Raw genomic sequence first — 60,948 nt, 5'->3', positions numbered from 1 at the left:
CCCACTCACTATATACAGTACATATAGAATAGAAATGTCACAATATAAGGCTGATTACTAATTAATACAGATAATTACTACATGGCAGCACAGAAACCAGTGCAATTAGCATCAGAATTTAATAATCAGCAAACCTGTAGCATCAGCTTATATTACAGGGGAAGCTCATTTTCTACTGGATAATTAGTGACGAGCCCTAAGCTTAGCTTCTCAACAGCTGCTCAGAGCCCACTGAGCATGTGAGTGTCACAGACACTTTCCAAGATGGTGACCCCCTGTGACAAGTTTGAAAAATATAGAATTTTTAGCCATATTCCTTTTTTTACGGTTTAGTTCTCTTTTAAGAACAGTAAAATAAGGATCAATCGCTATAGCATGTACGTATAATAAATCTTTGCATAAACATAAACCTGTCTTAATTCATCTAACTGAAAAACCCTAGTATTTAAGTTTAAAAAAAGGGCTTGCTTCAATCCTCAGCTCTAATTCTGGCCTACTAATTACCAGCTTCCAATTCTAATTACCATCTTATACTGTATCTGCACATTTCGAATAGACTAATTTACATTGCATTGATCAGATATTCTTCTTTGCACACAGTGAAACTCGTCTGCAGGTGACATTTGATTCAGCCTCCACATGACAAGATGCCACTTGGGTGAGTGGCCAGTTTTTCGCTGCCTGTGGTCCTGGTGCAGAGTAACAACACATTACACAATGTCATTATATTTATCATTTGCCATTTTACCAAGAGTTTTTTTTTTTTTTTTTATTTCGAAACGGGCCTCCAGTGAAGCTTATGGCTCAGTTCTCACAATACAAAAACAAGACCATTATCAACATAAAGTAACGGATATTTGCATAAAAAACAATAAACTGAGTCACATTGGCAGTGAATGCTCAGCTTAATGAACAAGTTCTTTTGGGTCAGCACGCCATATTTCTGCCATCCTATGAATTCTGCAGCTCCTCGTTTCTTGTCCTGGATCCGCTCCAAAGAGCTGAGAAGGTGGTAGTTATTGTGGAGGATAAGCCCTGTGTAGTTAAGTAGCTGCTTGGCTCAGTTTCGTTGGCTCAAATGTCATTATTTCCATGTGGCTCAAACCTGCACAAAAAGTTTAGAGGTTTATTTTCATTTTATTGTCAGGTGTAAATCAGAGAACCTAAGGACAACATTCTTAGGGTTAGTTCACACGAGAAGATTCGGGGAGATTTTGTCGCTCAGAAGACGAGGCGATTAGTCGCCAGGCGACAAAATCTCCCTGAATCTCCTCGTGTGGCCTTACACTTAAAGGGATACTGATGCCGAAAGCAGCTTGAAATATTATCTAAAGTCGAAAGGGACATTTATCTCCTGGTACTCATGCCTGTCCATTGTTATTTACTTTCTGGAAAATAACTTAAAACTATCATTTATGGCAGAGATGTTAGGATCAGAGCTACTGTCCTACTAACCAAAGGCGGATCAAATACCCTTTATCTGGAAAGCTTTTAAACTGGACCACTGCTTGGAATGCTTGTGGCTGGTGTAGCGATGTGCAAAAGCTAAGGAGGCTTAAAGGATAAGTAAACCTTTAAAATAAGTGAATGTAAAATTGAAGAGGGGGTTATTCTAAGCACTTTTGCAATTTACATTCATTATTTATTTTTAATTCCGAGATATTAAAGGATGCATGTACTGTTAATATGAATGAATTTTGTTACAACAGCGCCACCTGCTGGTCATTTTTGAACCTGTCTGACCAGCAAGTAGTCAAGGAAGAAGTTGTCAGGAGAAAGAAAGAGACTGCTCTGATGTTCTTCTGCTTAGGAATAAAATTAGAAACCTTTCTCAAATCTTTCTTAAGCAGAAGAACATCAGAGCAGCCTCTTCCTTTCTCCTGACAACTTCCTTGACTACTTGCTGGTCAGACTGGTGGGGAAATGACCAGCAGGTGGCGCTGTTGTAACAAAATTCATTCATATTACACAGTACATGTATCCCTTAATATCTTGGGATTAAAAATAAATAAATACTGAATGTATATTGCAAAAGTGCTTAGAATAGTCCCCTCATCAATTTTACTTTCACTTATTTTAAAGGTTTACTTATCCATTAAAAGACCAGTAACTCCAAAAAATGAAAGTGTCCTAAAGTACTGAAAATATAATGTACTGTTGCACTGCACTGGTAAAACTTGTGCGTTTGCTTCAGAAACACAACTATAGTTTAAATATAGAAGCTCCTATGTAGTCATGGGGGCAGCTATTCAAAGCTGAAAAAGGAGAAAAGGCACAGGATACACAGTAGATAAAATATAAGCTCTGTAGTATATAATGGAATTCTTCAGAACTTTATCTAGCATGTGTCCTGTGCTTACATGTCTGCCCCCATGACTACACAGCAGCTTGTTTATATAAATAAGCACGGCGTATCTTGACAGCGCTATATAAATAAATGATGATGATGATGATAAACTATAGTAGTACTTATCTGTTATCTGCTGTGTATCCTGTGGTTAAATGGCTGCCCCCATGGCTACACAGCAGCTTGTTTATATAAACTATAGTAGTACTTATCTGTTATCTACTATGTATCCTGTGCATGAATGGCTGCCCCCGTGGCTACACAGCAGCTAGTTTAAATAAACTATAGTAGTACTTATCTGTTATCTACTGTGTATCCTGTGCTTGAATGGCTGCCCCCCATGGCTACATAGCAGCTTGTTTATATAAACTATAGTAGTACTTATCTGTTATCTACTGTGTATCCTGTGCTTGAATGGCTGCCCCCATGGCTACACAGCAGCTTGTTTATATAAACTATAGTAGTACTTATCTGTTATCTACTGTGTATCCTGTGCTTGAATGTCTGCCCCCATGGCTACACAGCAGCTTGTTTACATAAACTATTGTAGAGTTTTTGAAGCAAACACACCAGTTTTTCCAATCCGGGGCAACACTACATTATATTGACTTTCCTTTAAGACGCTTTAATTTTTTGGTGTTACTTGTTTCTTTAACTTTACTATTCTCAGACCAATGTGAACTGCCGACTCCATAATGAGGTGGCAGATTACATAGTATGTTGGTCAATCCTGTTACTAAGGGGTTGTATGGCCCTGCATTATCATCATCATCAATTTATATAGTCCCAGCTTGTTACACAGTGCTTTACATTTATTTAGAAGGAACAAGGGTCTTTTATTTAACAAACAAGGTAAAAGAGTAAAAAGTAGGATCAGAGGCTGAAGGATCTGTTCAGACCAAGACAGCTTATAGTACACAGGCAGCTAAATGAAGCAGAGATTCAATCATTTGGTGAGACTGGGTTTTTACATGTTGTCTGGCTACAGAATGCTTGGAATCTTCCATTATGATTGTGGTAATTACATGTGAGTACATTTAATTACCCCAATCATAATGGAAGATTCCAAGCATTCTGTAGTCAGACAACATTCTCAGAATTGCCCCTCCATGTTAGCTAGCAGTCTCCTGACCTGAGTAGTGCCCTTATAATCAGGTAATTGTTGCTCAGAAATGCTGTTAAATCTGATGCAAAAACAGAAATGGTATTATTATTATTATTATTATTATTACAGGTATTCGGATTCGTTATCTGTAAACCCCTTATCGAGAAAGCTCCGAATTACGGAAAGGCTGTCTCCCTTGGACTCCATTTTTTCCAAATTTTTCAAAATGATTTCCTTTTTCTCTCTAATAATAAAACAGTACCTTGTACCGTATTGGACACAGATGCAGCCTATTGGGTTTATTTTTTATGTTTACAAGATTTTTTAGTAGACTTGACGATCCAAATTATGGAAATATCCATTATCCGGAAAACCCACAGGTACCAAGCATTCTGGATAACAGGTCCTATACCTGTAATAATAATAAGGGTAATTATGTGATGACAGTATCCCTTTACAGGGAACCTTAAGATTGTCCCTTTAAAATAATTTGCTGATAATATAGAGCAGTGCTGTCCAACTTCTGTGGTACAGAGGGACGACATTTTTCAGGCCTACATAGTGGAGGGCCAATAATGGTGTTGACCACACCCTGTTTTTAAACCACACCCATGTTACCAAAAGACCATGTTTACCACATTAATGGTGGTAACACACCTAAAAACCAAATGGTAGGTGCTCACTGCAGGGATATCAATTGTCACTCATATGTGAAAAAAGTTGTCATATTAAGACATACCCTTAAATCCATATGCCTCCTCGTCCCCTTGGATAACACAGCATCCCCAGCACATGATTAAACACCTTAGGGGCTTATGTTTCACAGGCAGAGCAGGGCACACACAGGCAGAGTATGTCACACACAGGCAGATTATGTCATACACAGGCAGAGTATGTCACACACTGGCAGAGTATGTCATACGCAGGCAGAGCAGGGCACAGACAGGCAGAGCAGGGCACACACAGGCAGATCATGTCACACACAGGCAGAGTATGTCACACACAGGCAGAGCAGGGCACACACAGGCAGGGCATGGCACACACAGGCAGAGTATGTCACACACAGGCAGAGCAGGGCACACACAGGTAGCATATGGAAGACAGAACAGAGCAAGAGACAGGGAAACCTATCAGGACCACTCTAATATGTACTATATATAGTGACACAGTGTTTGTGCCCCATAAAAATTTTGTATGAGGTGTGAACAGGTGAACAACGTGGGCAGGTTCAGTCTGGGTCTCAGGTGTGAACAGTACAGGGTTTTAGGATGTGAACAATAGAGGTGTCACAAGTGTGGACAATGCAGGGGGATCACAGATGTGAACAATAGGGGGATTAGTCTGAATTTGAGGTTTAAACAATGCAGGGGCCAGTTAATCTCTGTAGTGATACCATTTAAATTTTATACATGTAAGCAGACAGGCGTGTCATGGCCATACCCTCAACATCTACTTCAGTTTTGTTGTACAACTGCCAGTACCCCATGGCCCCCTTGGCTGATGCAGTCCAACACAATGCCTGTAATAAGAACTATGTAGATCTAAGGAGGCAAAGGGAATGAAGCAACGCTGCAGTTTATCTAATAATATTTATGCGAATATGTGGTTTGATACACGGCAGAAAATAGAATTATTCCAAGGGCAAACCTCCCCATCTGTCTTTGTTAGGTTAGCCGTCTGTGGGACCAATTACTTCCCGTGCAGCCGGTGATAATGTGCATCAGGGACAGACAACCCCTGGCCTCCAGCTGTCATGGTTCTGAAATCCAGCCGTGATAGCTGAGCTTGCGGGGGGGACTCTATTAAAAAAATAGGATGCTGACTTTACATGAAATCCCCTTGTGCAGTCATTTCCTCCATATTTCTACCCTTTCTGCTGTACAGTGCATCCTCACTCCTCCGCACACCTCTAACTCACCCTCACTCTGATGGAAACGATTAGTGGAAAAATGTCAGAAAACCCCTGTGTTGTACCTGAAATACAGCAAAAGCCTCTTTAAAGGACAAGTTAAACGTCTAATACCAGTGGGTTATGTAGGGCAGCTCTCCATGATTTCAGGTCTGGACTAGGAGTCAAAATAGGCCCTGACATTCCAAGTACACAGACGCCCAAACAGCCCCCCACCAGCCCACTAAATGGCACCATACAGCAGCCCCACTGGCATGTGCCAGAACCGACAGATTGCCAGTCTGGAGTGGACCTGCTTGATTTCCATTACCATGTCCCTATAGCTTGTAATTTCCCATTGCTGCTCCTGTGCCTTACTCATGTCAAGGACTGCATGTCTTTTGTGTGCCCAACCTGCAAACATGGTGGGTGGACAGGTACAGAAGTTCGGAGGGCAATTACACGCTACAGGAATGGTGGAAATATAAATCAGGTTTGCAACTGGAACCTAGGGGACTGCCCTACATAACAAATGGGGAATAGAAATGTGACTTCTCTTGTTCTTTAAAGCAGAATATGCTTGCACATAGATTTATCATCAAACTAACAATTAGCAATTAACCCTCAGTTAAGGGTCTGCGGGCAGAGACATTTTGCCAATCTAAAATGAGATTATGTGCTCTCATGAACAGAAAATTAACTGACAGCAAAAACTCTATTCCCATGACAAAGCTGCCCATACACAGGCTGATAAAAGCTGTCCCTCCAGATTGTGTCACCTGCTTATCCGATCATCCGAATTTGCCCCACTGAGTTGGTGGCCCACTCATTTCGCAACCTCGGCAAATGAGTGAAGACGCCAAACCAGTGGATCTATGCTGCCTATGATTAAGGGATTGTATCCCGAAACGCGTAGGGCCTTTGATCCCTGTTTTAGCTTGCAATAAAACTTTTTCCCTCTTCAAGTGGAGTGCCGTCCATTTCTTTGGCACAGTTTGAGTTAAGCGGTGGGGACGCTGCGGACAGAGCACCCCTGAAGAGGAATTGGAGCTGTTATAGGAGGGGAGGCTGAGCGGTCTCCTAGGAGAGACAGAGGAACCACTCATTTCGCAACCTCGGCAAATGAGTGAAGACGCCAAACCAGTGGATCTTACCATGAAAGCCCAAGTGGATGCAAATAGCTAATTGTATCTCACTTGTCCATCCCTAAAACACTTCTTACTTTTCCACTCGTGGACATCCAGTTCTAGGCTTTCAAAGGAGTCATCATATTTCTCTGCAGGTGGATCAGGATCAGAATCATTATATTCCTCCAGATATGGATGGGATAAGGCTTCCGCTGCATTTACTCTTTTTTCAGGGTCTAGATCCAGCATCTTCTCTAAAAGATCAGTCTCTGGCAGTAAAAGAAGAGAGCATATAATATCAGCTGCATGTTACTGCATAATGCAGCATAGCTGCAACCTTCATCCAAACCCCGTCTGGAATGAAATGTGATTGTACTCTAGCTGGGCACACCAACTGGTGGGTCTGCAGTGTTTCCTCTTTTAGTATAAACATTAGGAATTGCTACTTGCTCCCAGATAATTATGACCCTGTAGCTTTGGACATTAGTATTTGCAAAGGAAGACATACCTATTGTACTCATAGTTGGAAAGAGCTCCTTAAAATTCTTTTTTTGTTTCTTCGGGAGCATTTTCACATAGTCTTGAGCCTGGAGATGGAAAGAACAGTTCCAAACAATATAGTATAGCAGTAGAGGAATATACTATTAAACTATACCACAATAGGTATCCCCAGGGGTGATTCTGGGGCTGCTGCTCCCCTCTCACGCGATTAAAACTTTAGCTTTGCAGAAGGTCAAAGGCGAGCCACATCTGTAGTGCAATGAGTGCTATAGTGCTCTCTGCAATAACGAAGCTGAATTTCCGATTTAAAAAACAGAAAATCGGCCCTTAAAGGAGAATTCAATCCTAAAGTAAAAAAACCCCCTACCCTACATAGACCCCCTTCCCTCCTCCCCCAGCCTAGCTGCTATCCCAGGCAAATGCCCCTAACTCTTTACTTACCCGTCGGTGCAGATTCTATCCAGCGGAGTTCACGGCAGCCATCTTCCGGCTCTTCGGAATGAGAGCAGCACTTCGGCAATTTCTGTGACTGCCCAGTTGTCGCAAAACACAAAATTGCACCAACTACGCATGCACTAATACGGCACTAACTTCCTGAAGTTTACCAAAGAGAAGAAGATGGTGCCCGTGAACTCTGCTGGACAGAATCTGCACAGAGGGGTGAGTTAAGAGTTAGGGGCATTTGCCCAGGGTAGCAGCTAGGCTGGGGGGGAGGGGGGTCTATGTAGGGTAGGGTTTTTTTTGTTTTTTTTTTTACATACGATTGATTTCTCCTTTAAAGTTACAAGAGATGGCTTTTTGCCACCCCTGGTAACTGGCTGCTCACCTTGCCTCATGGCAGGAGTGACCCTGGGTATCCCCTTGGACTTTGTTGTATAATGACCTATAAAACAATCAGGACTTTTTAAGCAGAAGAACCCAAGTTGTGATTGGATGGTTATGTCGATGACATTCTTTTCCTTACTTACATGTGAGCTTTCCATCTTGTTGATCAGTGATGGCTGTGGGCTTCCTGTTACCTCGATGATCTTGTTTAGCTCATCAAAATCTGATTGAAGGTCAAGGAATGGTTCACTGTCATCAGTAGTACGGTACTGTTACCATCTGCAAATGTAGCCCCAGACCAATTGCAATCCCTGGGTTCTAAGAGAACTTAGTTCAGGTTTAGACCAGCCCCTTTTTATGATTTTCTTAGATTCACTTTCATCTGGTATGGTACCTATGGATTGGAGAAAAGCTGATGTCATTCCAATATTTAAAAAGGGATTACGATCTCAGCCTGGCAATTATAGGCCTGTAAGTTTGACATCTGAATTGGGCAAATTATTTGAAAGCTTGTTAAGGGATCACATTTAAAATTTTGTCCTAGTGAATGGCATTATGAGCAGCAATCAGCATGGCTTTAAGATAGGTCATGTCAGATGAATTTGATTTTTTTTTTACGATGAGGTAAGTAAGATGCTGGACAGTGGAGGGGGGGCAGTACATGTGATCTATTTGGATTTTGCCAAAGCATTTGATACCGTGCCCCACAAATGACTGCTTTCTAAACTAAGGTCTGTTGGGCTTAATAAAGTCATCTGCACATGTATAGGAAACTGGCTACAGGATCGGGTACAGAGGGTGGTTCTCTACTTGGAGTAAGGTTCTTAGTGGGGTCTGGGCAGCTAAGTGGCAAATGAGATTCAGTGTTGATAAATGTAAAGTCATGCACCTCTGATGTAAAAATATTCAAGCCACTTATACCCTTAATGGGACTGCACTAATCAAATCCATTATGGAAAAGGAACTTGGAGTCTGATGATATGATATGAGATGATAAACTTGGCTGTAGCAAGCAATGCCAGTCAGCAGCATCAAGGGCAAATAAGGTCTTGAGCTGTATTAAAAGGGGCAAAGAGTCACGGGAGGAGGGGGTCATTCTTCCACTGTATAGAGCACTGGTAAGGCCCCATCTAGAATATGCCGTACAGTTTTGGTCTCCATCACTCAAACTGGACATTATTGTATTAGAGAGGGTAGAGAGAAGGGCAACTACGCTGGTAAAATTTATGGAAAATTTTAGCTATGCGGAAAGACTGGCCAAGTTGCAGGCCCGGATTTGTGGTGAGGCCACAAAGGCCCAGGCCTAGGGTGGCAGAATATTAGGGGCACGGCTCCCCAGTGCTCTGGCAGCGATACGATGCATGCGCGCTCGCACCAGAGGGGGGAAGTGAGCAGGCGCTAGGACCACGCGGCCACAGGCGCCTGCCCACTAAATCCTGCACTGTCAAGTTGGGGCTGTTTACGCTTGAGAAGAGGCGCTTAAGGGGTGATATGATAACTATGTATGAATATATAAGGGGATCATATAATAATCTCTCTAATGCTTTATTTACCAGTAGGTCTTTCCAACTGACACAAGGTCACCCATTCTGATTAGAAAAAAAGAGGTTCTGCCTAAATATTGGGAAGGGGTTTGTTACAGTGAGAGCTGTGAAGATGTAGAATTCTCTCCCTGAATCAACTAGCATTTAGGCTAAGTTAAAGTTAAAAGGTTGAAAGTTTGTCTTTTTTCAATCTAACTTACTATGTTACTATGTTACCTTCCATTTGTGAAGGGGAGGGATGAAGGAATCCCTTTAAGCATATGCCTTGTATTCAGGTGCTAGTTAACACAAACCATGTGTTTAAGTTACTCCAAGTAATATATATACATATATATATATATATATATATATATATATATATATATATATATATATATATATATATATATATATATATATATATATATATATATATACCAGGATTTAGATAAACAGTTATGTTTTGCAAAACAAGCTGTAGTCTGTGTAATCGACCTCACAGACACCAATCCCTTGACTTCCCGAAGCATTTTCCAAGAATCTGCATTTCCTCTCAGTTCCCCTGAGCCATGTTTTAATAGACCTTCAACAATTCTATGACATCGTTTGTGAAATAAGCTTTTTCAATACTGGACAGAGGAAACCTGTTGTGTGTGGTTTTTTTTTTAAATGGGAAATTTTTCATTTTCCCCCATGCCCGGATCCAGCTGTCTGTATAGCACATGTTCTGTGGCCCTTATCGAAATCATTTATTATTGCTTAAGAGGCCTGGAAAGAGTTGAAGCTCACAGTACATGTAGCATGTGCTCTGCCAGCATATTATGCCTTTGTTGCCTGCCTTTGGCTTTAATAGTGACTGACTGTCACCTGGATTGACAGTTGCATATTACATTGCGATACGCATTTTTGTTAGTGGGCCACATGGTTAAAAGCAAGGAGTGTGATATGGTTTTCTAATAGCCTGTAAAGAGAGAGACATTAATTCTATGCTAGCATTGCATTCCTATGTCAGGGCCGCCATCAGGGGGGGACAGGGGGGACAAGTGTTCCGGGCCTGAAGGGGGGCCCGGCAGTGCTGCATTTTTTAAAAAGTCGGGCCCCCATTACGAGCGCCTGAGCCGTGCGGCCATTTCCCAGGTTGTAGAATGCGGAAGTGCCGAAAAGCCAAATAGCCGAAGTCCCAAAGCGGCGAAAAGACCCGAAGTCATGAAAACAGACGAAATCGAAGTCCTGAAGCAGCGAAAAGACCCACAGTCACGTAAGGAGCCGAAATTAAAGTCCTGAAGCGGCGATAAAGACCCAAAGTCACAAAAGGAGACGAAGCCGAAGTCCTGAAGCCTTGAGTTCAATTCTACTGAACACCAGTTTGTGTTTTTATTTTTTAATCCCCTGACCACCAATGTAATATTTTAATATTCCATAGGCCCTGCCACCAATGTTTTTTTTTTAATAAAAAAAAAATTTTGGGGCCCCAATTTTTTTTTTTACTTGTAAGGGGGCCCCTGCCACCAATGTTTTTGTTTTTTTTTAAATGTAAAACATTTTTTTTAATAAAAATTTTTTTGGGGCCCCAATTTTTTTTAACTTATAAAGGGGCCCTGACCATCAATAGCTTTTTATAACTTGTGTGTGTGGGGGGGGGGGTTACTTTTTTAGGAGTTGATGTCTGTGTGGTCTTTTAACTGTGATGTGGAGTGGGCGGGATATGGTGTGGGGCGTAAGGGTTGGCGAGGCCAAGGGGGCCCCAAAAATGTTGTTGTATGGGGCCCCGTGATTTCTAATGGTGGCCCTGTCCTACATACTAAGCATGATTCTGCTTCAAAAATGCGTGGGTATTGTGACCCTTTAATGTAAAAGTAGCAAATATACTCTTTAAAGGATACAGTCTCCACCAGGGAACAGGACTTTGCCAGTGATCATTTCTGCCAGGATACACCCAACTGACCAAATATCCACTGTGGGAGAAAGGAGCATTACTCCACATACACAGCATTTCCACCAAGAAACCATGATCTGGTCATTAAAGGACATTTAAAGGTATGCGTCATTTAAAGGGAATGTTTAAACATGTGGGAGTTTTGCTAAAATGTTAATGGCTCATGAACTCGCCACATACCACGTTTAGTTAAAGGAGAACTAAACCATAAAAATAAATATGTCTAGAAATGCCATATGTTATATACTTTACTTTCTGCCCACTGGCTCCTTAGAAGCATCTCAAATGCATTGGAAAGAACCAGTCATTTTTGGTTCTTTCCTTTCTACTAAGGATTCTTATAGACCGGTCCATATGAAGCATTAATTCAAGTTTCTGTTTTACCAATTCTAAAGGGGAGGGGATGTCAATATCCAATTCTGTACATAGTTTTCCTTCCCACTACATATATGATACTCAGAAATGTTTTATCTGTTCTAAGAATCCTCATGGTATCCCCAAACATAGCCCAGGTTAGAGGAGAACTAAACCCTAAAAATTAATGTATATAATAATGTCATATTTTATGTACTGAACTTATTGCACCAGCCTAAAGTTTCCGCTTGTCAATAACAGCAATGATCCAGGACTTCAAACTTGTCACAGGGGGTCACCATCTTGGAAAGTGTCTGTGACACTCACATGCTCAGTGGGCTCTGATTGGCTGTTGAGAAGCTAAGCTTAGGGCTCGTCACTAATTATCCAGCAGAAAATGAGCTTCCCCTGTAATATAAGCTGATGCTACAGGTTTGCTAATTATTAAATTCTGATGCTAATTGCACTGGTTTCTGTGCTGCCATGTAGTAATTATCTGTATTAATTACTAATCAGCCTTATATTGTGACATTTCTATTCTATGTGTACTGTATATTGTGAGTGGGTCCCTAAGCTCAGTAAGTGACAGCAGCACAGAGCATGTGCAGTGAATCAGCAGAAAAGAAGATGGGGAGCTACTGGGGCATCTTTGGAGACACAGATCTTTACTGCTAAAGGGGTGTGGTTGCCTTGGGCTGGTACAGAAGGACAAAACATTATGTACAACATTTCTACCTACTTTAGTTAAGCTTTAGTTCTACTTTAAAGTGAGTGCCTGAACTTAAGGGCTATGACACAGTAAGCATTTGACCCACTGCTGCTATCTGGCAGAAAGCAACAGACAAACTGGCCAATGTTCCATAGGCATAAGTTAGTATTTACACTTCAGTAAACTTGGGACATGATTGGTAATTGGGTCTGTTTAACAAAAGCTTTAGCACACTGTACCCATTATGTAACGTTGGTTGTTTTCTACCAGGGCAATAATATGATTTTTGTTTTGCATTATCAATGAAGAATCCTATTAACTGTGTTGATTACCCAAAAGACTAATAATCCGAGCAGCCAATGGCCTTCCACAATATGAGTGGGCAACTGGCAACTAAACAAAAATCAGGGATGTTTAACCTGCAGCCCTCCAGCTGTTGTTGGACAATTACTTCCAGCATCCTCCCAACAGCAAGTCATACATAGAATACTGAGGGTTCCAGTTTGAGAACAACAGACTGGCACAGGTTTGACATTCCAGAGGTACAGTATATGCTTAATATATTATGTGTATTTTCTGTTTGGATACCAAGTTGTACATGTGTATGTCACCTCTGCAGGGGTAGAATCCTTCTGCTACATAGTAGAGTGCATCTATGTAATGGCAGTGACCTTATATATGTGCCAAAATGTCACGGGTTGGAGAGTTTTCCCAATTTATACTGGTGTGATCTCACCAGAGTTAGGGCTGGTAACCCGGCAGTTCTTGTGGACAGAATTGTGTGGAACATTTACAGATGGGCTGCCCTAAATCCGAATAATGCAGTGATCCCCAACCAGTAGCTCGTGAGTAACATGTTGCTCTCCAACCCCTTGGATGTTGCTCTCAGTGTCCTCAAAGCAGATGCTTCTTTTTGAATTCCAGGCAAGTTTTAATTGCATAAAAACTAAGTATAGTGCCAAGTAAAGCCTCATGTAGGCTGCCAGTCCACATAGGGGCTACCAAATAGCCAATCACAGTCCTTATTTGGCACCCGATGGGACTTTTTCATGCTTGTGTTGCTCCCCAACTCTTTTTACATTTGAATGTGGCCCGAAAGGTTGGGGACCCCTGGAATAATGTATTAATAATAATGTATTTAGCTAGTAGAACGGCAGCTCTGCTGCTCACCTGTTTGGTTGTAATGCATCCAGTTCAGAATCACCTCCGGAGCTCGGTACCAGCGAGTCACCACATATCCTGTCATTTCGAATTCAGTTGGCCGGGCAAGTCCAAAATCTAAAATCTAACATTTCAGTTTCTTTGTTACAAATCATACTCGGAACAAAATGACATGAGAAACTGCAAAACTCTAGCTGTGGTGGAAGTACAACTCCCTGCATCACTAACAGATGGGAGTTGTAGCTCAGTAGCAGAGCAGCTTAATAACCACTAAAGACTGACGCACCCTTGTTTGACATGTCAATGCATAATATAATCATCTCTATTTATTGAAGGGGAAATATAACTTGAAAACTACAAGGAACTTTCTAGGTACAATCAATTAAAAATTCTGCATGGTTCCTAAAATAATGATGTTTTTATTCACTATCCCTCTCTCAGCATTTGTTTCTCTTCATTCTGTCTTCATGCAGCAGTTGGGTGTCAGATATTCATTGACAGTTAGATCCAATATATCTTATGGGGGGGGGTTCCTTTCCTATTAGATGTATTAGAGCTCACTCAAATAACTGATTCCAGTACAAACAAAATCTTACAAAATAACTGCCTTTTGCGCAAATCCTGCATGTAGAGAGACATGATGTCTGGTGATTTTAATAGAGTGAGCTCTAATACATCTTCTAGGCAAAAGGATTTAGCGATTAGTTGGGCATACCACTAGCGATTTCAATTACCAGCAAGATAGAGGCATTTTCAGGAGATTTGTCCAAAAAAAATCGCAGGTGACAAATCTTCCCGTGTGCCACTGCCCTAAAGGAGAAGGAAAGGTCCAATTGATGGGTGATGCCAAATGTTAGTGCACCCCCTAATGATTGTAATCACCTGATACACTAGGCCAATGCTGCTGTTAGCAGAAACTGCACCGACCCAGGGTACTTGTGAGTGAGTGAGCGATCCTCTTCTTTCTTCAAATAATGCATGTGCAGTAGAGTGAATAAGCTAGCTTTTTTGTTAAAGGGCACCTGTTGGGTAAAAATGTTATCCCCAACCAAAGGTGCGGGCTAATAGAACCCGCATTCCGGTTGGGGATAACAGTAGTTTTTTTTTATTAAAATGCCCCCCGCCAACGCTACGCTACCCACACTGGGAGGGAGCTCCCGGTGTGAGCAGCCATGTCCGGTCACTCGCATGCGCATACTGAGAATATGCCATGAATTGCTCATTATGCGCATGCGCGTGACGTCACATGCACGTTATGTGCATGCGAGTTATCCGACATGGCTGAGGGTAGCGTAGCGCTGGCAGGGAGCATTTTTTTAAAAAAACTACTGTTATCCCCAACCTTTGGTTGGGGATAACATTTTTACCCAACAGGTGCCCTTTAAAGGGATACTGTCATGGGAAAAAACATTTTTTTCAAAATGAATCAGTTAATAGTGCTGCTCCAGCAGAATTCTGCACTGAAATCCATTTCTCAAAAGAGCAAACAGATTTTTTTATATTCAATTTTGAAATCTGACATGGGGCTAGACATTTTGTCAATTTCCCAGCTGCCCCTGGTCATGTGACGTGTGCCTGCACTTTAGGAGAGAAATGCTTTCTGGCAGGCTGCTGTTTTTCCTTCTCAATGTAACTGAATGTGTCTCAGTGGGAAATAGGTTTTTACTATTGAGTGTTGTTCTTAGATCTACCAGGAAGCTGTTATCTTGTGTTAGGGATCTGTTATCTGGTTACCTTCCCATTGTTCTGTTTTTAGGCTGCTGGGGGGGGGGGAAGGGAGGGGGTGATATCACTCCAACTTGTAGTACAGCAGTAAAGAGTGATTGAAGTTTATCAGAGCACAAGTCACATGACTTGGGGCAGCTGGGAAATTGACAAAATGTCTAGCCCCATGTCAGATTTCAAAATTGAATATAAAAAACCTGTTTGCTCTTTTGAGAAATGGATTTCAGTGCAGAATTCTGCTGGAGCAGCACTATTAACTGATTCATTTTGAAAAAAAAAATGTTTTTTCCCATGACAGTATCCCTTTAAAGTCCAGTTTTTAACTCTACTGCGCATTCGCACCCGCACAAAGAAAGAAGGGAGGAAGAGGATCGCTCGATCACAAGTACCCCAGGCTGGGGCAGTTTTCTGCTAACGGGAGCACCAGCCCGGAGTATCAGGTAAGCAATTACAATCTTTGGGGGGAGGTGCACTAACATTTTGATTGTTTTGTGTCTGTTGGCTGCTAAAAAAAAAAAGTAAAATGCTTGACATTGTGCAGCGTGCCTTTGCCCTAGTGCACGAGAAGGAAAAAGGGAGACTGTTAAATATTATTATATATACAGTACGCCTTTAATTTGATTGTATTACTTCCTGTCCTTGTATTGTCTGGCAAATGAAATCACAGCCTCCCCAGCTTGCTGAATACATGCATATGCAAAATCAAGCTTTAAAAGATCTTTATAAGAATTGTAGCAGAAATTTCCCCTATCTAGATGATTATTGGTTTACCTTTAGTAAGCAAACCATATGGGTGGGAAGCCTCATATTATATGCTGTATAGTATGGGGCTGTAGCTCACTGTATGCTCCGAAGATTCATTAGTTGGCGTTTACACAGGAGGGGGGCTGATATCACTTTGCTTTTTATTTTTAGGGGAATGGGGATAGTTTTCTACCATTGGCTGAAAGCAGGGGTTACTGCAACAGTTAAAGCCTATTTTATACCTTTAGCTCATAGTCTTCATTTACTCCCAGATTACTTGGTTTAAGATCCTGTAATTCAAAGACAAAATACACATTTTATAAATATATATGATATCCTTATATCAAGAGTATTGGCACTTATATATTATGGCATTGTTGTACTATATCAACTGCCCTAGAATACTAAAAAAAATCATTAACTACAAAGGCTGCATGTACTTACCCTGTGCACAATTCCAGCAGAGTGGATATACTGTAAGAAAGAAAAATTCTTAATGAATTAAATTATTATATGGACGTGTAACACCGTCGCCCTTTATTGAATGAATATTAAAATATAAGACGAAAGAATGAAAGAGTTAGGGGGGCCCAGATGTGGCAGCGCTGGCAGTCTGACCCTGATTGTAACAGTGATCTCTGGTGGCTGATTGATTGTTAAAGGGATACTGTCATGGGAAAAAATGTTTTTTCCAAACGAATCAGTTAATAGTGCTGCTCCAGTAGAATTCTGTACTGAAATCCATTTCTCAAAAAAGCAAACAGAATTTTTTATATTCAATTTTGAAATCTGACATGGGGCTAGACATATTGTCAATTTCCCAGCTGCCCTTAAGTCATGTGACTTGTACTCTGATAAACTTCAATCACTCTTTACTGCTGTACTGCAAGTTGAAGTGATATCACCCCCTCCCTTTCCCCCCCCCCCAAAGAACAATGGGAAGGTAACCAGATAGCAGCTCCCTAACAAAAGATAACAGCTGCCTGGTAGATATAAGAACAACACTCAATAGTAAAAACCCATGTCTCACTGAGACACATTCAGTTACATTGAGAAGGAAAAACAGCAGCCTGCCAGAAAGCATTTCTCTCCTAAAGTGAAGGCACAAGTCACATGACATGGGGCAGCTGGGAAATTGACAAAATGTCTAGCCCCATATCAGATTTCAAAATTGAATATAAAAAAATCTGTTTGCTCTTTTGAGAAATGAATTTCAGTGCAGAATTCTGCCGGAGCAGCACTATTAACTGATTCATTTTGAAAAAATGTTTTTTTCCCATGACAGTATCCCTTTAACAAAAATGGAATGCTTGGGGGTAAACAGGCAATAGGGCTGAATGTGCAGCTGCAGCTGGGCCACAGTTTGCCACAATCCGTGCACTTAAAGGTATATTGTCTAAAACTGATCCCAGCACATTTTGGTCGAAGACCCTTGAAAGTTGGCAGTAGCTACGGGATGCCCAATTCGCTTTGTGTCAAAATGGAGAAAGAAAATGTGCCTAAGGAATTACAGAAATATAATTTTGCCACCTGACGCCAGAAATGATGCCAACCAGACAACATTATTCCAGTTTTATTTAGCAGGGAAGGCTTTATTACTTTACAACAGATCTAATTACATGAATTTCAAGCACATCGCCCCTGTTGGAAATGTGTCGCTACATAAGAAGAGAATATTTGCAATGGCTCAGTAATACGCTGATTGCATGCAACCTGTTCAAAGGATCTGCTCCGTGTTCCCCAGGTACATTCTTTTCCCCTGTCTGTCACAAAGCCTCCTATAAATCCCAACATTTTCAACATTTACAGGTTTATTCATCCAGTGGGTGGCAGTGATAAACAAGCCTCAGACAGACACATGTACATGTATATTCAGGCAGGAATGCGAGGCAGGCTGGGAAAAGCACAGTTTTCTCTACAGATCCCATTATACTTAATCATATTGTTATTGTAACGAATCATAATTTGTGACTTTATTGCTCTCTAACATTGGGCCCCTAAAATCCTCCCAGGATTGCTCCCAGTGCAACAGGGATTATACTCATGCCTCTTAGCCTTTTACTCATGGGAGCTCTTGCACATATGGCTATGGTGTATAAGGTTGTGCATTGCACTGGAAGGGGAGGTAAAGTCAAAAATAGACTAGAAATGCTGTATTTTGTATACTAAATATAAACATGAACTTACTGCACCACAAGCCTAATCAAACAAATGATTTATGCTTTCAAAGTTGGCCACAGGGGGTCAACATCTTGTAACTTTGTTATACATCTTTGCAAGACCAAGACTGTGCACATGCTCAGTGTGGTCTGGGCTGCTTAGGGATCGTCATAAATTATCAAAACAGCACAAGTCAAATAATATCTGCCAGGAGCCGATACAGCAAGACTGATTAATAATCAGAATATACAGACTGTACTGGGTCCTGTGTTGTCATGTAATCTAATGTGGATTTATTGGTTTTGTATTGTTTAATACAAACGTTCTCCAATTCTGCAGAACCAGCAAAACAATCCTCCAAATAGAATCCCAGTTTATCTGTTTAAATCTGGCTCCATGATCTTTGTCCCTGCAGTTGGATTTGGAAACGGTAAAGGGGATGTAAAGGCAAAAATAAAATCCAATACAAATCTCTACACAGTCGCTGACTGCTCTACAGGGAAACAAACAAAGTTGCTCGAGTCCTGCATGGCTGGGAAGTAAGGTGGGGGCTCCCCCTGCTGTTCATAAGTATGATTGTTTCCCTGGTCAGTAGTTAGGGACCGTCTGACAATTCCTATCCACAGCAGTAAATGAAGGGAGAATTTCACTGCATACAGTCAGGTTTCTTATAAAAAAACGGTGCACATTGTTTAATTAACATATATTGGAGTTAGGTTTCTTTTTTATTAAAGAAAGTGAAAATGGTATTTTATTTTTTGCCTTTACATGCCCTTTAACAGATATAACTCCACTATGAACAAATATAACACGGATCTTTTCGGTTCTCTTGGGTGCATTAACTGTTTATTCATGAGCAAGTAATCGATTATAGCAATGCAGTAAAAAACAGAACAAAAGCAATGCACAAAATATATAAGCAGTGGCTGTTATTTTGGGGTACATCATGAGGATTACCTCTACCCCTTAATCCCATGACTAGTGATGGGCGTATCTATCACGTTTCTCTTCCCAAAAAATGGGCGAATTTGGGGTGTTTCGCTTCGCTGGCGTCCATTTTTTTGACGCCGGCGCAAATTCGCTGGCGATCCTATGTCAATACTATGACTAGTGATGGGCGTATCTATCACTGTTCGCTTCCCAAAACATTTGCTAAACAGCGAAAATTATCCAAAATGCATTGACGCCGGCATCCGTTTTTTTGACGCCGGTGCAAACAAACGGACGCCGGTGGTTTCGCAAATTTGTTCGCCGGCGGCGAATCGAGGGAATTCACTGCGAATTCGCACCTGCCGAATAAATTCACCCATCACTATTTGTGAACGATAATATCAGTCGTTTGGAAGTAAATAATTTGCCCGTGTATGGCCACCTTAAGGTAATTCAAGAGACCAATCCCTTCCTTATCTGTTCCATAGAGGGGGGTTACATGTCTGCTGCATGATTAGAAACTTCCACTTTTGTGGGGCTGACCTAATCTCTCCCATTACTTCAACCCCAAGGAGCACCCACCTTACAGTTAGGTTCCTACTCACATTCAGAGACTCTTCCGTTCTGGTTGGGAGCCCATTTTTTCTACTGCATGGATTTGGACTTTATGGGGTAGCATTTAGGTGCACAAAGTGGACCCCAGAAAAGCAAAAGAGGTACACAACAGCCCCCCATAGGTCCAATGCCAATTAATAGTGAGTGTCTATGGCATCTTACAGCAGCCCCTCATTTCCTAGAGCCTACAGATTACCAGTGGCAGTGAAGGCTGCTATAGGGCCATAGGCTATTGGTTTCTTTATGGGCCATCAGAGCACCATGTATGCTTTAGCAGGCCTGGATTTCTAATTTGGCCTCCCCTAGACCAGAGGGTCTTTGTGCCTGATCCCCCTGCGGAAGCATGTCCCCCCCCCCTCACTCATGAGTGTGTTCTCATGTGCAAGTTCCCGTTGGAGCATTGGGTATTAGGTGTGCTGGGTATTTAAAGAGCTGCGTGTCCTGAAGAAATTAGAATTCTGCAAGGCAACTGGCTGCCCCTGACTATAGCAGTGACCAGCTCCATGTTGTAGCTCCCACCCTTCCCAGCTATAGTCAGGTGATCCCACTGGTGTCTAATAAAAGGGCAGCCAAGTTTGGGAGGTTTACTTTGAAAGCAGCTAGTAAGTTGCAGGTAAAACTTAGTCCCTTTGTAAAATGTATAATGAAGCAATAGAATTCTTAATGAATCAGATGCAATTTGAGTGTAGGACTGGCCAGATATGGGATGGGCCAGCTTAAATATATTGCAATATATGGACAAACAATCCCTGTTTTGTTTAAAGGGTAAGGCATTTTTCAGTAGCAGTATGCACAAAATGTCGCTGTCTTAAATAAATTGATAATGGGTTGAGTGCAGAGGACTCGTGTATTTGACTATATGTATTTTGTGGTCACAGCCTCATTGCACCCCCCCCAATGGTTTTAAAAATTAGTGGTGAGCACAACTTTCCCTTGTTTGTTAATGTGCATTTCAAACATCCAAAAGATTCCGTGCTTATCTCCTTCCCTGTTATTTCTGCACTGCATTACAAATATTTAGACATTTTTCCTAGGTCTGAACTTATTTTTCTTATGACAGCGATGGCTAGAGACCTTCTGGAGACCTTTCCATATATAGAGAGCTGTATATTTATTTGCCTTGAATAGCTGATAAGATGGGAATACAGACAAGTGTTTTGTCACAATTCTCAGCCAAACCGCTGGGTCGTTGGCAAGTCACACCGACTTACATCACACCCCGTGTTATTCCTTCTTCTTGCTCAGAATATTTGTATAACTTGCTGCCGGCTAACATTTTCCCATGACAATAACTAGGTTGTGCTTTTCCCACAGGAACGGTTTAGGATGATCACCAGATGTGGATGGCTAAACAGGAACATGGATACATAACTACAGTCAGGGCAGCCATCAGGGGGGGATTAGCTGGGCCCCCCTGCTTTCTGAGAGCTGCTGACTTCGGGAAGGCAGGGCGGGAGCACAAGGGGAGGTATCTTCTGTCCATTACTTCCCCTTATTGGTCACTGAGTTTAAGTCCCGGTTGAGCTGCTCAGGGATTGGATAGCTGAGGTTTGAACTTCTCCTCCAGCTCATCCAATCACCATGCAGCTTTACCAGGACTTGAAATTCTGTAACCAATAGTTACAAGAAAATGCTGTCACTGGAAGAAGATGCAGCCACCTGTGCTCCCCTCCTCCCTTCTGTAGTTGGCAGCTCACTGACAGCAGGTGGGCCACACTAATGAAGTAAGTGTAACATAGCAGGGCCCCCCTAAAGGTAACCCTTTGTGGTCCCTGCTGTGTGGTGGGGCCCTGGGCACCAAATATTGTTTAAACTTCTGGGGGGGCAAGTTTTTTTTACATGGACGTTTAATGGGGGCCCTGGCCACCAATTTTCTTATAAAGTGGGGGGCCCTGGCCACCAATTTTTTCCCCATGTGGGGTCCTAGCCACCAATATTTTTTAATGGGGGGCCCTGACCACAAATGTTTTTTTCAATGGGGGGGCCCTGACCACCAATATTTTTTTATTAACATGTGGGAACCATAGCCAACAATGTTTTTTTTTTAAGTGTGTGGTGGACCTGTGGGGAGGGCGGACCTGTAGGTGGGGCTTGTGGTGGGCGCAGCCCCATGGGCCCAGGAATTTTTTTTGTATGGGGCCCTGGGATTTCTGATGGCGGCCCTGACTACAGTCTAAAAAAACACATGGGATGATTGACCAAGGCTAGATGGAACCTTCCATGGATTGCTTGGTAGGAGATGGGTCATTTCACTAGACAACAAGGTTCATGTTCAGGTAGAAACCAGAGTCGATGATGAGTTATTCTGCCCTTAAATAATGTTTTTATGGGCACATACTGCTGCTGCTGGCTTGGCATGCCATATTAAGCTTGTGTAGTGCAGCCTTATTGGATATTCATCCAAAGAATGTATGTTCCAAGTCTCACCAAGGGTTTACAGACTGTTAACCTTACCATGTTTTTTTAAGGATTCATCTTTATTATTACCCCAGAGAAGACCAAGGGGTGAGGTTTGGTCTGATAAGCAGTTCAGAAACGCAGCTTCAGAAACCCTATAGTTTATATAAACGAGCTGTTGTGTAGCCATGGGGGCAGCCATTCAATCACAGGATACACAGTAGATAACAGATAAGTACTACTATAGTTTATATAAACAAGCTGTTGTGTAGCCATGGGGGCAGCCATTCAATCACAGGATACACAGTAGATAACAGATAAGTACTACTATAGTTTATATAAACAAGCTGCTGTGAAGCCATGGGGGCAGCCATTCAAGCACAGGATACACAGTAGATAACAGATAAGTACTACTATAGTTTATATAAACAAGCTGCTGTGAAGCCATGGGGGCAGCCATTCAAGCACAGGATACACAGTAGATAACAGATAAGTACTACTACAGTTTATATAAACAAGCTGCTGTGTAGCCATGGGGGCAGCCATTCAAGCACAGGATACACAGAAGATACAAATAAATACTACTATAGTTTATATAAACAAGCTGCTGTGTAGCCATGGGGGCAGCCATTCAAGCACAGGACACACAGTAGATAACAGGTAAGTACTACTATAGTTTATATAAACAAGCTGCTGTGTAGCCATGGGGGCAGCCATTCAAGCACAAGATACACAGTAGATACAAATAAATACTACTATAGTTTATATAAACGAGCTGTTGTGTAGCCATGGGGGCAGCCATTCAAGCACAGGATACACAGTAGATAACAGATAAGTACTACTATAGTTTATATAAACAAGCTGCTGTGTAGCCATGGGGGCAGCCATTCAAGCACAGGATACACAGTAGATAACAGATAAGTACTACTATAGTTTATATAAACAAGCTGCTGTGTAGCCAGGGGGGCAGCCATTCAAGCACAGGATACACAGTAGATAACAGATAAGTACTACTATAGTTTATATAAACAAGCTGCTGTGTAGCCATGGGGGCAGCCATTCAAGCACAGGATACACAGTAGATAACAGATAAGTACTACTATAGTTTATATAAACAAGCTGCTGTGTAGCCATGGGGGCAGCCATTCAAGCACAGGATACACAGTAGATAACAGATAAGTACTACTATAGTTTATATAAACAAGCTGCTGTGTAGCCATGGGGGCAGCCATTCAAGCACAGGATATGCAATAGATAACAGATAAATTTTGAAGAATCCCATTGTATTCTACTGAGCATATCTGTTATCTGCTGTGTATCCTGTGCATTTTCTCCTTTTTCAGCTTTGAATGGCTGCCCCCATGGTTACACAGCAGCGTGTTTATATAAACTATAGTAGTGTTTCTGAAGCAAACACACCAGTTTTACCAGTGCAGGGCAACAGTACCATACCTCCTAACTGTCTCGTTTCCAGCAGGACAATCCCGCTTTTGACAGCTGAACCGGCAGTCCTGCATTTGTACTGAAAAGTCATGACTTTAGGGGGCACTTAGTCATAGGCCTATGACTAAGTGCCCCTAAGTTATGAAACGCGTAAGGCTTTGCTGTGATGTTTGTGCTTAAATAAATACTTTTTAACTACATCAATTTAAGGCATGCGGCCTGGTATGTGCCAGCTCTTCATTATCTATTTGCATATCATTTACCTCCCTGAGCTGAAGGTCTGGGGCTTGAGCACCTGGACCCCCCTTTCTTTTGGGTAACCCCCATCCCTACCATACTCGACCCTGAATGCTTCTCTATAAGCCATTGTTATTGTTTAACTAGATATCTCCATATAATATGTATATTCTGTGCCTGTGTCATATCAAATCTCCAGTCTGCCATTACGGATCTCTACATTATGCTTTAACTGAAAACAGTCCCATATCTGTTATGTATCAAACATGTTATTAATGTACAAATCACAGGAACCATCCATTCTGGAATAGCTAAAATGGCCAATGTTTCTTCTTCTAGAATATGCCCCTAAATATACCATAACCAACTGTAATCAGATGAAGGGAAATAATATCATAGGCTTGCTCACCCCCCTGATGTTGCAAAAAGGAACACTAGGGATTATTACAGGGGCCTGAATTTTTGTGCTCCTATCAAAACTACATTTTAGATGCTTGCCCTCTGTGAATATACTTTGTGGTCACACATGAGGCGGGGGAAAAGGTAAACTTACAGCAGAACACAGGGTCGGACTGGAGCATTGGGGGTCCACCAGGACTGTGAAACCAAGGGCCCTCTTAGTAGTCCTGGGGCCCCCTCCTAACTTGCAAACTACCCCCTGCGCAAATGCCTGCACCCACCTCTTCTTTGTACAGCACTGACTGGCTTATACAAGTATAGGATCTGTTATTCGGAAACCCATTATCCAAAAAGTTCTCCCATAGATCCCATTTTACCCAAATACAGGTATGGGATCCTTTATCCAGAAATCTGTTATCCACAAAGCTCTGAATTACGGAAAGGCCGTCTTCCATAGACTCTATCATAATCAAATAATCCAAATGTTTGAAAATGGTTTCCTTTTTCTCTGTAATAATAAAACAGTAGCTTGTACTTGATCCCAACTAAGATATAATTAATCCTTATTGGAAACAAAACCAGCCTATTGGGTTTATTTAATGTTTACATGATTTTCTAGTAGACTTAAGGTTTGAAGATCAAAATTACGGAAAGATCTGTTAGCCGGAAACCCCAGGTCCCGAGCATTCTGGATAACAGGTCCTATACCCGTAATCCAAATTTTAAAAAATGATTGGGTTTATTTAATGTTTAATAATTTTCTAGTAGACTTAGAGGGGTTGTTCACCTTTGAGTTAACTTTTAGTATGATGTAGAGAATGATATTCTGACAATTTGCAGTTGGTTTTCATTTTTTATTATTTGTGGTTTTTGAGTTATTTAGCTTTTTATTCAGCAGCTCTCCAGTTTGCAATTGCAGCAATCTGGTTGCTAGGATCCAAATGACCCTAGCAACCATGCATTTGTCTGAATAAGAGACTGACATTTGAATAGGAAAGGGTCTGTATAGAAAGTAGGGATGCACCGAATCCAGGATTCGGTTCGGGATTCGGCCAGGATTCGGCCTTTTTCAGCAGGATTCGGATTCGGCCGAATCCTTCTGCCTGGCCGAACCGAATCCGAATCCTAATTTGCATATGCAAATTAGGGACGGGGAGGGAAATCACGTGACTTTTTGTCAGAAAACAAGGAAGTAAAAAATTTTTCCCTTCCCACCCCTAATTTGCATATGCAAATTAGGGTTCGGATTCGGTTCGGTATTCGGCCGAATCTTTCACAAAGGATTCGGGGGTTCGGCCGAATCCAAAAAAGTGGATTCGGTGCATCCCTAATAGAAAGATGAGTAATAAAAAGTACCAATAACAATATATTTGTAGCCTTACAGAGCAACTGTTTTTAGATGGGGTCAGTGGCCCCCACCTGAAAGCTGGAAAGAGTCAGAAGAAGAAGGCAAATAATTAATAAAGTACAAAAAATAAAAAATGAGGACCAACTGAAAAGTTGCTTAAAACTGGTCATTCTTTAACATACTAAAAATTAACATAAAGGTGAATCACCCCTTTAATGGATGAAGACCCAAATTATGGGAAGATCCGTTATTCAGAAACCCCCAGATCCCATACATTCTGGATAACAATACCTGCCCTTCTTTTCCTAAAAATTTGCCTTTGAGCAATCAGTAGACTGTAGCAATCAATCCGGGGAAAACTACATGAGTCATTTGGCTGCATCAGGGGCCAAAACTGATCAAAAGTGCACAACTATAATACATTAAATATCAGAACATCTGTAAGAAAATAGAATAATCACTGTTTCTATTTTTAGAAACTATTAGAAACGATTATTTTCTTATATTAAAATAAACAGCAGTCAAATGACATATCATGGCTCATCTTACCTGGAGGCCCCGCAGGATCTGATAGAGAAGGTACATTATTGTGCTGTGATTGAGTCTTTGCATTCTCATCACCCGGCTTAAGTCAACAGCAATAAACGGCATAACCAGGTAACTGTAGAATTAAAAGTACAGCCGTCAGTGGGTTGGGAATGGGAATCCAATTTTCCAATAACAACTTAAAAAATAAGAGAAAACTGGCTTTATTTCCTTGGGCATTTATAAGAGACATGCTTGGGATTGTGATTTTCACTTAATTCCACTTCAGGGTGGAACTGTTGGCCCAAATAATTAACTTAGACAAAGGGCCCATTTACCTACATATATTATGTTCTAGTTTAATCAGTTCCAGACTTAGGAATTCATTTTTTTTTCTATGAGCCCCTTTACTTCTAAAGCTGATGGGGAGGAGAAGGTGGCATGGTTTATCTGGGCACAATTGGTATGGTTTTGGTTTGTCATATATCATATCCTGGGTGGGCTTTGCATTTTATCTTCTGTTACTTCTCCCTTTGGGGTAAATTTATCGAAGAGTGAAGTTCCGCCACTAGAGTGAAATTCCGCAACTCTCAATTCATTTCTATGGGATTTTGAAAGGCGTATTTATCAATGGGTGAAAGTGAAAGTAACCCTGATAAAAACGCCTATAAAAATCCCATAGAAATGAATGGAGAGTGGCGGAACTTCACTATTAAGTTCACTCTTTGATAAATATACCCCTTAGTCTCTCCTGTTCTGTGTATCATCTTCCCACTTTTCTTTCTCTTTTCTTTGTCAGGCCCCTCCATTGTCTTTGTCCAAAATCCGACCACTTTGTGGGTATTCTGCAGGTACCCGACCCAGTGCAGGACTCTAATATGAGTACTGGGTATTGGATGAAATTAAATACGGCTGATAGGTATTTTGCAGTGATGAGATAGAGGACAAAGAAGTGGATGAGAATGATGGAGGAGAAAGAAAAGGGAGGGGAAGGCAATGGAGAGGCCCCCTATTCCCTGGGAGTGCTGGCAATCCGCAGGTTCGAGTCCTGCAGCAAGTCTGGTACCCGCAAAAACCTGTGGTACCCTGCGGGATGCAGGTAGAAGTTCCAGGTGCAGGTATAGATGCGGGTCGGCAGTCTGCGGGGTCGCAGGTCGGGCCGCGGGTCTTCTCAATAGTGATTTATACTCCTTTTTTTCTGATCACGCCTACTTCCAATGATGTTTACAATCTTCCGAGTTTACAATGACATCACTTCCTGATTCTTGATGGTCAGAGGGTCGCGGGTCCGGGTTGCGGATAAGGTACTTGTGGGTTGGGAAGCGGGTAAGAATGCGGGTTGTGGTTTGCAGGTTGTGGGTACAGGTTGGGTACGGGTTCCAAAAAATGGGCCCGCGCAGGACTCTACCGCATGTAACCCGGCTGGGTACCCAACAAAGGTGCGGGTTTGATCTCTCACACCCTTCCCTGTGGTTCTGGTAGTTTTTTTATATTTTGTGCCGATTTGGCGCTGGAGTGGTGTCACTTCTGGTCCAAAGTGACTTAATTTCTGGTTTTGCATGTCCCCGGGTTGGACAGTTAGTTGGCCTATTGTGGGTCGTCTCCGGTAGTGGATCAGTGGTGGAAATTTGAGAATTGCGGGTATGGGCCGTGTACGGTATAAAAATAGACCTGATCAGGACTCTAACTCCTATCCTCTCCATGTATAGATTTTTCACTCATGTTTCCCTTATGTACTCCTTTCCCCTACTGACCTTAATCATCATTTTTTCCTTCACCTCACTATGGGGCAAATTTACATAGCTCCGAAGTTGCGCCAGCGACGGCTTCTCTCACTTGGCAAAACACTTCCCCAGGCGTAGATTCGCCAGGGCATCGCAAATTCACTAAAATCCGAAGTTGCGTCCAGGGAGCCGAAAGGTAGAGAAGTTGCGCAATCGTTAATTCGTCAAGCAATGTGAAGTTACGCTAGCGATGCCTAATTTGCATACGGCGCCAAGTTAAAGTTGAATGGACGTATATGCTGCAACAAATACATTACATTACACAAGCCCAGGGAACCTTAATAAAATAAAATAGAGTTGTTATATTGCCCTACACGTGCCCACTGTATAGTTTAGGTGCCATATGTTAGGAAATGTAGGGGAGAAGGAGGGTGCCCCAAAAATAAATTACGATCTTTTTCAGCCTACTTAGAAAAAATTTCAACTATTTTTAGAGAAACTCCTATCTACTCTATCGTACTTCGCCTGGTCTGAGCTGGCGAAGTAAAGTCTGGTGCAAGAGGTAACGTTCAGTAAAATCCACAAATTATTAGTGAATTAGCGTTGTTACGTCCCTTGGAGCTCAACTTCGCCTGGCGTGCGAAATACCGCTAGAGTCTGTCTATTTCGCTAGTGAATTTATGCCCGTAAATCGGCGAAGTGCCAAAATGACGTCAAGCTGGTGAATTTTCGCTAGCGTTAGCCACTGTTAGCCCATATGTTTTCTCATGCTGTCCTCACCCTGTTCCATCTTACTTTATCTCTTGCTCTTGAACCCCTTTACCTTCTCTCTCTCTACCACTCGCTTCTAATTTGGCTATGTCTCCTATAATCTATATGCCAACTGTGACTGTACAGAATATGAGCAGTAGTTATATGAGGCCAGTTTCACGCTCACACCTACAATCAAATGTATACTGTAGATATCAGAGTTTTAGATTTAAGCTATATAAATGGTTATGCTTCAATTACTAGTATAGAACGTACCAGCATTCTTGAGGCCACATGACTTACCTATGGCAAACAGAAGATTCTGGGCCCCCCTACGCATCCAAAAAATAAGATGGTGATTCTGACTTGGACTGCCAGCACTGGGAGGCTTAATGATAACATTTAGTATGATGTAGAGAGTGATAATCTGAGATAATTTGCAATTTGTTTTAATTATTGAGGGTTTTTGAGTTATTTCAATTTGCATTTTAAGAAAACTGGTAACAAGGGTCCAAATTCCCCTAACAACCATGCATTAATTTGAATATGAGACTGGAATATGAATAGGAGAGGCCTGAATAGAAAGATAAGTAATAAAAAGTAACAATAACAATACATTCGTAGCCTTACAGAGCATTTGTTTTTAGATGGGGTCAGTGACGCCTATTTGAAAGCTGCAAAGAGTCAGAAGAAAAAGTCAAATAACTATAAAACTATAAATAATGAAAACCAATTGAAAAGTTGCTTAGAATTAGCTATTCTATAACATAATAAAAGTTACCTTAAAGCTGAACCACCCCTTTAAGGTGAAGGCTAATTTACTATCAATGATAAACATAAGCATATTTTCTATATATCTGTATGCTTATAGTCAGCAAATAGGGGTGTACAAATGTTGGCCTCAAGGGGGCTGTTCTAGTCAAAGTTAAAAATCAATATTTTTATTAAATACAAAATTTTAAAGTAGGCATACAGACCCATTGATGTTCCGCCTTATGCGTTTCATACCCACTGGTACTTAATCATAGGCGCTCAATGATTAAGTATCAGTGTGTATGAAACGCGTAAGGCGGAACATCAATGGGTCTGTATGCCTACTTTTTAAATTTTGTATTTAATAAAAATATTGATTTTTAACTTTGAATAGAACTTTTTGGAGTATAATTTTTTTGAAACTTGATATTGGGGCCCTTGTGGACTGGGGGCTATATTCCAAGAGACTTTGGCCCTTTAGACTGGCCTTATAGATTGCAGCTCTTTAGCGTTATTATTATTGGCTCAAGGGGGCTGTGTCTGATCATATGAAAACCCCTGGTGTAAAGTAGGTAAAGTTGCCTGATCTCCTAAGCTGTGTTAAGAGGAGCCCTCTTGCTCCTGAAATATGGCAAGCATGTTGCAGTGTTAGCACGATACAGGAGCAATGAGAATTATGTGCAACATGATACCTTTAGAATAAAAGTGATTTCAATCGGCACGCATTTTGGTCCATTTCAGAATCAGTACTTACAAAGTCTGAAAGGTTCCCATCGACTCGTCTGGTGTGAAGACATTAAGGAGAGAAATGACCTGTGAAATGGTAGAAAAACTTGGGAATAAATACGGGAATAGGCGTTCATCAGCTCTCACTCTGTATTTATGAAGTACTCTTGCCTGGCTCCAGAACGTTATAATTCTCTGCATTGTGCTTAATTGCCTGTTACTTGGATGCAGACTACAGAGTAAAGTGACTTATTTTGGACTTCATCCTTATTAGACTAACTGGGAAACTGGCAGATTAGAATTTTATTGCTGTGGCACATGTATTTTTCAGCTCTGTGAATGTTGCAGCATGTTGCAAAGTTACAGTTCTTCCCCTGAGATGTCCTTTCACTAAAAAAGCCTAAATCCTCCTCATTTATGAGCTGCCCCAATACTGAAGGCTTCAGGCTTTCCCATTGAAATCAAAAGAAGATGGAGAAGCTAGAGAAATCAGTTTCTCAAAAGAGCAAACAGATTTTTTTATATTTAATTTTAAAATCTGACATGGGGCTAGACATATTGTCAGTTTCCCAGCTGACCCCAGTCATCTGACTTGTGCTCTGGTAAACTTCAGTCACTCTTTACTGCTGTACTACAATTTGGAGTGATATTACCCCTCCCTCCCCCCCCAGTAGCAGCAACAACAACAACAGAACAGTGGGAAGGTAACCAGATAGCAGCTCCCTAACACAAGATAACAGCTGCCTGGTAGATCTAAGAACAGCACTCAATAGTAAAATCCAGGTCCCACTGAGACACATTCAGTTACATTGAGTAGGAGGAACAACAGCCTGCCAGAAAGCAGTTCCATCCTAAAGTGCTGGCTCTTTCTGAAATCACATGACCAGGTAAAATGATCTGAGATGCACCTACACACCAATATTACAACTAAAAAAAATACACTTGCTGGTTCAGGAATTAAATTTTATATTGTAGAGTGAATTATTATCAGTGTAAACGATGTCATTTAGAAATAAAAACTACATCATAAAAATCATGATAGAAATGCTTTAAGTTTTGTGAATGGCTCTATCTTCCCACTGGTGCCTGTAAATTACACTCCCACTCAAACTGGACAAACATGCTCAGATTTGGTGGGGCTTTTTAGCTGATTTTAACAATGCTGGAAGCTGGTCAAGTGGTGGCAGTGAGAGTGAAATAGCTAGAGAAGGATTTCTAGACTGGTAGTAAGTGCTGAGCAGGGTTACTACCCTGGTGGCTGGGACAATAGTACAAGACTAGGGATGTAGCGAACTGCCGATTTGGTGTTCGCGAACACCGGCAAAAAATGCGAACGTTTGCGAACAGTTCGCGAACTTCGAACACCCGCTAAAATCGTTCGATTCGAACGATCGAAGGATTTTAATCGTTCGATCGAATGATTTTCATTCGAATCGAACGATCGAAGCATTCGATCGAATGCTTTTCATTCGATCGAATGCTTTTCATTCGATCGAATGCTTTTCATTCGATCGAATGCTTACAATCGTTCGAACGAATGGAAATCGTTCGATTTTTAGCGGTCGAAGGAATTCGAATGGTCGAATGGTCGAACGATTTGTATTTGAATCGAACGCGAACTCAAAATGCGAACGTCGCGCGACGTTCGCGAACATTCGGCGGACGCGAACGGTCGCAGTTCGCGCGAACAAGTTCGCCGGCGAACAGTTCGCTACATCCCTATACAAGACCCAAGTTGCAAATTAAAAATTCCCCCTAAAGTGATCCAGGAGAGACTCAGATGCCCAGGCATTGCTTTATACTGCTGGAATACTGCTTGACTTGTCATTGTATTGCTGTCAGCTGTAAGGTTAAACCTCAGCGGTTTTTAAAACAATTTTGGATTAAGCCTCTGTTTATGGGGCAATATTTAGTCATGAACACTTACCCCATACAAAGGTTAAATATATATGGCAAGTTTATCTCACTATAGGAGAATATAGGGCAGCAAATAATCTGTGACCCAGTCCTCTAAATGACCTTCAGTCAGGGCTCCCAGTAATATCTAGGGCAGCAACTAAACACTCCCCAATTTTTACCCAAGTTCACATTGAGCCCACACATCCAGCCCCAGAGTTTAGGAACCTCTGGTGTGACACATGCTCTACCCACAGCTGATGCCTACTTTTGGTGACCATTATATATCCAGTAGGCTTTTTATGTAGTGTATAAATGCCTCATGCTCTCTAAATTTGCTGAACTGACGTTCCCAGCACCCCAGCAGTGGTTGTATTACTTATATTTTGGGATCTCATTAAAGCAGTTGGGTATCCCACCAATATAACCAAAGACTCTACCTATGGAAATGGCTTTATCCTGGTCATGCACAATAATTATGTCTGTCCCAAGTTTCACACATTGAACAATTATGATATTACTGAAAGTATGGGCAGTGGAAGGAGCACCAAGATAAGGATGAGAAGGGACTTACGTTTTCATGCTTCATGTGCTTGAGTAGGCGAAGCTCCCGATAGGCTCTCTTGGCATGAACCAATGACTGAAATGGACGGAGAAGCTTCTTTATGGCCACCCGCTCCCCTGTCAGATGGTCTTGAGCAGAGCTGTTTGGCAAGATGGAAACTATGTTTAAAATAATCTCCATCCCTGGTGGTACCTACAGTATTTCTTTACACATAGTGCTGTTCACTGAGTCCTAGAATCTTTCCATATGGCAACTCCACCTTGAATCATAGGTAGTGCTACAGTAAAATGACTGCCCCGTTCTCTATCTATAGGCTTCACCCCTATACTGTGCTCTGGATGAGACCTTAATTCTTAGGTGCTAAGCTCTCACAAACGGTGTGGAGGCAGGGTGTAGTACAACTGTAACTTGCAGGGTACAATAATTGGGCACGAGTGGATCTTATAGCTTAACCAAAGAACATATTTATTGAACAGGAGCATCCACAAAGGAGTGTACATATAGAGCAAACAGGATCATATATCAACAGTGTATAGGCATATACTCACAGCACCTCTGATCAGTATCAGTCCCCTGAGGGGAACCTCACATCCCTAGGTCTGTACACTTAGTCCCTACTTCTGAGCAATAAGTACCCGGGATCATACTCCCACTTACAATCCTCAGAGGAGCTTCAAGCTGCTCAGCTAAATAGCCTAACTATCTGTCACTCCTAGAGTGACCTCTTAAGGTGAGTAGCCTATCCTTACTAGACCTGACCTGTCTAGGTTCCACTGGAGATCTGCCTGCTTGCTTAAGCATCTATAACACTAGGGGACTGCCTGCTAGATAGCACTGGGAGACTAATTTACCAGTCCCCTACATGTACATAAACATATTCCAAGATTAGGAGCCTTGATTCTCCCCATGTGACTCTAGCCTTAGAATCCTTTTTGATTCTCTGCTGTGTAACATTCTGAATAGAATCCCATTTAAAACAATGAGCCAAACAAACACCTCCATATGATTAAGCGCTTTATAGATTTAATGCTCTGGGATCTCCTCAGCATCAGGCTGCAGTTCACTGAGAGTTATTTTCATGCTACAATGAGCAGTCATTACTGCTAAGCTCATTAGGCAGCTCATAATAATTTCCAATGGATATATCTCTCTGTAAATAGTTTGTCGGCCAGCTGCTCGATGTAGGTAATAAGATAACACAGTGGGGGGAAACTCAGTCCCACGTAACCCCTGGGGAAGTAGAAAGGGTTAATGATTCACAAGGATTTTTTCCCCAGGGGTACAAAGTTTGCACTAGGTCTCAGGCTTGAAAAAGACAAAGAGTAAACCCGAAACATTGCCTGGTTGTCTGACCTAATAAATTAAATTTTTCACTTTGCAACAAAGAGGTGCTGCAGCAGTAGTTTTTTCTTATAGGCATACTATACTAACCAGCATTAACTGATCATTTTTCAGAACTAGGGGTCAGTAGAGGAAAACATTTGCTCCTTTCTTACCCCCCTTCCCATATCAGCTAATCTATGTCCCCTCTAAATCTTCCAGACAGGGGATAAGAGTGTGGTTTGGCCATGGAAGCGTTTGTCCCAATTCTGTTTGTATTAGGGATGCAGTGAATCCAGGAATCGGTTCGGTATTCGGCCATTTTCAGCAGGATTCGGATTCGGCCGAATCCTTGAGCCTGGCTGAACCGAATCCTAATCCTTAAAATCATGTGATTTTTCGTCACAAAACATGGAAGTAAAAAATTTTTTCTTCGTGCTTGCCACTATTTTTCCCTCCCCCTCGCTGATTTTCATATGCAAATTAGGGTTCGGATTCAGTTCGGTATTCGGCCAAATCTTTCACGAAGGATTCGGGTGTTCCGCCGAATCCAAAAAAGTACATTTACTTTTTAGTGATAAAAACATTTATATTTTTGAGTCGGAAATTTATGTTGATGAATTAAAAGTTTTACATTTGCTGAAGAGTGGCTTCGTACGTGCAGGGGCCTCGTACATAGTAACATATAGGGATGCACCCAATCCACTATTTTGGATTCGGCCGAACCCCTGAATCCTTCGCGAAAGATTCAGCTGAATACCGAACCTGAATCCTAATTTGCATATGCAAATTAGGGGTGGGAAGGGAAAAACTTTTTTTACTTCCTTGTTTTGTGACAAAAATTCACACAATTTCCCTCCTCGTCCTTAATTTGCATATGCAAATTAGGATTCGGATTTGGTTCGGCCAGGCAGACGGATTTGGTGCATCCCTAGTAACATAGTTGAAAAAAGACACACGTCCATCAAGTTCAACTCTATTTTAACCTGCCTAACTGCCAGTTGATCCAGAGGAAGACAAAAAAAAACATTTGAAGCCTCTCCAATTTGCCTCAGAGGGGGGTAAATTCCATCCTGACTCCAAAATGGCAATGGGACCAGTCCCTGGATCAACTTGTACTATGAGCTATCTCCCATAACCCTGTATTCCCTCACTTGCTAAACACCATCCAACCCCTTCTTATACCTATCTAATGTATCAGCCTGTACCACTGATTCAGGGAGACAATTCCACATCTTCACAGCTCTCACTGTAACAAACCCCTTCCCAATATATAGGCAGAACCTCTTTTCTTCTAATCGGAATGGGCCAACAGCCTGAATGATGGACTGCAGGAGGTGAAGGAGGGCTATTACAGAATCACAGGATGATCTGTTGAAACACCCCCTGACCTGCAATACATGCCTAGGTGGTCTAGATGAAGCTGGCCAAACTACGACCCAAATCTGGGCATGCATGGCCAGCTTTAGGTACGGAAGGAAAAGATGGAGGCAGCAGGACAAAATGGAGAAAGCAACACTTTGTACCAATGCTGCCCAACCTGCAGCTTTTCAGTTATTGTTTATGCCAAAACCTGCTGATGGTGTAGGGGGATGAAGCTGAAGGCGCCATAATAGTTATTGTAATGGTGCAAAGTTTGCTTATGACCTAGTAACCCACAGCTAGGGTTGCCACCTTTTCCCAAAAAAAATTCCGGCTGGTGGGGGCGGGTACAAAAAGGGGGCGTGATGTGACATCAAAGGGGTGGGGTTATGCTGCAAAGGGGCGGGGCCAATGCGCAGCAAGGACAAGAACCGAAGGACAAGGTAAGTTTTACAAGGGATTGGGGGCTGGCCGCGGGGGTCTTTTTAAGGGTATTACAAATTTACCGGCAGCTACATTGCCGGTAAATTTGTAATACCGGCCCCGGCCTTGGCAGGTGTTTTACCGGCTAGGCCAGTAAAATACCTGCCGGGTGGCAACCCTACCCACGGCAAACAATTCAGGTGAATTTAATGGTCAGGTATTCAAAAACAAACATCTGATTGGCTGATGTGGGTTACAAGCTCTTTTCTTTATTACATTAACCTTATATTTGGACAGTCATGCTCTGGTGCTACTGAACCCATTGGTGCACATATTTTCAGGTTAAAAACTAAGCGTTAAGGGATGTTATAGAATTGTCCATCATTCCATTCCATGGACAACAAAGACAATTATCTCAGTGTCTCCCTGTTGAATCATGAATGGAATGCTTGGAGACGTAGCCATGAATGGGCTCTTCCATGAATTTGTATGTTTATTTTCCAGCTATAATATCTGCCCTGTGTTCTCATTGGATTCCCTCCTGGCCTGAAAGAAGAGTAGCGAAGAGCAAACAGATCCCATCTAAACTGGTTCTGGAGCAACTCAGGAGCCACCGGTCAGCATTTGATTTGGTCACAGACTGTCTATAACAAACCGCATCAACTTCTTTTTCTTAGTAGTTTCCAACTGACTCTGCTCAGACTTTTAAAAACAATTCAACACTTAAATGACTATTCACTTACAGAATGATGATTTGCGCTGGGCAAATAGAGCTGCTGATCAGCTCATTCTCACAATCTACATGGACCCTTGGGGGCAATGACGGCATCATCATCAATGTTATCCTTGTCTGGTGGGATCTCTGATATGTCTGATAGTTACAGAGACCGAGTTTCCACCAGATATTGGGTAGGCAGCCTGTTGCAAAGCCCCTATACACCAGGAGTTAGTATAGATATGGGTATATATAATTACGTGAAAGTATGGAGGGGTGGGTGTATGGATGCTGGGTTTTCATTTGGAGGGGTTGAACTTGATGGACTCAACCCGATTTAACTATGTAACTATGTAACTCCACCTCCCTTTCACCAGCAATTCATTCCGATAAGCCCTATGGTGCCCCTATGTGATATTGCTGGGTTTGGCTTTAGAAGAAACCTGTGATCAATAGATGCCGTAAAGTTTTGGTTTCCAGCGGACATTATTGTATTAGAGAGGGTACAGAGAAGGGCAACTAAGCTGGTAAAAGGTATTGAAAATCTTAGCTATGAGGAAAGACTGGCCAAATTGGGGATGTTCACACTGGAGAAGAGGCGCTTAAGGGGTGATATGATAACTATGTATAAATATATAAGGGGATCATATAATAATCTCTCTAATGCTTTATTTACCAGTAGGTCTTTCCAGCTGACACAAGGTCACCCATTCCGATTAGAAGAAGAGAGGTTCCGCCTAAATATTCGGAAGGGGTTTTTTACAGTGAGAGCTGTGAAGATGTGGAATTGTCTCCCTGAATCAGTGGTACAGGCTGATGGCACTTGTAGCGTTTCATTCCGAAGTTGCCTCAAGAGGAATCTTCAGGTGACTGCGGAAAGTCAAATCGATCTGAGTGCCATCCCGCCAGCGATTTTTGGGTGCCTATGGGTGTCAAGTGACGCCTTTGTTCTCCTATGCATCTGACCTGTCACAGGGGTTTTTAGAGGGTACCCAGAACCTGGTAGGTCTTAAATTGATCCCATGGTGACATAGATGCTATTGTTATTATTATAACTGCCCCTTGGGATTCTGTGAATCTTAGTTCTGCCAGAGCCGGATGGGCTGAAAGTTGTTTTGAAGTTTATGATATTAATAACTAAATAAATGTTTTAGAATGTATTATTCAGTTTGGGATGCACCGAATCCACTATTTTGGATTTGGCCAAACCCCCGAATCCTTTGAGAAAGATTCTGCCAAATACCGAACCGAATCCAAATCCTAATTTGCATATGCAAATTAGCGGTGGGAGGGGGGAAATGTTTTACTTCTTTGTTTTGTGACAAAAATGCATGCAATTTCCCTCCCCGCCCTTAATTTGCATATGCAAATTAGGATTCGGTTCGGCTGGGCAGAAGGATTTGGCTGAATTCGAATCCTGCTGAAAAAGGCCAAATCCTGGCCGAATCCTGGCCGAATCCTGGATTCGGAGCATCCCTAATTCTGTTATTGTTCTGAAGCACCCCGACAACTTTAATTGCCCTTCTTGCCCTTGGCAAATTAGTGGGAATCTCGGTCAGTCACTTATAATAATGGGTAGTGCCACAAGTAGTCCTTTCCCCGGTGTCCTTTTCTCTAATATCAGGCTGTATGTTACTTGCAGCTCATCCCCAATGTAGTATATGATGGGTATATATAAATGACAATCCAATGTAATCAAGGGAACACAGATGCCACCGATATTCTCTGTATTTTACTGGAACTTCTTTCCCTAGAGCAGTGATCTCCAACCAGTGGTTAGTGAGCAACATGTTGCTCTCCGACCCCTTGGATGTTGCTCCCAGTGGCTTCCAAGCAGGGGCTTCTTTTTGAATTCCTGGCTTAAAGCTTTATTTGCATAAAAACTAGGTGTAATCGCAAACAGAGCCTCCTATAGGCTGCAAGTCCACATAGGGGCTACCAATACCCAATCGTAGCCCTTATTTGGAAGCCCCAGGAACTATTTGCATGCTTATGTTGCTCTCCTACATTATTTTACACTTGAATTTGGCTCACGGGTAAAAAAGGTTGGGGACCCCTGCCCTAGAGCATATACAATAAAAAAAAACCTTGTATCATAATCGGTAGGAAGCCACCAAAAAGCTATTTATTTGTATTTAGTGAAAAAAAGTCTAATTAACTAAATATATTATTTAAATATTATACTTACCATACAGTTCCATAGGCCCCTGAGCCCACTGCAGCCAAGTCTGTGTATCGCCCGGGCACTTCCCATTTAGTCTTGTTAATGTCCTGCCTATAGAAACCTTTCCTTGCCCCGGACTCCATGGTGTCTCCCAGCCGAGCTCAGTGACAATGAGTTCTATCTCTCCCCAGGTTTACCCCCTCCCTTCCCAGGTATCTGAGGGAAAGAGGCGGGTGTGCACTCCGTATATGGAAGGTCACACCAGGAATCCAAGTTATTTCCCAGCAAGGAAGTGAGGGCAGCCATCATACCATGGTTTGTAGTACAAATAGTATGACAGGTCTAGGCAGGCCCATTTAACTGTTCAGGGAAAGAAATTGTCATTAAATTACGTTACCCCTATCCCAAGCAGCATTTTCTAACATGCAGAAATGCTGGGGTTTTCCGGATAATGGATCTTTCCATAATTTGGGTCTTCATGCCTTATGTCTACTAGAAATTCATTTAAACATTAAATAAACCCAATAGGCTGGTTTTGCTTCCAATAAGGATTAATTATATCTTAGTTGGAATCAAGTACAAGCTACTGTTTTATTATTACAGAGAAAAAGGAAATCATTTTTAAAAATTTGGATTATTTGGATAAAATGGAGTCTATGGGAGCCATTCCGTAATTCAGAGCTTTCTGGATATCGGGTTCCCAGATAAGGGATCCTATACCTGTACAACTTTATATAAATTATGATCGAAATGTTTAGTTATCATTGTAGCTTTGTCAATATTGTATATCCCTGATGATATTTTCCCATCACTGGTGGGATGAGCTCTGCCCACACTATATGTTAGAGAGCAGGGCAGCTGTTGGGGAAGAAGGGCCCCTTGGGTCGGTGAGGTGCTAGGTGTCTTGTTTCAACAACAGTTGAGGGGCTGGAGAAGTTGAGACATTCCTGATTTATATATTAAAAGTACTAAAAGTATCTACTGGTGGAATATGTTCTTAGAAATTTAATCTGCTGTTTTTTTCACCCAAAAACTAATTATCTACAGATAGGGTCCCCAACCTTTTTAACCCGTGAGCCACATTCAAATGTAAAAAGATTTGGGGAACAACACAAGCTTGAAAAAGTCCATTGGGTGCCAAATAAGAGCTGTGATTGGCTATTTTGTAGCCCCTATGTTGACTGGCAGCCTACAAGAGACTCTACTTGGCACTATACTTAGTTTTTATACAATTAAAACCTGCCTCCAAGCCTGGAATTCAAAAATAAGCACCTGCTTTGAGGCCACTGAGAACAACATCCAATGGGTTGGAGAGCAACATGTTACTCACGAGTGACTGGTTGGGGATCACTACAGGAACACAGAAATGGTTTAATTGGTGGGGCTAGATATATGGAGTTGAGGGCTCATGGTACTGATAACATGAAAGTAGAGTTGTTATTACGCGCTACCCCCTGCCAAATCAATAGATCAACCTGCACCCACACAACCCACTGTCCTCTGTTCACCTTCCACTGCACCATCCCCAGTACAAACAGTACAGCACAAACACACAGACACCACAAAATGACCACGCCCAGGAGGGTCACAGACTGTTTATAAACTCTTGTCCACCAATATTTTTTTGGAGAGCAAAATGTCCCCTTTCTTTGTTCAAAACAGTTTAGTTGATCATTTTCCTGCATTTAACCAAAACATTAAGGCTATGGGCACATATGCTGTTGGGACCAGCGGTTATCAGACTGTGTAGTTTTGCAGGCTGAGAGAAGCAGATCTGCTTACTTAAAGGTGGCCATACATGGATAGATCCGCTCGTTTGGCGATGTCGCCAAACGAGCGGATCTCCCTCCGATATGCCCACCTTCAGGTGGGCAATATCGGGCAGATCCGATCGTGGGCCCTAGGGCCCAACGATCGGATCCTAGCATTCGGGAAACGGGCGGTCGGATCGCGGGACCTCATCAACGAACAGATGCGGCCGCGATCCGATGGGATTTTCTGTCCCATCCGATCGAGATCTGGCCGACTTTCGGCCAGATCTCGATCGGGGAAGCCCGTCGGGGGGCCCCCATACACGGGCCAATAAGCTGCCGACACAGTCTGTCGGCAGCTTTTATCGGCCCGTGTATGGCCACCTTTATAGATGATTTTCTCTCTTGGGAGGCATAAGTGAATAATCTGAGTGAGATGCTTCTTACTAATGTTACTGCCCCAGGCACCCACTGACCTGCCTGCTGCACTGCTGTCTCTGCAAGCTTCTACCTGCCTACTTCTGTGCTAAATATATATATATATATATATATATATATATATATATATATATATATATATATATATATATATTGTATATGCAGTGAGCCAATAAAGTTTTCTGGCAGTGCAAGGGTTGGCTCACAGCAGACTGGGCATGAGGGAATAGGGAAATAGTAAATCTTAGACAATGTATAAGAAGTGCATTGAGCGAGCACTCACAATAACTAGGCTTAGGCTTTAGCAAGAACTAAATCCATTCTTATATACAGAAACAGGGATATTCTATCCTACTACAGCTCATCTCAATATTTATTTTCTATTATTTTTTTTATTATTATTTCTTTACTGTCCTGCAGCTGTCTAGCGCATCCTTGACTGCTTCATAGTTGTCAGCGACCCTTGTTGTCAGACTGAAGTGAAAGAGAAAACACAAAGCTGCACCAGCTGCAGAGATATTCAGATTATTCTACTCTGCAGGAAACAAAACAATCATATTTAGCTGACCTTTCCCACTAGGCAAATTGTATATAATCGTTCTTGGCCGGGGCTTTGTCAGATAAAAATCTGTGGGCACAAGTCTGGGCACAAGTCCATAAAAACACATTATGGATCAGAGAGATGGAGAACTAATTCATTAAATGGAATGAAAGAGTTTTGCTATGAACCATCCAAACTGCAAATATTTACACTGGAAGCGCCAGGCCTATAGGATAAATGATTGCCTGAGATATACTGCAGGTTAATGCACAACAGCTAAATGATACGGAATGAAGGCAACAGAGACGGTGAAAAGTCGAATCCGAAGGGCAGTAAGGGGAGTTGAAAGGGAAGAATATCAACTGTGCAGTGTTACCCTTCCACTTAATCAAAACACATCATATTGCTGCTCCAGCAGACTTCTGCACTGATTTTTTTATATTTAATTTTGAATTCTGACATGTAGCTAGACATATTGTCAGTTTCCTAGGTGCCCCCAGTCATGTGACTTGTGCTCTGATAAACTTTAGTCACTCTTTACTGCTGTACTGCAAGTTAGATTGATATCACCCAATCCCCCCCCCCAGAAGTCCATCATCAGAACAATGGGAAGGTAACCAGATAAGAGCTGCCTGGTAGATATAAGACCAACACTCAATAGTAAAAATCCAAGTCCCACTGAGACACATTCAGTTACATTGAGTAGAAGAGACAACCGCCTGCCAGAAAGCAGTTCCATCCTAAAGTGCTGGCTGTTTCTGAAAGCACATGACCAGGCAAAATGATCTGAGATGCACCTACACACCAATATTAAAACTAAAAAAAATACACGTGTTGGATTAGAAATGAAATTTTACATGGTAGAGTGAATCCCCAGCCCACCAAATCAAATCAAACTAATACAATGGGGTCTCAATGAAAGAAATAAAAAGAGCCAATTAGGCATGACCACGGCCTTTAAGTTATTCCCCATTATGCCAAATTTCTGCCCATGGTCTACCCAAATGCTGCCCACTCACCCACAAGCCTTGCCTACTTTGTTGCCCGTTAATTTTTACGTCTCGTGGAGCCCCTTGTAGCCCTTGTAAAATAAGAGTGCCCTGAGTGCCTGATATTATCACGATGAAAACAGAGAATCGCATAATTATCTGTGTTTGGCGTCAAAATGATGTCTGCCATGATCATTTATCTTCAAATCTGCTATACCTAGTGATGAAGACCACAGTGAACCCTGGAATTACCTTCAGGCTGAAGGCCAGCAGCAGCCAGGGTCGGACTGGGCCGGCGGGACAACGAGAAAAAACCCGGAGGCCCCCGGCCCTCATGGGCCCTTGTCGGCCCAGGCCGACTCCCCTGATCTGCCGGCCCCCCACAAAAAACAATGATGCACGGCGCAGGGCTCCCAATGCTCCTGTCCCTGGCAGCAGCTCCAGGGTTTCACACCATCAATAGGTACTTGTCAGCAGGACTGCCATCAGAAATCTCAGGGCCCCATACAAAAAAATTTCCTGGGCCCCCTGGGCTGCGCACACCACAAGCCCCACCTACAGGTCCGCCCTCCCCACCCCACAGTAAAGAAACAAAAAAAATATTGGTGGCTAGGGTTCCCACATGTTAATAAAAAATAAAAAGGGTCAGGGCCCCCCATAAAAAAAACAATTGTGGCCAGGGCCCCCCCATTAAAAAATATTGGTGGCTAGGATCCCATTTGAGAAAAAAAAATTGGTGGCCAAAATTGGTGGCCAGGGCCCCACCCCACATTATAAGAAAATTGGTGGCCAGGGCCCCTTAAACGTCCATGCCTCTCAGAAAGATGGGGAGCCCGGCGAATCAAGTAAGTGTGGCGTGGCCGGGCCCCCCTTACCCTCGGGGCCCCCTACAACTCTCCCCCTGTTCCCCCCTGATGGCGGCCCTGCTTGTCAGTTTGCAGCAGTAGGCAAGACGGACTCAAGTACCTTGAGAAATGAGCCCTATTGTCTTAATCTAAGGAACAGCAGATTCATATCATTGTTGTACAAGCTGCAGTCTCCTTTGTTGAACTACAGTTCCCAGCATCCTCCGGCAGCCACAGGTTGTAGAACACATGCAACACTGCTGGGCTGATCACACAATTTTAGTGGAAGAGAAATTACATTTCGCCCAAGAATTAAAATAAAACGATGCCTGGCAGATTTGTAATGTGAGAATGAACAAACCCACCATCTGTTCCTTCTCTTTATGCAGAATCCCTTCCTTGCTCCATGTCTCCTAATGATAAAACTCATATTGGGCCTAATTAAACCTGTTTGGAGATTTCCCTGCTGTTTATGTGAATGTATTACAAGAGCCAGCCATTCTGCATCAGCCCGGAGTGAAACTTGTTTAATAATAGATTATTACCCACGCAGACTGGCCCGTGCGGCTCTCAGTGGGTCACAACAACATCAATGAGATAAAAACTCCATTTCCCTGATTATAGAAAACTCTGCTGGGAGATATTCATTATAATAAAGTGATTTAAAACTGACTTGAGAGAACAACTCCCCGTTGTTATGAGAATACGGTATCTCGGGGGTGGAGCTAAAGATCTGCCCCACTCGCTATAATCTGATTATATATTTCATCTTTTGATGTTGAAATGTTGAACGTGAATCATGTTCAAGTTTGATGGTGGAAGACGGATTGGTTGGACGTGCCACTTCTGGTTATTTTGTTCCACGGCAAATGACACGGAAACAGGGAGCACAAAATACGGCAACTTGTGCCAAAAAATATACATCTTTACACAAATAATTAATGTATAAACCCCAATTTATTGTGTAAAGTATGTTATATACCATACTTTTCATTTTCCCTTTCTATCTGTCTAATGAAAAAACAAGTCCAGGTATCATTATTCCCATGCTTCCTTTTCTTTAGCTTGTTTAGGAACAGTTACACCAAAAACTGGAAGTGTCTTAAAGGATAACTAAAACCTAAAAATGAATGTGGCTAAAAATGTCATATTTTATATAGTGAACTTATTGCACGAGGCTAAAGTTTGAGCTTGTCAATAGCAGCAATGATCCAGGACTTCAAACTTGTCACAGGGGGTCACCATCTTGGAAAGTGTCTGTGACACTCACATGCTCAGTGGGCTCTGATTGGCTGTTGAGAAGCTAAGCTTAGGGCTCGTCACTAATTATCCAGCAGAAAATGAGCTTCCCCTGTAATATAAGCTGATGCTACAGGACTGATTATTAAATTCTGATGCTAATTGCACTGGTGTCTGTGCTGCCATGTAGTAATTATCTGTATTAATTACTAATCAGCCTTATATTGTGACATTTCTATTCTATGTGTACTGTATATTGTGAGTGGGTCCCTAAGCTCAGTAAGTGACAGCAGCACAGAGCATGTGCAGTGAATCAGCAGAAAAGAAGACGGGGAGCTACTGGGGCATCTTTGGAGACACAGATCTTTACTGCTAAAGGGCTGTGGTTGCCTTGGGCTGGTACAGAAGCACAAAACATAATTTACAACATTTCTAGCTACTTCATTAGTTAAGCTTTACTTCTCCTTTAAAGGAATGACAATATAATGTACTGGTAATAAACTAGCGGCAATTTTTTGGGTTCCCTGTTTTTATATAGTGTGGAGGGGGGCATTGTAATGGGAATAACAAATGTAATCATCCCATCAGGGAACCAGAAAAAATGGTGTTAAATGCAGGTAAAATCGGGGATATGCATTATACAGTATCTACTGCTGGGACCAAAAAAATGGTGTAAAATACAGGAACACTTCAGGGCCGGTAAAATTAATTGACTTGTATCACAAAACAGTCAAGAAAGCACTTTAGCAAGTTAAAACATCCAAAGGGGATATTACAGCAATCATTAAGTTTTTCTCATTATCATTGGTGGAAACTGTAAGTTCCTGCAGTTTAATTTGCCCAGTGATCCTGAATATCCACCAGGGGGCAGCACGACCCTTCTCATTTGGCTCTTTTGTTTCATCATTGGAATATGATTGGAATATGTGTCAGACTTTTTGGAAAAGTGAATTCACCGGCATCTTTATAATCTTTCTGGATTGATATTATTTTTTATTTTCATTAGCTGGATCCGTTCTGTGCCATTGCAGGCTGCAGCAGGGTTCCACTCGGGCGCTTCCAGATAAAGTGCTATTAAAGCAAGAAGCCATTACTTATGCAGGGGCTGTAGGAAGAGGCAGAGCAAGGCAATTCCCGCGGGGCCAGTCAATATGCTGACATGTGCTGCAGCAGAGCCATGGCACGGGGTTAAATAAGAAGCTGGATCAGAAGCATCTCATAAATGCAGCAAAGACTCCAATGCCTGTGGCTCCCTGATAGAGGATTAAAGGATGGAGGGAGGAATAAATGAAAGCCGCAGGGCGAGATTGGGAAACATCAAAGAAGTAATTCTCCAGCACTGAGTTGAGCAGAGGAAAGCGCAGCCTTAAGGGGGTCACAAAGCAGAACTTGCAGAGCATGGGATCATGTACCCCACTCCTGGGCACCACAGTCAAAGGCTTAACCAGATCAGAAAGTCACTGAGGCTTATAGGCAGTACAGGTAACCCCCAGCAACCAATCAGGAGGCTGCTTTCATTTTTTTAACTATACTAGACTGATGAAAACTTACTGCTTATTGGTTGCTGTCTGTAACTGCTCCCACACAGCGTAGCACCTACTGTATGTTAGTAAACTGCCCCCCTCTCATGGCAGTGCTGGAAACAATGGTGTTCTGTTCAGCTCATTCTAGCAAATTCCGGCCACTACGTTTTCTGTGCCTCAATTTAATTTAAACTGGATTCACATGGTTCCAGCAGCCCTTGTGTATAACTGAACTACAAATCAAGCGCAGAATGGAATGTGAACCCAAGTCAGACACACCCTGGGCATCCATATTTATTAACTGGACATCCAATCTAATCTTTTATTCATTAGGTAATGCCCTCGACTTGCAGGGTAGGACTAAATGTAGGATGTGAAGCATAACAAATTCTTTTCAATGCAGTGGGATAATAGTCTCTGGGAAGGGAGTGTGACTGTGGGATAGCAGGTATAGTAGGGAGAGATGGTGCCTATAGTAACAGTGGATAATAGTCTCTGGGAAGGGAGTGTGACTGTGAGATAGCAGGTATAGTAGGAAGAGATGGTGTCTATAGTAACAGTGGATAATAGTCTCTGGGAAGGGAGTGTGACTGTGGTATAGCAGGTATAGTAGGGAGAGATGGTGCCTATAGTAACAGTGGGATAATAGTATCTGGGAAGGGAGTGTGACTGTGGGATAGCAGGTATAGTAGGGAGAGATGGTGCCTATAGTAACAGTGGATAATAGTCTCTGGGAAGGGAGTGTGACTGTGGGATAGCAGGTATAGTAGGGAGAGATGGTGCCTATAGTAACAGTGGATAATAGTCTCTGGGAAGGGAGTGTGGGATAGCAGGTATAGTAGGGAGAGATGGTGTCTATAGTAACAGTGGATAATAGTCTCTGGGAAGGGAGTGTGACTGTGGGATAGCAGGTATAGTAGGGAGAGATGGTGCCTATAGTAACAGTGGATAATAGTCTCTGGGAAGGGAGTGTGGGATAGCAGGTATAGTAGGGAGAGATGGTGCCTATAGTAACAGTGGATACTAGTCTCTGGGAAGGGAGTGTGGGATAGCAGGCAGTATGGCAGCAATAGGACACAATGGAGACAAGTTTAGTGAGTAGTGTTAAGTGAGAGTCGGCTGCAGCCCATTTGTTGTTACAATACACCTCCCATCACTCCGTGCAGCTGGGGCCTCTAATCCTGCCTCTCACTCATCTCACTTGCAGTAATAGTTTATTGGAAACATGGCAATCTTGTCGCTGAATTACAATATCAATGACTTGTATACATGCATCTTAATGGGAAGCTATTACTGTAAAACAGGATTATCAGTCTCGGCCCCTGCAGCTGCTTTGCTGGGATCTCAGACACAGGGATATCAGCCTCACTCAGCCTGTCCATAGTTACAGGACTGGCAGCATTAAAAAAAAAAGATGTTTTTCTGGTTGACCAGTTGTGTGACATTTGCCCTACGGGTGAGGCAAAAGGAGCAGTGATTTACTTGACTCTTCCACTTGAATCAGCACCGTTCTCTTTAACTGATATTCACCAGCTTGTACCATGATTAACACATGGGCTCCGTTGTTGCTCTACTCTAAGGGTAAAACCCAACACTGGTGCGACTGCTTATAGCCCACAAATAGAGAGCCAACTGATTTAGACCCAGATGGGGCAAAGTGCAAAATCCATGCAAAGGTACAGATACCGAACTACAACTCCCAGCAACCTTAGTTTGTTTTTCACAGTAGTGGCTGGAGTGAAGGACCCGTGTCTGTTATTTCCAACATGCCACCAGTGAGAGGATCACACACCATCCAGACTAATCCCATGTGATGCCTCCAGACTGGCACCCCTGCTGCCTGTGACATGTTCATTACTTTCCTGCTTCCCCAGGTCAGGCACAGTCCCTCTTGCATTATTTAATACTCCCTCATATCATATGCATGACACAGGGAATGTGAGGAGAAATAGAATAAATGAATAATATTACAGTCTATCTATCAATAAAATGGCGGGGTTGGTGGGTTGGTTACAAACAGGGAAACTTCACAGAGAAAATTAATAATGAAATAGGGAGTTGGGGAGAGATTATTAGTCCATTTATTAATGGGATTGTAGTTGTAGGGTCGGGGATGAAGTCATGAACTGGAAATTCCTAATGAAAGTAAAGGGGGGGGGGTCATGCATGGAAACTGGTCCTTAGAAATAATTAATGGAACAGGATATAGACCTGGCAGGGAAGGGGGTCAACTACAAAGAGAAGCCTGCTAGAGAGCAAGTATATTTAGTTTTCTTATAAATACTGTCTAGTGATGTCATAGGGTAAAAATGCTGCTCAATGTTGTCACTTGTGTCACATGACTCACTGGAACATGTGCTTAATGTCGGGCAAATGGGCCGGGGATGCCACCGAAGAGGGTTGAAGTGAAGCTGTCGTTAGTTGCTGCAGCCATTAAAAGGAGCTGAAGCCGCTGAAAGGAGCCAAATTGAGGCCAGGCAAAAGGTACTGAAGCCAAACTGCCAAAAAGGGCTGAAACCAAAGCCACTGAAAGGAGCCAAAGTGAAGCCGGGCAAAAGATACTTATGCCAAATCGGCAAAAAGCCACTGAAAGGAGTCATAGCCATCGAAAGGAGCCAAAGTGAAGGCAGGTAAAAGATACTAAAGCCAAATCGCCAAAAGGAGCTGAAGCCAAAGCCACTGAAAGGAGTCGTAGCCACTGAAAGGAGCTGAAGCCAAAGCCATTGAAAGGAGCTGAAGCCAAAGCCATTGAAAGGAGCTAAAGCCAAAGCCACTGAAAGGAGTCAAAGCCACAGAAGAGAATGAAGAAGCTGCTGTCGCAGAGAAGGAAGACGACTACCTGCCACATTTTTAAGGTAAGTTTCCACTGAACATCATTTTTTGTTTATTTTTTTGTTGTTTTACTTGTTTTTTTATTAATTCCTGGTGACCAATGTTTTTTGTAACTTTCATGAGGGGAGAGCCCTGACTACCATGTTTTTTTTTTACCTTCATGAGGGAGCTGACCACCAATGTTTTTTTTAACTTGTAGGGGGTGCGGCTGGCTGCCGATATCCCACATTTATATGTGGCTGCTTTGATTTTTTTGCCAGGCCTACTTTTTAATCCCAGTCCAGCCCTGCTTAATGTATTCCAATGAGAGATTGTTAGGAACCTTCTTATAGTTCTGTGACCTGTGTTTGGTTATGAAGACGTGGTGACATCTACTGTCCTTATTTATAACAAAGGACAAATTATTCTATACAATAAAAACCTGTATGTATTGCTTTTCTGAATCAATTGCAGAGTAGGGATTTATTTAATCCTCCAGACCCCACTTGCTCTTTCTTAGGACAAAAGAAACCATTGCAGGCGGATGCAGCAGCGAAGGGTGAACCGTGGCCAAAGTGACAGGGCAAGCGGCCCAATGTCCATTCAAGCTGAGTGACCCGTAGCCCTTGTGTGAGCCAAGCAGAAGGGTTGCCCAGGAGGTGCTTCCCTGGGTCAGCGAGTCTGTGGGACCCTGTCACATCACATTACAAGAGAGCTCTGCAGCCTGGCCCAGGATTCTCACCCCATTGGCTTGTCTTCTCACATTCATGTAAAGGCTGAGAGCAATAATAACCTTCACTGAACTGCACTGAACATAAAAAGAGATTAGCTGGGCTGCTGTGAGCAACTCCTGGGACTTTCTACATTAGTGGCACCAACAGAAAATTTTCTATGTTTATGTAAAAAAAAAAAAAAAACGATAAAGACAGCAGGCAGAATAAATGTCCTTGCTTTCGCCCATATGAGCTATGGCAAGATAGGATAATAATTATGTATCCCTTCTACTGCAAACTACAACTCCCAGCATCCTCAACAAGGCATTTCCAATACAACATTTACATTGTGCACAGAGGAGACAGTGAGTATTATTTATTACTAGGGATGCACCGGATTCACTATTTTGGATTCAGCTGAATCCCTGAATCCTTCGAGTGAGATTCGGCTGAATACTGAACCGCATCCAAATCCTAATTTGCATATGCAAATTAGGGGTGGCAAGAGGAAAACATTTTTTACTTCCTTGTTTTGTGATTAAAAAGTCACGCAATTTCCCTCCCCGGTCCCTAATTTGCCTATGCGGGTTTGTTTCGGCCGGGCAGAAGGATTCAGCCGAATCCTGCTGAAAAAGGCTGAATCCCGAACCAAATCCTGGATTCAGTGCATCCCTATTTATTACAGGGTATTCATTGTGCACTGTGTGCCAGTAAGTGTCCAGGAGCAGAATGGAAACCTACCTGCATTTCTGCAGTTGTGGTTGCACAAAATTCCATTTGCATTTGGTGCTGCTCGATTCCTCCACAGTTGTCAGTAGCTCCTCGGTTTCCAATTATAGCAGGAACTCAGAATGGAAGATGCATAGGAGAGGGGCCGCAACAGAAAGATAAACGGTTACAAATAACAATAAAATATTTAATTTCACAGCATTTTTAGTGGGGTCAGTGACCCTGGCAACAAATGGCTTTTTACATTCCAAATAAAGAGCAGTTAAGCAGTTGGTAATAACATTTCTATTTCTATAATGTACTCAAAATTAATTGAAAAGTCAACCTGCCCATGAATCTTGTGTGCTGCTTCTAACGACAGCCCAGGTGCTTAACCTCCCATTAATCCACACTTAACCTCATCTGCTGTTTCCCTGCAACCTCTGCTGCCCCAGTCTTGCTGCAGGGATCTAATGCCTGATCTGGCTCATACTATACAACAAGGGCAATATTTTGGGTAAAGGCCGTGCTGTGGCTATTATTATCTTTATTATATAGAACTATTCACTTATTTGAAAGAGATTCACAATGACACGTACACAAGAATATACAAAGGCCAATGCATTGGATAAAGGGGATAAGGTCGTGACTCTGACTGTGTAAGTGCCAGTTCAGTTCGTTCTTGGATACAAGGAACTGCTACTACGGCATCCACCCAAGCGTATCCTTGATTATTGCATATTAGGTTGGACATTACTTAGAATGATATATACTTAAAATATTGTTACATAAAATATACACATCATTATCTCATCTATGTTTTCTGCACCAGGAGGGGCCCTGATGCTGGAGGCCCAGGGGAAATACCCTGTCTAACCTACTGTAACAGAACCAGCCATGTAGCATAACATCTCAGCTGGAAAGGAAATTGCACAGATCCTATGTTTATTCCCCTGTGCAATGTAAGGATTAGAGTCAAGGTTATATGGGGGTCTTCTAAGGACCCAGATAAGGGTCTGACTTTCTGCTTGGACTCCAGCACACTCTTTTTGTGACCATGCCCTATCCCCAGTCATCTGCAATATGCAATATATTATTTTTCTTGGTGGACCAAACCCCAAAGTGTAAAGTGCACAATGAACCTTTTTACCCTGGAATTGCATCTGGCGCCTCTCGCACGCCCCTTGCTTGCTCTTTATTTATTACACGCATAGGAAGAGACCCCAACTAGGGTTGCCACCTCATCCCTTTAAAACTGAACACATGAAATCCACAGCCTGCATGACTAATTAACAATTAATTTAGACACATGATGCATGGCTGCACATAAATCAGTTCAGTCTGCGGCATGCATCCAAATGAATTGCTAATTAGCCATGCAGGCTGTGGATTTCATATGTGTTCAGTTTTAAAGGGGGAGGTGGCAACCCTAACCCCAGCAGGGGCATAACATTGGATCCCAAAGGCCCTGCCCCCCCCCTGCACCAACAATTCCATTTCATTGAGTGGGGTTGGGAACAAAATTACAGAGCCTTCTTTCTACCATTTCTTTCAGCCTTCAGCTGTGGGTTCTGCTTCCCCTACAGTTACACCACTGTGCTCCTAGGGACGCAAGGCTCTTCCAGACATTATATTTAAAGGAGAACCAAACTCTAAAAATTAATATGGCTAAAAATGCCATATTTTATATACTGAAAATCCATTTCTCAAAAGAGCAAACAGATTTTTTTATAATCAATTTTGAGATCTGACATGGGGCTAGACATATTGTCAATTTCCCAGCTGCCCCCAGTCATGTAACTTGTGCCTGCACTTTAGGAAAGAAATGCTTTCTGGCAGGCTGCTGTTTTTCCTTCTCAATGTAACTGAATGTGTCTCAGTGAGACATGGGTTTTTACTATTGAGTGTTGTTCTTCTATCTACCAGGCAGCTGTTATCTTGTGTTAGGGAGCTGCTATCTGGTTACCTTCTCATTGTTCTTTTGTTTGGCTGCTGGGGGGAGAAAAGGGAGGGGGTGATATCACTCCAACTTGCAGTAATTTTGAAAAAAAAATGTTTTCCCATGACAGTATCCCTTTAAAGGGGTTGTTCAACTTCAAACAACTAGTTGTTTTTAGATAGATCACCAGAAATAACAACTTTTTCCAATGACTTTCTATTTTCTGTGTGACCGTTTTTTTAATATTGAAGTTTAAAGTGTAATTTTCCACTTCTAAAGCGACTCTGGTGGGGGGGGGTCGCTGACCCTGTAACCTGTTCTAAATGGATACATTTACAGTAGTTGATATATTTCTGTATCTTTGTCCCTGCTGAGCAGAATCTCCGAGTTTCATTACAGGCAGCTGTTAGAATTGATACAATAGTTGCTAAAACTCCAGAGATGAGAAATGTATCAACTAAATGTTGCAAAATTGTAACAATTTAGAGTCTGCACCTGAATTACTGAGCTGTCAGACTCAAACACCAAAGACACAAACACTCACCTTTAAACTTAGATTTTGGAAGAACAGTACAAAATAAACAATGGAAAGTAATTTAAAAGAGTCTTCATTTCTGGGGAACAATCTGAAAACAACTGAATTTAAAAAAGTGTTTGGAAGGTGAACAACCCCTTTAATTGGCTTTTGGCAGAGAGCCCAGAATACGTGGCTGGTGCACTTAGATACATTTGTAACAATTTAAGATAAGCAAAGAAACCATTGTAACAATTTAAGATAAGCAGGTCTCTTGGGGGAGCTGTGACTTGCAGCTTAAAGGGCAATTCGCCTTTATTAGCAAAACTGTAATAACCCATAAAAACCACAGAAATGCGTTCAAACTTTCATAACCTGACAAATTTAGTAATTAGTTAATTAGGGGGTGTGGCCACAAAAACAGACAGGGTCAAAAAAATTGCCGCATTTCCCTCGCCAAATCTTTTTGTCCCTCTTTCTGTTTCCAAAATGTTGGGAGGTATGGTGACATAATCACCTAGCACCCGGGAAGGAACTCATGGGAGAGAGGAATGTGGGGCCCCAAAATTTTTTTTAAAAAAAAAACATTGGCGCCAGGGCCCCCCTTACAAGAAATTCAACTGCACCTCCTTTCACGAGTCCTGGTCTTTTTGTCACTTCGGGTCCTTCGGCTTTTCAGCACTTCCGCATTTTGGCAGTTCTGGACTTCTAAAATAGCCGCACGGCTTTGCCCTCTCAAGGGGGGCCCTGCTCTTTCAAAACTGCAGCACTGCCGGGCCCCCCTTCATGCCCAGCCCCAGGACACTTGTCCCCCCCTGATGGGGGCCCTGATAACAAGGGTTAAACATTGCAGTGTTAATGTTACACTCTGGGGGCAGTTGCAAGACTCTCTGTCAGTCACATACACAACCTAAAGCAATAAGTGATTGGTGCAGGACTGTATAAGGGGCAGACCAATCTGGTTAGTATTTTAAACCTCTTTATTTCACACATAATAACATCCATGGAGGGAATATAAAAGGAAAAAGCAATGAATTTTGATGTAAAATCCAGGAAAACATGACTTAAAATCATGGAAATGCATTATACATTGGTGGGACCACGGATAAAAAAAATGTAAAATGCGGTAAAACTTAAAATCAGGGGACTTAAAATCTTGGTTTCCCTGTATATAGTTGTGCTGGCACTTAGTGACTGCATCTGGCGTTTAGAAATGAGCCTTTTTGGCTGCATCTGTCGCAGAACTATGGGAGTCAGAGGGAGCTCTACCAGCACCTGTGCAGCCTTCCTCTTTATAATAATCCACAAGTGCTGAAAGCTCACTAAGCCCAGGGCTCTGATTGGATCTGCCACAATCTTATTGTTCATTCTGACCTATTGGCCAGTGGTGCTGAAAGGGCCCACCCTACAATGCACTAAGGCTCATTAATCAACACGCAGCTAAACTGTACGAGTGATCAAGGGCCACAATGATTCCTCTGTGGGAAAGACCATCAATAGGGGGGTATGGGGACTCAATCAAACAAGCTAAAGGGCACATTACAGGCACAGCTACAAATACCGGGGACCCTCTGCACCCAGACACTGTGCCCCTTTTAGATTCCATCTTTGGAGATGAAGATGTAAATATATATACAAATCCTGCCCCATGCCACCCGGCTGCAGGGTTCCCTTTAGCAATTGCCACCTGCACTGACTGTCAGGCCATTTTTGTGTGTGGCTGTAATATAATCTCTCCCCTTCTCCTGTGCTACTTCTCATTAGTCGCTTCTGCCATCAAGCGCCAGACAGGAAAAAAAAAATCCTCAAAAAAAATCCTCTCGAGGCCCTTTCTGCTGCCTGTTTCCCTGGTAACAGGGCAGATTTGTGGTCAGCTGATCCCCATGCAAGGTGCAGTCGGGGGGCCGTAAGGAAAGCAGCGCAGTTTGTTAGGAGCGTATTGATCACTATGGCGATAATCAAGTCTGAAGTGAATGGGCGCGGGGTCCCTGGAAATGCAGCAGGGGCCCTCATCTTGGCAATGACATTGATCAGGGAAATCAAGACTGCAGCACCTTCAGTTTTTGTTGTTGCACTACAACTCCCAGCATTCTCTGCAGCCCTCCTGCAAAAAAGCAGCAGGCTGGACATGCCTGGTGTATAAACTGAAAATATCTAATAGTGGTTAAACAACTCACAACATCTACTTGGTTGGACTGGCCGGCCATAGCACCCGAGAGAACATGGTGGGCCAAAACCCTAGTGGGACTGATTTCCACTATAAACCTATTTAATCTCTCAACTTTTTGGCTGTTGGCTGTTTTACCTTATTGTTGCAGGGGAATGGACCCTGCATGTCAGGTTCTCTGGGGGGCCTAGTCTATATTTCCCAATATTAAAAAAATGTAAAGAGCGACAAAAACATCCCCTGTGTGTAGAGCGGCAAACAATTCTGACCACTCTCATTTTATGGCTACAACCCCTAATTACCATATCCATTTTGCAAAATTCGGCAAGTTATGAAAGTCTGAACACAATTCTGGCAGTTTTAAGTCCATGTTTTATGTAAGTTTTGATAATGAGGCTGAAATTGCCCTTTAAACTGTGAGTCACAGTATTCCCAAGAGACCTGCTTATCTAAAATTGTTACAATAGTTTTGTGGAGTTTTTTTTGCTTATCTTAAATTGTTACAAATGTATCGAAGTGCAGCTGCCCAGTGTTCTGGGCTTTCTGCCAAAAAAGCCTCTTGTTTTTATTAACCTTCAGAACTTCGTATCTTTTTCTGGCGTCAGTGCAGGAGATCAAAGAGAAACTCAGGACTTTTCAATAAGAAACCCAAAACTGCGGGATGAGTTGTCAAAATCTGGACTGTCCTGCAGAAAACGGCACAGTTGGAAGGTATGGACTAGTCTGACCCTGGATTCATCACTTCCTATTGATGGTCAGGGGCCAAGGCAAATACAGTAGAACACAGATTTTATATTTTCCTGGAATTGACACCGTCCAATGGGTTTTTACTGTACCCCTTATGGCCTTAAACAAGATCTGGGGAGTTTTATTGCAGTTGATGAGCTCAGACCTTTATGGGGCCCCACTATAGCCTTGAATAACATTTGTTACCGAAAGTAGGCCTTGGGACAACAGAGTATTGGGCGCACTTGGAGAAAGTGAGCAGGGTTTGGCCGGTGCCGGAGGTGTGTGCAGGCCGACTGGGTCAGATAGTATTGCATTGGACACCATAACTACTTGACCCATCTCATACCTCCCAACTGTCCCGTTTTTCCCAGGACAGTCCCTATTTTGACAGCTCAACCCGGAAGGCCCGTGTTGTTTACGGAAATGTCCCGACTTTCTCTTTTATCTACTGCACCGAACAGCCAGAAAAAGATACAAAGTTTCTAACTTAATGGCTTTTGACCCAGAATAGAGACTTTTGTAACAATTTGAGATAAGCAGGTCTCTTGGGAGAACTTTGATTTACAGCTTAAAGGGCAATTCACCTTCATTAGCAAAACTGTAATAACACATAAAAACCACAGAGATGTGTTCAAACTTTCATAACCTGCCGAATTTTGTAAAATGGACATGGTAATTATGGGGTGGGGCCACAGAAATGGGCATGGTCAAAAAATCTTTTTATCCCTCTTTCTATTTCCAAAATGTTGGGAGGTGTGCCATCTCTGGCTAATAGACCTGCTTCTCCCCTCGCTCCTTTGGCATTTGCTTTCTGGGACCGCAGGGCCAGGGCTCTAGCCCGTAATTAAGACCCCCCAAAAAAAGACAGTTCTTTCCACTGCCTCTGCATGTGGAATCTTTAAGAAGTGCTGGAAAGCTGCTTGCTCTATTTTTGGTCTGTCCAGAGATCCACAGAGGAGTCTTGTACATTCAGCAGCAACAATACCATAGGGATTTCCATTCCTTGTCTGGTCTACACTTAGCTCACAATCAGCACAGTTCAGTGCAACACAGCACGATCGGATTCACAAACACCGTGTGTACAAGCCCTGAGAGACAATCTAACCTTTCTCCACATTCTTTTATTTATAAAGATGAAGAGGGACCAATCTTTCCTCCTGGCCCCAGTTTATAAGGAACAATGCCCTGGCGCTACAGAAAGGGCCCATTGGGCTTATAAGGTGCGACCAACTCACACTGCTGAACAAAATAACAAAAAGAGTTACAGCAGGACTTGACCATAAAGACATCAGAACCAGTGGCTTTTGGGATCCAGAAGGGTAGGTAGGGCTCAGTAGTCATGGGACCCCATGGGTCCTCCGCAAGGGGTCTACATAATTAGCCCCCTGGGTGGTGGGTTCTGCCATAGGGCCCCAATCAGGCCCAGACTGGCAATCTGTGGGTTCTGGCAAATTTCAGATGAGTAGGGTTGACACCTGGCCGGTATTTTGATGGTTGATCCCAATGTTATTAATAGGGAAAAAAGATAAATATATCTCAGGAGGGCCGGTATTTTTTTCCAGAAAAGGTGGCAATCCTACAGATGGGTTGCCATAAAATGCCATAGAAAGTCACTATTTAGTGGGCTGATTGGGCCTCTCTGTACTTGTAATGCCAGGGCCTATTTTGACTCCCAGTCCACACCTGGCCCTAAATGAAAAAAATGCCCCTTGCATGCACAGTACACCCCTGATCTGCCCTGGACACTCCCCAGTTTTGCCAAAACCCACCCTTGTTCTCCTGGCCACACTTCAATTTTCCAAACTTCACCCATGATACTTCCAATTCCCCCTGCTCATAGCAGGCTCATGTATGACACATGTATGTGTACTGATGCGGGCACTACTAGGGTACTGCTATGCCTTTGTTTTGTTTTCATGATGCCAAGATGTGCACCCCCAGGAGTTCTTTATAGCCTAAGCCAGGGGCTCCTTTAACATCTTTGGGTGACATAATGTTATTGTATTGTGACCCCAATTATCTAGTACAGTGAGTAATTAGTTCATGTAATGGAATAGGTTTGACTGCTCTGACGTTCATGAGCAATTATAGCAAAACAAAGTGACTGTAAAACCACCTTATAAACAGTAAATTATCCCATTAAAGTGCTGCAATGACCTCTCTTTTATCTTCTAGGGGGGCTGCTCCCTTCACCGGTTTCCTAAACCCAATCCTGAGGATTTTTAGCTTTTCGACAATGGCTGCTCAGTAATTTTCCATGGTTTCCCTGGAAACCAGCCTAAATCTCACACCTCACGTTCCAATGCCATTGTTATCCAGAACTGAGGATACAAAGTGGAAAGTGATTCTGAGAAATTACAGGTGCACTTGGCGGGGTGCCACATGGAGTTTAGTAGCGCTTACAATAAATACTCTGCAGCAAGAAACAATGGTGTTTGTTAAAGGCACTAGAGTTAAAGGCAAGTCAGTATGTCCAATGGAAGCTCAGAAAGGAAAGCTACCAAAGCAGTTTATTGTCAACAGATTAGCCACAATAGTGCAAGATATAACACTATATTTATTCTGCAGAGTGCTTTACCATACCCGTTTAAACAGTTCTATAAGCTCTCTCTGTTTGTTTAGGATAGCAGCTGCCATATTAGCTTGGTGTGAAATCACTTCCTGCCTGAGTTTTCCTGCTCAGTCATAGCTCTGGGTGCAGATTACAGCAGGGAGGGGAGGAGGGGGGGGGGAAAGGGAGGTAGAGAGGAGCAAACTGAGCATGCTCAAGCCCTCGCCCTGGAGGTTTAAGCTGAAAACAGGAAGTCTGATACAGAAGCCCATGAGTACACAATAGAAGGAAAGAAATGTGGTGTTTCTTTTGACAGAGGACTCAGAGCAGCATTACTTTGAGGGTTTACTGGTGTATTTATATAGACCTTTCTGTTAAAGCTTACTTAATTTTAGTCTTTCCTTCTCCTTTAAATATATAGACCAGTTTGGTAAGATTCTTTATGATGTTAACTTTCTGTTGTTTAAGTGTTCATTTTGGGGGTATAGATTTCCTTTAAGAAGGTGACTATTGGCTTTTCTAAAATCATCTCTGATGCACAAGGCAAAACGAATAAAGCATTTGTACCCCCTCTTACGGAACCTTTGGTTAGGAGGGGAGGGGGAGCTGTTACTCCCATTATCTCAGTTTGTTCTGCAATGTTAAATGTACTTATGCTTTTTATTCTTGCTTTTAAGCACAGGTAGCACAATAGGGTGGGAGGAGCTTGCTATAAAGAACAGTATTAGTTCCATTCCTAATACAGCAGAACACAAAATGCTAATTTTACACAATACACATTTTTGTATACAAGCTTTGCCAAATTACAATATTGTATATATATATATCTCCCCCACCCACATTCAACGCACCACTGTCCCCCTTCAGAAGCCGCCCGTAACTCTCACTTGCCCGACCAGTGTGTGCCTGCGACTTTGTTATAGGGCAGGGAGATCGCAATATGTGATATCCCTGCCAATACCATTTAGTCTAAGCAGAAGTTCACATAAACTTCGTCTTAAGTTTCCTCGTGAGGCAACTTCGGGCGACTTCAGAAAAGAAAGCGCACCGATTGCCATTCCCTGGCGATTTACATTCTAGTCGGCGGTAGCAGTTCAGAGAGATTATTTACCCTGAGAAAGAGGGGGTTTGTCGCTGGGCGACTAATCTCCCCAAATCGAGCATGTGTCTCTGCCCTAAAAGTTAACTCTAAGGTGAACCACCCCTTTAAATACTTTACCTTTGTTCTTAAAGGGATACTGTCATGGGAAAAAAAATTCTTTGAAAATGAATCAGTTAATAGTGCTGCTCCAGCAGTATTCAGCACTGAAATCCATTTCTCAAAAGAGCAAACAGATTTTTTTATATTCAATTTTGAAATCTGACATGGGGCTAGACATATTGTCAATTTCCCAGCCGCCCCAAGTCATGTGACTTGTGCTCTGATAAACTTCAATCACTCTTTACTGCTGTACTGCAAGTTGGAGTGATATCACCCCCTCCCTTTTCTCCCCCCCAGCAGCCAAACAAAAGAACAATGGGAAGGTAACCAGATAACAGCTCCCTAACACAAGATAACATCTGCCTGGTAGATCTAAGAACAACACTCAGTAGTAAAAACTCATGTCCCACTGAGACACATTCAGTTACATTGCGAAGGAAAAACAGCAGCCTGCCAGAAAGCATTTCTCTCCTAAAGTGCAGGCACAAGTCACATGACCAGGGGCAGCTGGGAAATTGACAATATGTCTAGCCCCATGTCAGATTTCAAAATTGAATATAAAAAAATCTGTTTGCTCTTTTGAGAAATGGATTTCAGTGCAGAATTCTGCTGGAGATGCACTATTAACTGATGTGTTTTGAAAAAAACATGTTTTCCGATGACAGTATCCCTTTAATGTTCTTAAAATGGGCTGCGGCTGCGTCATAGTGTGTGTGTGTTTATGTGAACTTCTGCTTAGACTAAATGGTATTGGCAGGGGTATCACATATTGTGACTTTGGATGATATACAAGTTGTATATATCCCATTTTTGCCCAATATTCTTTACATTTCTTTAAAAGCTAAAAATAGCCCAACTGTTCTTGGGATGGAACAGTCTCTTATGAAAATGAATGAGCCGTCAGCTTCAATGCAAAGGATTATCAGTATAGCTGGCCATGGCCTGTATTGTGGCTATTACTAGTAGTAATGGGGAGCAAATAGAAAATAATTCATCTACAGTTAAGGTTGCCACCTTTTCTGGAAAAAAATACCAGCCTTCCTATATATTTATCTTTTTTCCCTATTAATAACATTGGAAATCAACCATCATTTTTACCGGCCAGGCCAGTAAAATACCAGCCAGGTGGCAACCCTATCTACAGTACATCTGCCGCCTGCTCACTGGGTACCACTTACACATAGGGGCAAATTCACTAAGCGCCGAAGCGCCGAACGCTAGCGTTAATTCGCTAGCGGTTGGCATTTTCGTTACTTCGCCAATTCACTAACGAGCGCCGGCAGATTCGCTAGTGTTACTTCGCACCCTTACGCCTGGCGAATTTTCGCTACGGACGTAACTACGCAAAATCACTAACGCGCGCAGTGTACTGAACGCTACCTTTTACGCTAGACTTCCTTCGCCACCTCAGACCAGGCGAAGCGCAATAGAGTAGATAGGGATTGTTTCAAAAAAAGTCAAAAAATTTTCTAAGTCCCAAAAAACGCTGGCGTGTTTTCTACATTATGGGTGATAGGCTGAAAAAGATCGAAAAATTTTTTGGGGCTCCCCTCCTTCCCCCCTACATTTCCTGACTCATGGCAACTTACCTATACAGTGGGTACATGTGTAGGGGAAATTAAAATTTTTATTTGATGTTTTGAAGGTTTTCCAGCCATTTGTAGTGCTGATACGTATTCCTCCATTGAAATTTGAATTTGGCGCCGTATGCAAATTAGCCTTCGCTAGCGTAACTTCCCTTCACTTAGCGAATCAACGCTAGCGCCACTTCGCAATCTTACGCTACCCCTGTGCGCAACTTCGGATTTTAGTGAATTTGCGTAGCGCTGGCGAAACTACGCCTGGCGAAGTGTGGCGAAGCGCGGCGAAGTTGCGCCTGGCGCAACTACGAA

At 42.4% G+C, this 60,948-nt stretch overlaps 1 protein-coding gene across 1 annotated transcript; it reads right to left on the bottom strand.

The window, feature by feature from the left end:
* Nucleotides 1-723: 723 nt before the first annotated feature.
* On the bottom strand, nt 724-38,591 carry LOC108715909 (mitogen-activated protein kinase 12). The gene is made up of 12 exons (XM_018261457.2): nt 38,422-38,591; nt 32,423-32,552; nt 29,981-30,039; nt 26,024-26,135; nt 16,390-16,419; nt 16,188-16,235; nt 13,486-13,600; nt 11,200-11,271; nt 7,937-8,016; nt 6,976-7,054; nt 6,563-6,736; nt 724-1,105 (listed from the first exon to the last, which is right to left on the bottom strand). Exons 1-12 carry the CDS (start codon nt 38,538-38,540, stop codon nt 1,044-1,046), a joined length of 1,080 nt encoding a protein of 359 aa, XP_018116946.1. The 5' UTR covers nt 38,541-38,591; the 3' UTR covers nt 724-1,043.
* Between the last annotated feature and the right edge of the window lie 22,357 nt (nt 38,592-60,948).

This window comes from Xenopus laevis, chromosome 4S (genome assembly GCF_017654675.1).
Source record: "Xenopus laevis strain J_2021 chromosome 4S, Xenopus_laevis_v10.1, whole genome shotgun sequence".
Classification (NCBI taxonomy): domain Eukaryota; kingdom Metazoa; phylum Chordata; class Amphibia; order Anura; family Pipidae; genus Xenopus; species Xenopus laevis.
The sequence above is the reverse complement of the archived record's forward strand: the minus strand, read 5'-3'. Positions and strand labels throughout refer to the sequence as shown.

Coding starts and splice junctions, on each gene's coding strand:
- LOC108715909 (XM_018261457.2), bottom strand. CDS start 38,540: ATGGAGTCCGGGGCAAGGAAAGGTTTCTATAGGCAGGACATTAACAAG. Junction 30,040..32,422: donor AGCACATGAAGCATGAAAAC/GTAAGTCCCTTC, acceptor ACCATTTCACAG/GTCATTTCTCTCCTTAATGT. Junction 8,017..11,199: donor CCTGTTCCCTGGTGGAGACT/GTATCCTTTAAA, acceptor ACCTTCAATCAG/ATTTTGATGAGCTAAACAAG.